The sequence below is a fragment of the Phyllobates terribilis genome, unplaced genomic scaffold, assembly GCF_046119375.1.
Source record: "Phyllobates terribilis strain yellow unplaced genomic scaffold, ASM4611937v1 Scaffold_1__5_contigs__length_1240528914, whole genome shotgun sequence".
Lineage (NCBI taxonomy): Eukaryota > Metazoa > Chordata > Amphibia > Anura > Dendrobatidae > Phyllobates > Phyllobates terribilis.
This window is the reverse complement of record NW_027362761.1, coordinates 733,833,841-733,901,156: the sequence shown is the minus strand read 5'-3', so window position 1 is coordinate 733,901,156 and position 67,316 is coordinate 733,833,841. Positions and strand designations below refer to the sequence as shown.

Here is a 67,316-nt window from a genome sequence, read left to right as displayed (position 1 = left end):
CAGCGGGGGTTTCTCCCCCTCCTCTGCGGTTTCGCAGAGCAATGCAGAGCCACAACCCTGTCCAGTGGTCAGGATAGCAGGGTCGTGCATTCACCGTGCCGAGTCCTCAGCTTCTCTCAATTTGCTCCGGTTCCGCTCCAACCACGAGGCGGCCTCTACCGGTGACGGGAAAAAATTGACCTTTCCAAAGGCTTCCACTCTTAATTTGGCAGGATAAATTGTAGAGTATTTCACATTCAAAGAGCGGAGCTGTTTCTTCACTTCACCATACCGTAGCCGCAGCTTTTGCACCTCAGCCGAGTAATCTGGGTATATTTCAATGCGTTTGCCCTCCAGGGTAAGATCTGTCAATTTTCTGGCCTTACGTAAGATAGTGTCCCGGTCTCTGCAGTTCAGGATTCTGGCTAACATCGTACGAGGGCCCTCTCCAGGCACTGGGGGTCTCATGGGCACTCGATGGGCACGCTCCACAGCAAACACCCTCGACAGGATATTAGACCCAAACTTTCCCAGCAGCCAGGTTTCAACAAAGGTCGTGGGGTCAGCACCCTCAGCTCTTTCAGGGATGCCCACAATACGCAAATTGTTCCTGCGTGACCGGTTTTCCAGGTCATCGTTTTTGTTAGCCACTACCGTGATCCTCTGAGTGTGCTGTTGCTGCGTCTTTTGCACTGAGGTTAAATGATCTTCTGTTACACCAACTCTGCCCTCCACCTCAGTCAATCTGGCTGTAACTTTCTGCATAGAAGCCTCAATGCCTCCCATGTCGGCTTTCAGACCATTCACCTGCTTTGTCAGAGCAGTTAAAGCAGTCTTGCAGTATAAGACAGCCTGGAATACATCTCGCAGAGTCGGCTCTGCCTCATCTGAACTTTCAGCTGCCAGCACAGTGTCACCATCCCCCTCCTCCTGCTGTTCAGTATGTAGCACAGGCACAGGCATCTCCTCACCATCTTCCTCCTCATCTCCATGCTTCTCACTGCCTTCAGTTCCTTCTTCATCTGCCTTCATGCCCCTCGCATACCTGTGCAGCCGTGCTGAAGCCTCCAGCCTCCGTGCATAGGCTGTGTTCCTCCTTCCCGCCTCTTCCTCTGTCTCGGTGCCATCTTGGGCTGAGGCACTGCTGCAGGCCCCGGCATCCTTCTGCCTTTTGCGGCCCATGTTGGACTCTCTGAGTCTGGCAGAAGCTCGCCTCTGACTCCCGGGACCCTCAGACAGTAGTTCCTGATAAGGGATTTGGCTGGTTCGGGCTCTGTGCAGGATAATTGAAGCTAATGGTGGTGGAGAGGCACTGCCACCCGACCTCTCACATCAAGAGCTAGGCCACACCCCGTGTGACTCTTTGAATGCAAAACTTGCTGGAACTGAGAGTGGACGCCATGTCGTGTTTGGAGAGCCCCTGATGTGCCTAAACAGTAGAAATCCCCCACAAGTGACCATTTTGGAAACTTGACCCCTTAAGGAACTTATTTAGATGTGTGGTGAGCACTTTGAACCCCCAAGTGTTTCACAGATAATTATGACGTTGACATGAAAGTAAAAAAAAATAATTATTTTTTCCACAATCGTTATTTTAGCAAAAAAAATTACTTTCAAAGGGTAATAGGAGAAAGTGGACCCCAAAATTTGTTGTGCAATTTCTCCTAAGCATGTAGATACCCCATATGTGGTCGAAAACTACTTTTGAGGCACAGTGCAAAGCTCAGAAGGGAAGAAGCGCCATATTGGAGTTCATATTTTGCTGGGCTGATTTGACTGTGCCATGTCACATTGGCAGAGCCCCTAAGGTGCCAGAACAGCAGAGATCCCATTTTACAAACTACACCTCTCAATGAATTCATCTAGGGGTGCAGTGAGCATGTTGACACCACATGTGCCTCACAGAATTTTACACCATTGGGCAGTGAAGAAAAAATAATTACATTTTGTTTTAGCCCCAGATTTTACATTTTTACACTGGGAAATGGGTGAAAATGGCACCAAAATTTGTCACACAATTTTTGCTGAATGTAGAAATACCTCATATGCGGCTGTATAGTACTACTGGGCCACACGGCGACACTTGTGAGGGACAGAACTCTATTTGCCTCCAGGAGCGAAGATTTTCCTAGAATAGTATGCAGACTCCACATACTGAGCTCCTAAGTGCTAGAAGAGCAGAATCCCCCCTCAAGTTACCCCATTTTGGAAAATATACCCCTTTGGGAATTTATCTACAGGTGTGGTGAGGATTTTGACTCCATACGTTTTCTTCCAGAAACAAGCAGCAGTGGATGTTGCTGAGTGAAAATTGCAAACTGCCGTTGTAGTGATCAGTACGTTATGCCCAGCTCATGCTTCTGGAGACGTACCAGGAAATTAGGCGGGCTCTCATAGCTACAGAAATGCCAAACTTGGACGCTAACTGCGGTTTAGGCATACTGTGGGGCTCAAAAGGGAGGGAGTATTTGTGAGCACAATTTGCTGAATTTCTTGTGGAGGGGGGGAAAGGGCCATTTTGCTTTTCCAGAGCCTTGTGCTACTAGTAACGTGGAAGCCCCCTATATTTCTGTTACCAGATGATGGAACCTGAGTGGGGACTTTCTTTTTTTTGTGTATCGAGTCGAAGCTTTTGTGATCCAAAATGTTATGTAAAATGTTCCCATTTATCCTGTGCTCTACGCTGAGCACTGACATAGGGGTTTCCATTTAAATCTCCGAGTGACGAAATTCAGATGAAACCCCTGAGGGATCCATTCACTATAATGAGGCAGCAGATTTAGGGCTCTTTCACACGTCAGTGTGTCCTTTACTTGTGATGACAGTGTCCACACGTACTGGAAACACACATGTAGACCCAATCCAGTGTGTTTCCACGGACCATGTGTTTGTGGGGAAAACACGTTGACGTCCCGTTTTTTTTCGCGCTGCACAGGCCGCAAAACGTGTGCCATCAGTGTGTCACGTACCGGCGCATGGGAATCAGCATACAGATCAGCGTGAGCAAGAGACAATGATGAGAGTAGTATTCTGCTCCCGCTGTGTCCTGGTGTAAAAGTAAGAATAAAATTTTAAAATCCTTATACTCACCTGTCTGAAGATGTCCCCCGCTGTAATCCACCTGACCGCTCACGCAGAGGAGGTGGGCAGTATTACCCCCCTGCTGTGTGCTGAGCTCAGTGAGTGACATGACACCGTTCACTGAGCGCAGCTTCGGGGCTGCTTGCTGAAGGGAGTCATTCTCCCCGACTCCTCTGCGTGAACGGTCAGGTGGATTACAGCGGGGGACATCTTCGGACAGGCGAGTAGAAGGTTTTTTAAATTTTATTCTTATTTTTAAACCAGGACACAGCGGGAGCAGAATACTACTCTCAACATAGTCCCTTGCTCACGCTGATCGCAGCACTGGCAGGGGACAATGATGAGGGCAGCATTCAGCACCCTGCGTTTGGGAACAGAGCTAACTGTACCGCTGATTACCAGGCGCCGGAACATGTGCTCCTGAAGCGGCACACTGTTGCCACACAGGTGCTCATTGACACGGAAATTTCCGGTACTGTTTTTTCCGGTAGCAGAAATATCAGGACGTGTGAAACCGGCCTTACTTTGGACTCCGTCTGGCCCCTGTTTAGCGGTGTCATTTTTTTCAGAGGTTCACAAAACTGTGGCCGACGGCACTTTTATGCACGCCTAATAAAAAGATACCGTGGGATCACAGGCCAGACGGCATCCACAATGTCTCCATCTGCCTCATTATAGGGAATCTTCCGGGGGTTCCGTCAGAATCACGTATTTCAGAGATTTACACGGAAACCCCGGTGTAAGTGCAGAGCACAGGATAAATGTGAGCTGAGCCTTACTGCGATCTTTGGGAGGCCCCCACACAAACCTTCACACTGTATAATTGCTTGCACACAGTATAATGGCCCCACATAACCCTCCAAATATTATAATGCACCCCCCACGGTCCTCCATGCAATATAATGCACAGCCCCATGGTCCTCCACGCAATATAATGCACCCCCATGGTCCTCCACGCAATATAATGCACCCCCCATGGTCCTCCACGCAATATAATGCACCCCCCATGGTCCTCCACGCAATATAATGCACCCCCCATGGTCCTCCATGCAATATAATGCACCCCCCATGGTTCTCCACGCAATATAATGCACCCCCCATGGTCCTCCATGCAATATAATGCACCCTCCATGGTCCTCCACGCAATATAATGCACCCCCCATGGTTCTCCACGCATTATAATGTACCCCCCCATGGTCCTCCACGCAATATAATGCACTCCCCATTGTCCTCCACGCAATATAATTCACCCCCCCATGGTCCCCCACGCATTATAATGCACCCCCCCATGGTCCTCCATGCAATATAATGCACCCCCCCATGGTCCTCCACGCAATATAATGCAACCTCCATGGTCCTCCACGCAATATAATTCACCCCCCCATGGTCCCCCACGCAATATAATGCACCCCCCATGGTTCTCCATGCAATATAATGCACCCCCCCATGGTCCTCCATGCAATATAATGCACCCCCCATGCTCCTCCACGCAATATAATGCACCCCCCATGGTTCTCCATGCAATATAATGCACCCCCCCATGGTCCTCCACACAATATAACGCAACTCCATCATTGCTTTCAACTGTATCGGCATCTGCCGATACAGCTGATTGTGGGTCAGGGCGGCAGTGCTGGCTGTGCAGGGAGGAGCCCGATGTGGGGGAAGCCCCATGCAGTTGGGGCCCGACGCGGGCGCTGACATAGGGCCCCCCGGCACACGGGCCCAATAGCAGTCGTGTGGTCTGCCGCCATTGGCGGTACGCCACTGAACAGGAGACTTACATTTAAAGCACCACTCCACTGGTGCAAAAAAACTTTGCCGACTTTGCAGACTTGACTGGCTCCAAACACTTGTCCCTATTGTGGACGGGTGCACGAGCAGCCCATTTACAATCACCAGTCTGGTGTGGAACAGACTAGCACAGGCTGCATTTTTTTTCTCTTTCACGTGGATCTGTGGAAAATTGCTCATATACATGAACTAGTAGGTTAACATTGGTCCATGTGTTGTGGACACAGACCAAATTTGCTGTCCGTGCTTGGACATAAACACTTAAACTGCAAATCCCAGTGACCTGGAAACCAAATGCCTTCAATGATCAGTATTTGGTCAGTATTTTCCATCAGTATTTGTAAGCTAAAACCAGGAGTGGGTGATAAATACAGAAGTGGTGACTTGTTTCTATTATACTTTTCCGCTGATTGTTCCTCTCTTGATTTTGGCTTATGAATACTGAGGTAAAATACTGACCAAATACTGATAGTGTGAACGTGACCTTACTCTCAAATACTGACGCTGTCAGGAAGGGGGAACATGTGGCTTGCAGAACTTCACTGATATTGTGGACAGCAAAATTGTAGGTAATATGTATAGTTCTACTGTCTACACATTACAAACACAACTCTGCTACGCACACATTATATGAGCGTGTTTTCAATGTGTAGACAGTGTGTGTGCTGTAAGGTAGCAGAGCTGTGAGTGTTGTACACTATAAGGCCACGGCCCCACTATCAGTATTCGGTCAGTATTTTTTTCTCAGGAGTTGGAGCCAAAACCAGGTGAGGAACAATCAGAGGAAAAGGTATAATAGAAACAAGTCACCAATTCTGCATTTATCACCCACTCCTGGTTTTGGCTCCCACTCCTGAGAAAAAATACTGACCGAATACTGATAGTGGGGCTGTGGCCTAAGCTGAATAACTATAAGAGTCTCCATATATGGAGAAAAATATTGCAACTTCTGGTGGTTATTATGGCTTACAGCCAGTGAAAACACAAAAGTCATTATCTCAGTAAATTAGAATACGTTATAACAACAACTTGAAAAATGATTTTAAAATCCGATATGTTGGCCTACTGAAACGTTTGTTCAGTAAATGCACTCGATACTTGGTCAGGGCTCTTTGGCATCAATTACTGCATCAATGCGCCGTGGCATGGAGGCGATCAGCCTGTGGCACTGCTGAGGTGTTATGGAAGCCCAGGTTGCTTTGAGAGCAGCCTTCAGCTCCTCTGCATTGTTGGGTCTGGTGTCTCTCATCTTCCTCTTGACAATACCCCATAGATTCTCTACAGGGTTAAGGTTAGGCGAGTTTGCTGGCCAATCAACCACAATGATACTGTTGTTTTTAAACCAGGTATTGGTACTTTTGGCAGTGTGGACAGGTGCCAAGTCCTGCTGGAGAATGAAATTTCCATCTCCAAAAAGCTTGTCAGCAGAGGGAAGCATGAAGTGCTCTAAAATTTCCTGGTAGACGGACGTGCTGACTTTGGTCTTGATAAAACACAGTGGACCTACAGTAGAGACCAAAAGTTTGGACACACCTCATTTAAAGATTTTTCTGTATTTTCATGACTATGAAAATTGTACATTCACACTGAAGGAATCAAAACTATGAATTAACACGTGGAATTATATACTTAACAAAAAAGTGTGAAACAACTGAAAATATGTCTTATATTCTAGGTTCTTCAAAGTGGCCACCTTTTGCTTTGATGACTGCTTTGCACACTCTTGGCATTCTCTTGATGAGCTTCAAGAGGTAGTCACCGGAAATGGTCTTCCAACAATCTTGAAGGAGTTCCCAGAGATGCTTAGCACTTGTTGGCCCTTTTGCCTTCACTCTGCGGTCCAGCTCACCCCAAACCATCTCGATTGGGTTCAGGTCTGGTGGCTGTGGAGGCCAGGTCATCTGGCGTAGCACCCCATCACTCTCCTTCTTGGTCAAATAGCCCTTACACAGCCTGGAGGTGTGTTTGGGGTCATTGTCCTGTTGAAAAATAAATGATGGTCCAACTAAACGCAAACCGGATGGAATAGCATGCCGCTGCAAGATGCTGTGGTAGCCATGCTGGTTCAGTATGCCTTTAATTTTGAATAAATCCCCAACAGTGTCACCAGAAAAGCACCCCCACACCATCACACCTCCTCCTCCATGCTTCACGGTGGGAACCAGGCATGTAGAGTCCATCCTTTCACCTTTTCTGCATCGCACAAAGACACGGTGGTTGGAACCAAAGATCTCAAATTTGGACTCATCAGACCAAAGCACAGATTTCCACTGGTCTAATGTCCATTCCTTGTGTTCTTTAGCCCAAAAAAGTCTCTTCTGCTTGTTGCCTGTCCTTAGCAGTGGTTTCCTAGCAGCTATTTTACCATGAAGGCCTGCTGAACAAAGTCTCCTCTTAACAGTTGTTGTAGAGATGTGTCTGCTGCTAGAACTCTGTGTGGCATTGACCTGGTCTCTAATCTGAGCTGCTGTTAACCTGTGATTTCTGAGGCTGGTGACTCGGATAAACTTATCCTCAGAAGCAGAGGTGACTCTTGGTCTTCCTTTCATGGGGCGGTCCTCATGTGAGCCAGTTTCTTTGTAGCACTTGATGATTTTTGCAACTGCACTTGGGGACACTTTCAAAGTTTTCCCAATTTTTCGGACTGACTGACCTTCATTTCTTAAAGTAATGATGGCCACTCGTTTTTCTTTACTTAGCTGCTTTTTTCTTGCCATAATACAAATTCTAACAGTCTATTCAGTAGGACTATTAGCTGTGTATCCACCAGACTTCTGCACAACACAACTGATGGTCCCTACCCCATTTATAAGGCAAGAAATCCCACTTATTAAACCCGACAGGGCACACCTGTGAAGTGAAAACCATTTCCGGTGACTACCTCTTGAAGCTCATCAAGAGAATGCCAAGAGTGTGCAAAGCAGTCATCAAAGCAAAAGGTGGCTACTTTGAAGAACCTAGAATATAAGACATATTTTCAGTTGTTTCACACTTTTTTGTTAAGTATATAATTCCACATGTGTTAATTCATAGTTTTGATGCCTTCAGTGTGAATGTACAATTTTCATAGTCATGAAAATACAGAAAAATCTTTAAATGAGAAGGTGTGTCCAAACTTTTGGTCTGTACTGTATATATATGTATAATGTATTTATTTATTTGTAGGTTACATGTGACAATCACGACCCTAATGCACGCTCATAACCGCGTCTGGGTGTCCGCCTCCATTAGATGTATACGCCCAAAAACGATGCACAGCAGAGCACACGCAGAATCTGTCAGCACCATTATAGTCAATGGCCCCGTCGGCGCATACGGCCAGATCCTGTTATGTGGGGAGTTTGGATACAAGCAGCGACTGGGCCACTGAGCGTGGGCAAGAGCGCAGTGTGAAAGCACCCTTAGCTGTGACTGACCCCTAGCTGGGATCTGTTAGCCTCCCCCCCGTAGGCCATTAAAAGGGGGGTCTCATGATAATGCAGACCCCACTATTCATTGTGGTATTTCAACCCCCCTTTTTTCTTCAGGTTAATTAAGGGTTAACTGTTTTGAATTTGTCAGCTGTGGGAGCCACCAGCAGGTTATTCTGATTTGAACTTTTTTTTTTGGCGGTCAATTTTCCCTCTTATCTGATTGGCTGTCAAGAAAAATGTGGAAAGGAATTTTGGATATAAAAGCCAGCAGTGCGGCATTCCAGCTGTCGGAAGATACGAAGATCCCGCCCTCCCTGCCTCTTTTTTTATGCTATAGTTTTTAATTTTGTCGTGATTGTTGATTTGTGGGAAAATCACCCAGTGAGTGCTGGGGTACGCCCCAGGCCATCACCCCCGGTTCAGTGAGGGCTCCGGCGCTGAGCCCGCACTGAACCGGGCACATGTCAGCCGATTTATACAGCTGACATGTACCCGCAACAGCCGCCGCTGTTAACTAGTTAAATGCCGTTGTCAATCTCTGACAGTGGCATTAGCCCCGCCCATCGGTGACCCCGTCACATGATTGCAGGTCACCGATGCGTGGGCATGACAACCCTGGGTCTGCAGCAGACCCCTGTCGTTGTCATGTAAAGAATGCTATGAGCGCCACCTAGTGGTCGGTGCTCATAGTACAGGAGCATTTCTACTGCATAGAGGCGATCTGCTCATCGCCTCTGTGTAACAGAGCCGATCAGATAACTGCAGCTTCTAGTCTCCCATGGAGACTATTGAAGCATGCAGAAAGTGGAAAAAAATAAAATATGTTTTTAAAAATATTAAAAAAATATAAAAGTTTAAATCACCCCCCTTTCACCCCTTTCAAAATAAAATAATAATAAAACCCCACATACACATATTTGGTATTGCCCCGTTGAGAATCATCTGATCTATCAACATAAAAAAAGAATTAATCCGAACCGCAAACGGCGTAACCAGAAAAAAATTACATTTTTTGGTCACCTCAACATTGCAATAAAATGCAATAACGGGTGATCAAAACATCGGATCTACCCCAAAATGGTATCAATAAAAACATCAGCGCGGCGCGCAAAAAATAAGCCCTCACCGGCCCAGATCCTGAAAAATGGACACGCAACGGGTCTCGGAAAATGGCGCCATTTTTATTTTTTTTTTAGCAAACTTTGGATTTTTTTTTCACAACTTAAATAAGAAAGAACCTATACATGTTTGGTGTCTACGAACTCGTAATGACCTGGAGAATAATAATGGTAGGTCAGTTTTAGCATTCAGTGAACGTGGTAAAAAAAACAAACCAAAAAACAACCGTGGAATAGCATTTTTTTGCAATTTCACCACACTTTGAATTTTTTCCCCGTTTTCCAGTACACGATATGGTAAAACCAGTAATGTCGTTCAAAAGTACAACTTGTCCTGCAAAAAATAAGCCCTCACACGGCCATATTGACCGAGAAATAAAAACGCTATGGCTCTGGGAACAAGGGGAGCAAAAACGGAAAATCCCAGGGTTGCGAAGGGGTTAATATTATATTTATTTAATAAAGTTACCCAAAATAAACATCATGGGCATTATTTATTTATCCACACATGTGTTATTGTGATTTTATTATAAGAAAATGGGTTTTGTATTATCATGTATGACTATGAGTAGCCATGGAGAGAAATATGTCTGTTTCCACTTCTTTGACTTGCCATAAGTCCTCCAGGTAATAGAGGGCGCTCCTGAGTCACAGACGAGTGTGCAGCGTTTTCTTCTTGATTCTTGGAGGAAGAGCTGTCTTTGATGGTGTACATGACACAGGAGGTCGTGCCCGTGAGCCTGGGTGGTACAATGGTGAGCTATGAGGAGGCACTGCCAGCCTGTCCACACTACTGCCCAGTAGCTTTAGTGGCAGCAATCTATCTGCATAGTGCTTACATGTGGAGGGCAGTAGTGAAGCCGAGTGTTATGCCTGGGAGGACTGAAGCACCACCTACAAGCTATTGTTCCCTGCTATCAGCCACTTTAGATTGGGGAGATCTTCCTGTATAGCAGCAGTGCTGTGATGCTGCCCCACATGGATCAGTCCTGCTGGGGTAGTGCCCCCCAGTGGCCAGTAATGTGTAGTGTCATGTCCTAGCTGTGTAAGACACTGCCAGCACCGCCTGCTGTGTACAGAGCCTGCACATCACTGAGCTCAGGTACACACAGACATAGTGTACACACACACACACACTGGATTGTTTAACCCCTTCCTGCCATAGCCTTTTTTTATTCTGATATAATAATAATAATGATATAGCGACATAACCGTATGAGGCTCTTTTTTGTGGGACCTGTAGCTGTGAATGGCACCGATTATTTTACTATTGTAAATGGTATTTTACTAATATTTTTTATAAGATATATATATATATATATATATAATCATTGTAGGGTAACAGAAAACCATGCAATGTGTTGCTGAGGTTATATTTTTCCGCCATGCACTGTATGATAAGGATGACGTGCAGCTTTCTTCGGCCGGTCAGTGTGACTGCAGCGATGCCACGTTTTATAGTTTGTATTGCTACTTTAAAAAAAAAAATTAAAACCATAACACAAAATTGATTTGTGTTCCCTTTTCTGAGACCCATTATTTTTTTTCTTTTTACGGTGATGGAGCCACGGTGGGGCTCGTTTTTCTTACTTTTTGGCGGCGTAAGCTGGTAGTTCTTCTTTTTTTTTTTTTTTTTAATTTGGCAGAATCTACAGAAAAACAATTCCGCCATGTGTATGTGTTCCAGCTTTCCTCATGCAGGATGATTAATATATATGGCGGCATATATTGGAGACCAGCTCCATTACTGCAGCCACGTACGCTTCACTATGAAGGATGGTGGCCGCTGACAATGTGGCTAGGACATGTACTACAGGCAGGTGTATGTGTATAGGGAGAGGAGACCTGTCACTCAAGGGCAGCGGGGCTGGAACAAGCAGCTTCAACACTTGTTTTCTCTGAAACGCTGCGGCGTGTCACAGTAAAATATAATGGAGACGCTCTGATTCTTGCTGCCCATAGTTTGGCTGCAGTGTGAATCAGCGTACAGGTTTCCGTTGGACACAAAATGCCCAATTTATTACAATGAGGTCCCATAGATGGCAAAAATACCTGCAATTTATATGGTTGAATCTTGATATTTGGATGTCAGAGGAGTTCCAATACTTGTACAATCCCACAACCTACACCCCCTCTTCTTTTATGTACAAGTACACTACTGTGCCAGAAAACGCATGCCCACATCACATGGACTTCATCTTATTGCCTATTGATAGAGACCCTTGGCCCTCGGCTTCTGTGTCAGACAGCCCTTTTAATGGGACTGTGAAATTGTGATTTCAGAAATGTCCAACTTTGTGTTTTTTCTGCAATAATCTCAATCCTCCCTAAGGCTACGTTCCCACAATGAGCTATTGTTGATGTTGCAGAATTTCTGCACCTATTATTTGAGGTTACTTGTGGTTTTTCTTTGCGTTTTTGACACTTCGCTGTCTTTTTTTGGTGTGCCATGCTTTAAATAAAACTGCTTGTTTTTGATACATTCTATTTTTTTTCTTTGGCAAAACATTATTGCTATACTTAGATTCGGATTACCTGTGTTTTTAATGCGTCTGCACCGTGGAAATGCACAAAAAAAAATCATGTGTGCTTTTTCCTGTGGATTTTCCACATCTAAGGAAAATCTGCACAAAAAGCTCAGCGCACCCGCAGAAGAAATTGGCACGCTACGGATTTGAAAAACGCACCGCAGGTCAGTTTATGCTGAGTAAAAGAAGCTCGGTGGGCAGGAGATTTCTATAAATCCCATCCACTTTGCTAGAACTGTAAGACTCTGTTATTGACGCAGGAAGAACATGCAACGTCAAAAATCTCATGTGGGAACGTAGCCTGAGGTTCATTCACATGTCAGTGTTTGTAGTATATATGCTGTCATGTTTTTAACAGACATATTATACACTATGGCCCCAATTCATTACAGCAATTCCACCAGAATTCTGACGTAGATAATTTTGAAAAGTCGTCCTTTTTTTTTGCGCATTTCAGAGATGCGCAAATATTTTGCAATTTTTTTGCGTTCTCAAGCCAGTTTCTCCCTGCGATACCAAAATGGGTGGAGATGTGGTAGGATGAGGGCGCAGTGGGGGATTACACCACAGCTTGTCTAATTCATGACGAGCTGGGGCTTTCCTAATGCCAGAAATTTTACTCTAGTCACTGACTGGAGCAAGAATTGTGACGAGGTGAATGCCACTTGTCAGACACTCCTGATTCATCCCCCACCATCAGACCCAGTGTGAACATTGTCGGTCTTGATGAATAGGGGCCAATATATTTTTGTGAAGCTCAAAATTCACTAACCTCTAAGTTCATCCTTACAACTATCTAAAGGTTATTTAAAGAATAACCTTCCCCTATCTATATGTTATAAGATGCCTATAGACAGGGGATAACTTTTTTTTTTGAATATTAGTTTAAACTTAATATGCCCAGTGTGATTAAGAAAAAAAAAACAGAACCTATGCTTCCCTCCTGGACTAGCAGTGCGCCTCTTCTCTCGGACTCTTGGCATCTGCATGGTGTCATGTGGCTGCGGAAGTCTTCATTCACACTTTTACCTCTCTCTTCCGCCCTCCACTGCCCCCCTCCGACCTCCGTCATCTCTGCTGAGGAGTTTGCCACACACTTCAAAAACAAGATTGACCAAACACGGCAAGTCTTTACTGTCCGACCACCACAACCCCTTTGTTTCCCACACCATTTCCCTACCCCAATAACCTCCCTTCCCAACATCACGGAATGAGACCTTACTCGTCTCCTCTCCAAATCACACCTCACCACATGTGCACTCGACGCCATCCCATCCCACCTCCTCCCCAACCTCACCCCCACACTCATCCCATCCCTAACCCATCTCTTCAGCCTATCACATTCTTCTGGTACTTTCCCCGCTGCCTTCAAACATGCAACAATCACGCCCATCCTCAAAAAGCCATCCCTCGACCCAATCGCCTTGTCCAGCTATCGCCCCATATCGCTGCTCCCATTTGCCTCCAAACTCCTTGAGCAACATGTTCATGCTGAAGTTTCCTCCAACTTTTGTTCTAACTCTCTCTTCGACAACCGACAATCCGGCTTCCGCCCCCACCATTCCACCGAAACTGCCCTTACCAAAATCACCAATGACTTACAGCCAAAGCTAACAGACAATTCTCTGTACTCCTTCTTCTTGACCTGTCCTCTGCTTTCGATACAGTCGACCACTGCCTCCTACTACAGATCCTCTCTTCCTTTTGGCGTCAAAGACCTTTCCTTATCTTGGATCTCCTCATACCTTTCTAACCGCACATTTAGTGTCTCCCACTCCCACACTACCTCCTCACCCCGCCCCCTCTCTGTTGGAGTATCTCATGGCTCTGTCATAGGACCCCTACTCTTCTCAATTTATACCCTTGGCCTGAGACAGCTCATAAAATCCTATGGCTTCCAGTACCATCTGTACGTTGACGACACCCAGATCTACCTCTCTGGCCCAGATGTCACCTCTCTGCTGTCCAGAATCCCAGCATGTCTAGCAGCCATATCCTCCTTCTTCTCCTCTCGCTACCTCAAGCTCAATGTGGACAAAACTGAACTCATCATCTTTCCCCCATCTTGCATATCTTTCCCACCTGATCTTTCTATCACAATAAATGACATCACTCTTTCCGCTGTACCGACAATCCGCTGCCTCGGAGTAACCCTTGACTCTGCCCTGTCGTTCAAACCCCACATCCAAGCTCTCGCCACCTCCTGTCGCCTCCAGCTCAAAAATATTTCCAGAATCCTTCCTTTCCTCAACCCTCAATCTACTAAACTGCTTGTGCATGCCCTCATCATCTCCCGCCTCGACTATTGCAACATCCTCCTCTACCTGCTAACACTCTCGCACCCCTCCAGTCCATCCTTAACTCTGCTACACGACTTGTTCATCTCTCGCCTCGCTACTCCTCTGCTACCCCCCTTTGCAAATCCCTTCATTGGCTCCCATTTCCCCAGCGTATCCAGTTCAAACTACTAACACTGACCTACAAAGCCATCTATAATCTCTCTCCTCCGTACATCTCTGAACTAATCTCCCGATATATTCCCTTACGTAATCTCTGGTCCTCCCAAGACCTCCTTCTCTCCTCCACACTTATTCGTTCCTTACGCAATCGCCTCCAAGATTTCTCCCGAATATCCCCCATCCTATGGAATTGTGTGCCTCACCACGTCCGATTATCCACCACATTCGGATCCTTCAGACAGAACCTGAAAACCCATCTCTTCAAACAAGCTTACAGCCTGCCATGACCTTGCTTGCTGCCACCTCAAACACCGGAGCTACTGCAACCCCTCAACCTACTGTCTCCTTCGCCATTCCTGTAGAATGTAGGCCAGCAAGGGCAGAGTCCTCTTCCCTCCGTACCAGTCTATATTGTTAGTTTGTTTACTGTAAGTGATATCTGTATTTGGTATGTAACCCCTTATGTACAGCGCCATGGAATCAATGGCGCTATATAAATTATTATTATTAATAATAATAATAATAATTAATAATTCAAACAGGAAGAAACATCTCTCTTCTTGTTCAAACAAACATTGAAGGCTGCAGTCAGCGGCCACGTGACGCTCCCCGCCGGATCTTGAAGCCTGGAGAACCAAGTGTGGAGGATCGCTGACAGTCCAGATAGTGACTGTGGGATTGTTTTTGTTTAGTTCGAGTAAAGGGAACCTGCCAAGTCGGGTAACGCGATCATCCTTCACATATAGAGTTAATCTGCAGGTTAATAGTGTTAGGAAGGTGCCCATTTGCTCTACAGATGATTCGGCACCTGGGAGAAGATGAAGTTTATTTCTCCCGGGAGTTGCTGGCTTTCAGTCATGCATGCATGCCCCAAGCAGTCACCCCTTACAGCACTGAGAACAGCAGCTGTAACCACACCACGGCACTGACTGATAGCCGGCTCTGTACTGATGTCCTGCACCACAAGCGGTCAGTCAGTGGCGGGGCATGCTTACTGCCACCACTCACTGCTGTGACCGGTGACTGCAGAACAGGGCAGTCTTATCCCTGTTACAATGTGTTGCCAGTGAGCTTATTCCTCATTCAGCTTTGTCCTGATGCCCAAAAGAGAATAAATGGACCAACGATCAGGCATCCATGTAATGCGCCTCTTGGAATTTAAATATGCAAATAGCTTCATCAGATAGGAAGAGAATAGGAATGCTGGTGCCACTTCCCTCTGAAGAGGTTATTTGCAGATTTTAATTCCTAGGGAAGCATTACTTGGCCAATAAGTCTCCTTACACTGACTTTGCACTCTCCACAAGAAAGAGAAACTTCAACCCTTAGACCACCTATAAATGCTAAATGGGCTGGTACTGCTTTGAGCCGGCTATCTGCATCCCTTTTCGGCCCCTCGCTCTGGCATACTCCAGGCTGCTTTTACTGGAAATCGGGGTGGCACAGTTAGTAGTTCAGCTCATTGTGTCCCCCATGCGCTGCTGCAGAATGCAGAGGAGTGGGAAGAGACCAACACCAGTCGTCATGGGAGTGCAGTGAGGTGATTTTCAGTTTTGGTTTTTTTTATATTGCCAGAGCACAGAGGGATGTACTATTAATATATGGAGTTTCAATAAGAGCACTATTACTGTATGGAAGCACTATTAGTATACGGAGGCGCTATTTAATGTGTAGGCACAATAGGGACACTCTTACGATATGTAGGCAGTGGGGGCACTTCTACTATGTGGATGCACAATAGAGGCTTTTATGCCATATACAAGCGTCAAGTGGTTACTATTACTATTTAGAGGGGGAGAGAGAGCTTTATTACTGTCTACAGTACAAGGAAAGCAGTATGAAGTTTGTGTATACATAGGGAGAAGTGATGACATAAAAGAAATCTGCATTCATTTGTGCGAAGATGAATTGTGGGTGAAAGAAGTATTAACTGACTAAATAGAATAAGAAAGTGATTTCACACAGCTCCTCTGTACAACTGCCTACTACTATATGCTGCTTATATTGGTTTTAGTAAAGTCCTTTTTGTTTTGATCAGTATATTATCACTACTGTAGTTGCTTGTAATATGAGGTCTGGCAGAAGCAAAGCGTACAAAATTATATAAAATGTGCATTTCTGCACTTGTATCTACCCATATTATAAAAAAAAACAACTATATGATTATTTATCTCGGATGATGAATACTATAAGAAAAAGAAATATATTAAAAACACCAGAAAAATGCTACAATTGCTGATTTTTGCTCATGCAGCATCACAAAAAATGAAATAACAAGTACTCAAAAAGTCGTATGCACCCAAAAACTACAGTCTGTCCAACTAAAAATAAGCGCTCATGCAACACTCTGTATGGAAAAACAAGAGTGATATGAGTCTTGGAATATGGCAAACCCCCCGCATCTCCACCTTTTAAGTCATTTACAGTGGTGGCCAAAAGTATTGGCACCCCTGCAGTTCTGTCAGATAATACTCAGTTTCTTCCTGAAAATGATTGCAATCACAAATTATTTGGTCTTATTATCTTCATTTAATTTGCTTGCAAGGAAAAAACAAAAGAGAATGAAGCGAAAATCAAATCATTGATCATTTCACACAAAACTCCAAAAATGGGCCAGATAAAAGTATTGGCACCCTCAGCCTAATACTTGGTTGCACAACCTTTAGCCAAAATAACTGCGAACAACCGCTTCCAGTAACCATCAATGAGTTTCTTACAATGCTCTGCTGGAATTGTAGACCCTTCTTCTTTGGCAAACTGCTCCAGGTCCCTGATATTTGAAGGGTGCCTTCTCCAAACTGCCATTTTGAGATCTCTCCACAGGTGTTCTATGGGATTCAGGCCTGGACTCATTGCTGGCCACCTTAGAAGTCTCCAGTGCTTTCTCTCAAACCATTTTATAGTGCTTTTGGAAGTGTGTTTTGGGTCATTGTCCTGCTGGAAGACCCATGACCTCTGAGGGAGACCCAGCTTTCTCACACTGGGCCCTACATTATGCTGCAAAATTTGTTGGTAGTCTTCAGACTTCATAATGCCATGCACACGGTCAAGCAGTCCAGTGCCAGAGGCAGCAAAGCAACCCCAAAACATCAGGGAACCTCCGCCATGTTTGACTGTAGGGACCGTGTTCTTTTCTTTGAATGCCTCTTTTTTTTTTTCCTGTACACTCTATGTTGATGCTTTTTCCCAAAAAGCTCTACTTTTGTCTCATCTGACCAGAGAACATTCTTCCAAAACGTTTTAGGCTTTCTCAGGTAAGTTTTGGCAAACTCCAGCCTGGCTTTTTTATGTCTCGGGGTAAGAAGTGGGCTCTTCCTGGGTATCCTACCATACAGTCCCTTTTCATTCAGACGCCGATGGATAGTACGGGTTGACACTGTTGTACCCTCGGACTGCAGGGCAGCTTGAACTTGTTTGGATGTTAGTCGAGGTTCTTAATCCACCATCCGCACAATCATGCGTTGAAATCTCTCGTCAATTTTTCTTTTCTGTCCACATCTAGGGAGGTTAGCCACAGTGCCATGGGCTTTAAACTTCTTGATGACACTGCGCACGGAAGACACAGGAACATTCAGGTCTTTGGAGATGGACTTGTAGCCTTGAGATTGCTCATGCTTCCTCACAATTTGGTTTCTCAAGTCCTCAGACCGTTCTTTGGTCTTCTTTCTTTTCTCCATGCTCAATGTGGTACACACAAGGACACAGGACAGAGGTTGAGTCAACTTTAATCCATGTTAACTGGCTGCAAGTGTGATTTAGTTATTGCCAACACCTGTTAGGTGCCACAGGTAAGTTACAGGTGCTGTTAATTACACGAATTAGAGAAGCATCACATGATTTTTCAAACAGTGCCAATACTTTTGTCCACCCCCTTTTTTAGGTTTGGTGTGGAATTATATCCAATTTGGCTTTAGGACAATTCTTTTTGTGTTTTTTCATTGAAGACAAATTAAATGAAGAGAATAATACCAAAGAATTTGTGATTGCAATCATTTTCAGGAAGAAACTGAGTATTATCTGACAGAATTACAGGGGTGCCAATACTTTTGGCCACCACTGTATATGATTTTTTTTTTATGATTTTTTTTGTGTAAGACTAGTAAAACACAAAAAACCCCTGCATAAATTGGGTATTTTTATTATCGTATTGATCAAAAAACAAATATATAATGGGCAGGGCCACAATTATTTTCTAAACCGAAAAATAGGATAGACCCCTAAAGTATAACCTTTAATAGTGAAGTTTAAACAGACAAGCTTTCAAATAATGTTAAAATATTAAAGGGCGTGTACCCATATCTGCATATTATATCGAAGGAACAGACAATCTTAGCCACAAAGCTATATGGCAGGAAATAAAGTGCAAACTATCAAATCCCTAGTACTCCCTACAGGAGTCCCTGCCTACTAGCGGAGGTTGGCACCCTACTTTGAAGCGGTATGGTGCCCCCACTCAACGGCAGCTGTCCCTTATGACCCAAAGAGTGACACCCCTAATACAAAGTGCACAGATAGTAAGCAATATTTTCTTTTTATCTACTAAGATTTTCTATCTTGTATTGAGGAAATATGCATAGTTTTAGACAAAATCCTTAATCCCCATATGTAGGAAATAATTACTATTTCATCTGTACACTCCACCTCTAGAAAGGGTAATAAAAGTTGATCAAAAAGTCATACAGTATGTTCCAGAAAATATGACCACTAGAATTCTGTATTGTCATGCAAAAAATAAGCCCTCCTACTGCTCCTTTGACGGAAAATTGTAAAAAAAAAAAATATATATGTTTATTTATATTTATTTTACAAAATTCATAAAATATAAATAAAACTACATAAATTTGGTATCACCATAGTCAGGGCAACCCACAGAATAAAATGAGCACTTTATATGTGCAGCTCATGAATAGTGTAACATTTATAACATCCAAAAAGCAACAGCAGGATTGTTTTTTTTTTTTTTTATTTAATTTCTCCCCATATGGAGTTAATAAAAGTTGCCAATATGTTGTTATATGTGCCCCAAAATGCTGCCTGTCAAACACAACTCATCCCGCAAAAAGAAACAAATGCTTTGTCTTAAAGGCTCAAAAAGGGCAAGTCCTTAAGAGGTTAATAATAGAAATAGGTAAGTATATAATAGAAGAAAGATGGTAAATTGACGCTGAATGTAGCGTAAGTCAAGAGATTCAGTAAAAAATACTATTTTACTCATACATTGCCCTAAACGGACGTTTCAGGTATCTGCTCCCCTTCATCGGACCAAAATCAAGGCTTCCCTAATAGAAATAGGAGAATTTAATACTGGCTGAATCGTTCTGATGGTTGCACCATATAGATCTCTAAGACACCAGCAGATGGTGATGCAGCTTTATCTATCTAGTACTGAGAAGAACCGTGCCATGATTCATCTTCTCCAGGCTATGTGATGATGCTAAGCCAAATGCTGGTCTCCCTATGAATAGCCTCCTCGAGTGAAAATAGGAGCTCCAACAATAAACACGACACCGACATGGATGATTCCGTCCAACATATAACTATTCTAGAAAAACACTCTCATTCACAGGGCAAGGACTGGGTGAGGAGCCAGCAGAACTTTGCAAAATAAGGAAAACCCTTTTGGGGAGTTTTGAACATTTGTACTTGGCTGTTCTGAGCCCTTTTCTTTTCAGGTCCTTAGCTTCGTAGTCCATATGTGTAAGTTTTTCCTGTGGTATGAGTACAGGTGCTGACATGTTATTTCCTTTTTTTTTTTTTTTTTTTTTTTTTTTTTTTTTTTTTTGAGACCTAGAAATCTTAAGTTCTTGTACCATTGGAAGGGCAATGGACTCTCTGTAAATATCCATTATGTTTAGGGACTTATTGATACTGATTTCATATAGAGTCCATTTTGAGGTTGGGGCTACACTTTTTGTTGGCTACATACTGAAGGTAGCACCCTGTGAAGCCTTCTGCTCTCAGATGACCCCACCTTTAGAGAACTTACATGCAGGACCTATGTGATAAATCTGCAGGATAAAGTCCATAGCAAGAAAAAAAAACGCAGATTTCAGATTTGAAAGATCATTAAACTATGCAGACTTTTCATCAAGAAATCCATAATGTGTGAATATACACTGAAATCTACACAACTGTTATGCTAGACAACCTAATAAAATATGGGCCACCCTGTGTTGTTGAAGCCTTTAAGGGATATGCTGCTAGTCCACTACACTACAATGTTCTGCCCTCCTCCAGTATTTTACCTGTATGGTCACTGACTCACTATACTATTTTTTTTTCTCTCTGTTAGACAGACAATGATTTCCAGCAACTTCTACAGAGATTTTACCAGCTACAAGCAGAACGTGTGGAGACATACCGTCTCTTCGATGAGTGAGTATCTGAATTTCTTCAGTATAACAAACATGCAGAAGTGCTGTGTACTATACTACATACACTGCTCAAAAAATAAAGGGAACACTCAAATAACACATCCTAGATCTGAATGAATGAAATATTCTCATTGAATACTTTGTTCTGTACAAAGTTGAATGTGCTGACAACAAAATCACACAAAAATCATCAATGGAAATCAAATTTATCAACCAATGGAGGCCTGGATTTGGAGTCACCCCCAAAACTAAAGTGGAAAAACACACTACAGGCTGATCCAACTTTGATGTAATGTCCTAAAACAAGTAAAAATGAGGCTCAGTATTGCATGTGGCCTCCACGTGCCTGTATGACCTCCCTACAATGTCTGGGCATGCTCCTGATGAGGTTACGGATGGTCTCCTGTGGGATCTCCTCCCAGACCTGGACTAAAGCATCCGCCAACTCCTGGACAGTCTGTGGTGCAACGTGACGTTGGTGGATGGAGCGAGACATGATGTCCCAGATGTGCTCAATTGGATTCAGGTCTGGGGAACGGGCGGGCCAGTCCATAGCTTCAATGCCTTCATCTTGCAGGAACTGCTGACACAGTCCAGCCACATGAGGTCTGGCATTGTCCTGCATTAGGAGGAACCCAGGGCCAACTGCACCAGCATATGGTCTCACAAGGGGTTTGAGGATCTTGTCTCGGTACCTAATGGCAGTCAGGCTACCTCTGGCGAGCACATGGAGGGCTGTGCGGCCCTCCAAAGAAATGCCACCCCACACCATTACTGACCCACTGCCAAACCGGTCATGCTGAAGGATGTTACAGGCAGCTGATAGCTCTCCACGGCGTCTCCAGACTCTGTCACATCTGTCACATTATGCTCAGTGTAAACCTGCTTTCATCTGTGAAGAGCACAGGGCGCCAGTGGCGACTTTGGCAATCCTGATGTTCTGTGGCAAATGCCAAGCCTCCTGCACGGTGTTGGTCTGTGAGCACAACCCCCATCTGTGGACGTCGGACCCTCAAACCACCCTCAGGAGTCGGTTTCTAACCGTTTGTGTAGACACATGCACATTTGTGGCCTGCTGGAGGTCATTTTGCAGGGCTCTGGCAGTGCTCCTCCTGTTCCTCCTTGCACAAAGGCGGAGGTAGCGGTACTGCTGCTGGGTTGTTGCCCTCCTACAGCTCCCTCCACATTTCCTGCTGTACTGGCCTGTCTCCTGGTAGCGCCTCCAGCCTCTGGACACTACGCTGACAGACACAGCAAACCTTCTTTCCACAGCTCGCATTGATGTGCCATCCTAGATGAGCTGCACTACCTGAGCAACTTCTGTGGGTTGTAGAGTCCATCTCATGCTACCACGAGTGTGAAAGCTCAACCAACATTCAAAAGTGACCAAAACATCAGCTAGAAAGCATTGGTACTGAGATGTGGTCTGTGGTCCCCACCTGCAGAACCACTCCTTTATTGAGGGTGTCTTGATAATTGCCAATAATTTCCATCTATTGTCTATTCCATTTGCGCAACAGCATGTGAAATTGATTGTCAATCAGTGTTGCTTCCTAAGTGGACAGTTTGATTTCACAGAAGTTTGATTTACTTGGAGTTATATTCTGTTGTTTAAGTGCTCCCTTTATTTTTTTGAGCAGTGTACATATTGGCTGAGATTTTTTAATGACATCTGGGGAAAAAAAACAGCTATTCCACCATTTGCTTTTTCATACCTCCCAACTTTTGAAGAACAGAAAAAGGGACACATCGGCAAATTTTGGTCACGCCCCTGGCCACACCCCAATCAATGCCCATTTATTTCTTTCTCCTCCACCAGGAGGAGTTGTCAGAGGGGCGCTGGTAATGAGGAGCATTCAGCAGACACCCGAGACTGCAGGGTGTAGGCCCAAATCCAGGACTGTCCGCTGTATCTGGGACTAGAGATGAGCGGATGGATTCCCGGGTGTCCAGTCCAGCGTCCAGGTCAGTGCTACCTGGCGGCTGGAAAGGAGGTCGTGAATCTCTAACTATCCAGCGTCCCCGGCGGCTTTTGATCACCCAGGGCTGGAGCGATATCATCTGTATGTCCTGCTCATCTCTAGTTGGGACCTGAGGATTATTTCTTGTTCCTCATTCACATTCAGAGCCGCCAGAACTTTCTCATCTTTATGTAGCTTCACTATGTGACATCTGGCTTTTTGTGTCTGTAAGGCCGTGTTCACAAGTTGAAGAAATACTGTGTTTTTTGTTTTCTGCAGGATCCGCACCAAGCTCCACAATAAGAATGAAAGCTTTTCTGTACTGTTAGCATTCAAAACTCTGCTTCATATCTGCCCCAAAATCGCATCAAACAAAAAGGAAAACGCATAAAAGAAACGCAGCAAAGACGCCATAATCAGAGAAAATTGTTACTGTGTAGTGTGGTGTGGACACCTGCAGAAAAAAGCAGCAGAAAGAACGCAGCATTTATGCTACGTGTGAACACGGCCTCAATATTACTGTTTTATTACATTTTTATGGGTTTAATAGAGAAAAATATAAATTACGCCATTTTTTTTCTGCGTCATTTTACCGATTCCCGTAAATAATCTGATCGCTGTGTTCTGCGGGTCGTTACGATTACAGGAACACCAAATATGTCCCATGTTATTTGCTGATTTGTGATGTTCATTATTTAAAAATAAACGCATTAAAAATAAAAAAAAATTTTCATTATCAAGTGTTTTTCATTATTTTTTTTTTAGTAATTTTATAAGATGAAAAAATGTCTTAGGGTGTGTGCTCACGATCCGGAGCCGCTGCGGGTTATGCAGCGTCAAACCCGCAGCATCCAGATATTACAGTATAGTGGATGGGATTTGTAGAAATCCCATGTCCACTATGCGTATCTGTGCACCTGCGGATCGCCCGCGGAAACTGAGATGCGGTGCGTCTTTTTTTTTTTTTTTAACTTCTCTTGCGTGTCCGCATGCGGGCTTTCTCCATAGACCTAACCTCTATGAGGAAAGTCCGCAGGTGAAAAAAAAAAAAAAAGGCGTCACTCATTTGCATATTGAGCGGAAGCCGCCTGCGGCTATTTCGGAGAGCCGCGCCCGCAGGTTGGTACGCATCGTGCGCACATGCCCTGATTCTCCCTGTAGAATAAAAATATATACATGGTACACAGCAGTGTATTCCTATCAACCTAGACAGATTCTGCAGTACCGATCAAGTACATGGAATTCTGCTCATTACTAGTGATGAGCGAGCATACTAGGTACTCAACCGAGCATCTCGGTACTCGAGATGCTCGGAGCTCGCCGATTACTTGCGAGATGCTCGGGTCCCCTCCCTGCATGTTTGGCGCTCTTTAGAGCGCCAATCAACATGCAGAGATTGCCTGCCACTCATTGTAATGCCGCAGCCATGTTGGTTGTGGCATTACAGTGATTGGATGGCCGCACAGAGTCATCAGGTCTATATCAGACCTGGCTCCGCCGTGCTCGTCACAGTCACTCCGGAATCAGGCAGAGTAGGGGAGGTGCTGCTGAGCTAGGGAGAGATTTGCTTGTGTATTAGGTAGTGTAGGGAGAAAAACCGTACATTACACACATCCATCTTAACAAACAGTCCTTCTGAGGACTAATCCATCTGCAGAGATATCAGGCAGGCAGTGTATATAGCAGACTGCAGTGCATATAGCATAAGAGGCTCCATTCCAATTCTGCCTTCTGCTGCTGTTTGATATTTCTAGACAAAGGCCCAGGTCTCAGGGGCCAGGAATAATTTTTTTTGGATCTTAATCCTCATTTGCTTAAAAAGTAATCCAGAGAACACCTTTTTTCTGCTCCATTTGCTTGTTGGCACTGCAGAATACAGCCAGGTCCTTTCCATATTACATCACTAAAAATCCAGCTATTTAAAACTGTGTTGACACCAGTTTGCTGTTCAAAATAGTTGCCTACAGGCCAGGTATCTAAAACTGTGTTTTCTCCGTCACACGGATCACATATACGTTTTCAGAAAATACTGCCATTTCTGGTCTCCATTAAAAATTTGTTTCAGTGAAGCAAATCACAGCAGTTTGATGTTCAAAATAGTTACCTACAAGCCAGGTATTTAAAACTGTGGTTTCTCCGTCGCACGGATCACATATACAGTACAGACCAAAAGTTTGGACACACCTTCTCGTTTAAAGATTTTTCTGTATTTTCATGACTATGAAAATTGTACATTCACACTGAAGGCATCCAAACTATGCCAAGAGTGTGTAAAGCAGTCATCAAAGCAAAAGGTGGCTACTTTTGAAGAACCTAGAGTATAAGACATATTTTCAGTTGTTTCACACTTTTTTGTTAAGTATATAATTCCACATGTGTTAATTCATAGTTTTGATGCCTTCGGTGTGAATGTACAATTTTCATAGTCATGAAAATACAGAAAAATCTTTAAATGAGAAGGTGTGTCCAAACTTTTGGTCTGTACTGTAAGTTCGCTCCAAATTCAGTCATTTCTAGTAAGCGTGGAAGATGCTGTCCTCCCATTTAAAATGGGCAAGGGACGGAGAACTGGACGCGATGGTGATGGTGCATGCAGAGGCCGAGGACAAGGCCGTGGGCAAGCTGAAATTGTGCCACAACAAACACCCACATTTTCTCGGCCGACCTTCCTGTCCCAATTCCTAGGGGACCGCAGCACACCACTATTGAACCCAGAGCAGTGTCAAAAGGTTGTTGGTTGGATAGTGGATAATGCTTCCAGTCACTTAGTCACCACCACCACCCTGTCTTCCACATGGTCAAGTCTCAGTAGCCGTGAGTCTGGACTGCATATTCCTCACCCTGATCCTCCTTCCTCCCACCGTGCCGAGTGCCTGGAGACAACTGATCCCACACTTGGACACTCTGAAGAGCTGTTCACTTTTCCATTTATCGATTCAGGCTTCTCGCCCGGTCCACTTGAAGCGGGGCAAGAGGAGATCGTATGTAGTAATGCCCAAATATTTGAACAGCCACGGTCACACGAAGGCGACGGTGGGAAAGTGTCACAAGAGGTGGATAATGATGAGACAAAACATTAGCCATGCCCTCAACAACGCAGTTACCGGGAAAGTCCACCTAACCACGGACACGTGGACAAGTGCTTGTGGGCAGGGACGGTACATCTCGCTGACGGCACACTGGGTTAACATAGTGGAAGCTGGGACCCAGTCGGACCTTGGGATGGAACACATCCTCCCGACACCCAGGATTGCGGGCCCTAGGTCAATCAGGGTTGCCCCCACGGTCTACAGCTCCTGCACCTCATCCTCCTCAGCCTCCTCCGAAATTACCACATCAGTCATAAGCTGGAAGTACTGCCTCGGCCAAGCGGCAACAGGCTGTGCTGAAGCTAGTATGCTTAGGTGCCAAACCGCACAATGCTGAAGAGTTGTGGACAGCTCTGAAAGAGCAAGCAGATCTGTGGCTCACACCGCTGAACCTACAGCCAGGCATGGTCGTGTGTGACAATGGCTGGAACCTGGTGGCGTCTCTGAGGCAAGGCGAGCTCACACACGTACCATGCCTGGCCCATGTACTTAACCTTATGGTTCAACGGTTTCTCAAATCCTACCTGGAGCTGCCAGATCTGCTTGTTAAAGTACGCCGCCTGTGTGCCCATTTTAGAAAGTCACCTACAACTTCTGCCGCCCTTGCCGTGTTTCAGCAGCGTTTGCAGCCTCAGGCTCACAGACTGGTGTGTGACGTCCCCACGCGTTGGAACTCTACACTGCAGATGTTGGGAAGGATTTGTGAGCAGAAGAGGGCAGTTGTTGAGTACCAGCATCAACAAGGCCGTTGGTATTCAGTTCAGACTCCACACATAAGACCTCTGGAGTGGACATGGATGGCAGACATATGTACCATCCTCCAAAACTTTGAGGACTCCACCATGATGGTGAGCGGCGATGACGCCATAATTAGCATCACCATCCTGCTTCTCTGTCTTCTGAAACGCTCTCTGCTCACAATCAAAGAGGATGCATTGCAGGCAGAGCATGATGAGATGGAGCAAGGAACCTTTCAGGGTGATTACACACAGCCCAGCCTCATCTCATCCCAATGTGGATTGGGTGACAATGAGGAAGAGGAGGAGGAAGAACAGGAGCTAGTTTCATGCGCTATAGACGGTACTACCTGCACAGCTGTCATACAGTTTGTTCAGCGTGGATGGCCTGAGGACAGGGAGGATGAGAGCATGGTCAGTCTTCCTCTTGGTGAGGACACGGAAGTCTTGCTTGTTAGTAGTCTGGCACGCATGGCTGAGTTTATGTTACTCTGCCTTTCCCATGATCCTCGCGTTCTCAAAATTTTGGGTGACAGTCATTACTGGTTGGTGACACTTCTAGATCCACGCTACAAGGAGAACTTTATATCTCTTATTCCTGAGGCAGACAGGTCTACAAAAATGGGGCTGTACCAGAAGGCCCTTGTTGCGGAACTGTTAAAAAAAATTCCCATCTGAAAACACTGGCAGCAGATGGCACACTTCGTTGGACAACCAAGGAGTACAGGTGAGAGAGACACAACTTCAATCCAGCAGAGGCAGGGGAACACTTTCAAAATTCTGGGAGAGTTTTCTCAGCCCCTCCCATCGCACAAGCTCTGAGGCGCGGGATACTCTCACAAGGAGTGCAAAGTTTGGGAAGATGATGAGGGAGTACCTTGCCGACCGTACCAACGTCCTCCGTGATTCCTCTGTGCCTTATAATTATTGGGTATCCAAGCTGGGTGCGTGGAATGAACTGGCTCTCTATGCCTTGGAGGTCCTGGCCTGCCCTGCCACCAGCGTTTTATCAGAGCGGGTTTTTAGTGCCGCTGGTGGAATTATAGCTGATAAGCGCATCCGTCTGTCAACTGAAAATGCTGACAGGCTGGCTCTTATAAAAATGAACAAGGGCTGGATTGAGCCACACTTCTCAACACCACTGAATTATAGCAGCGTAACATAAACTCAAATCCAGTGTCTTTTCTTGGGAGGTGTATTCCCATGCACCTTTTCACACCCACACATGGGTATACGCTTCCTGATTTTGGCTGTTTGCTCTTGTCCTCCTCCTTTTCCTCATCCTCCACCACCATATCACCAGGATGACCTTGGTCCGTGATGCAACACCCACATAATTTTTTTAAAGGGTGGTTATGATGCACGTAAAATTTTTTTTTTATATACAGTATGTTCATGTATACCCCCCCAGGTGTAAATGTTTGTCAGCCCATACACTTAGTGCATGGGCATTACAAGTATAGGAGGCACGCTCCTTTCTAATGGGAACATTTTTTATGAGGCCCTCCTCCACGTCTCTTCCAAGGGGCATTGCAGTGCCTCCCAATTTTTGGCTGCCCTTGCGTTCACTGCATAGGCAAATACAATGGGAGACCCACTTTCTAATAATGGGAACATTGTTTGCAGGAGGCCCTCGGACCTCCACGTGTCTTCCAAGGGACATTGCAGTGCCTCCCAATTTTTGGCAACCCTTGCATTCACTGCATAGGCCAGCACTATGGGAGACCCACTTCCTAATAATGGGAACATTTTTTGTCTCTTCAAAGGGGTATTGGGTTGCGTCCAAATTTTGGGCAGCCCTGCCACTCACTGCATACGCATTAACAGTATAGGAGACCCACTCTTTAGTAATGGAAACAATAAAACATAGCCGGCTGATGGCTCTCTAAGAATAGTGAGGGTCAACTGCTGGCCCTTTAAGAATAGTAAAGGCGGCCTGATGGCCCTGTAAAAATAGGCTTTGTGACTTTCAGAGTCCCTCCTTCATAAATGAAACATGATGTGTCTGATGATATCTCACACACCACATGGCCAGATAAGGTTGTAAAATTTTAAAATGACATTTCCTGGTAAATGCGTTCGTCACGGTTGAAAGCAATGCAAAAGTTAAAAAACGCATCAAAAACGCTACTTGTGAACATAGCCCAAGGTGTGGAGGAGCATTTTTGTTTTTGGTTATTTAGTTTGCTTTATAAACAAGTCATTACCCTGGAAATGATGTTCCTTAACATATTTCCCAGGAAAATCCATTTTGGTTTCGTTTTGGTATGTTTTATTGTGAGTCCGTAAAAGTGGCGTAATACCTCTGACAACGTTGTTGACAGAAGTGACCTGGGAGTCAGAAATGCTTCCAGGAGTCTTCCCCATGCTGTTCCCATGTCATTTGAGCACTGTTCCCATCGATTTGGGCAATTTTTAGGCCCTCTGCAGACCGCCGCCGCGGGGAGCCGCCTGAAAAATGCTCGAGTTTCCCATAGACTTACATTGGGCTCATTGCTCGGGTCGAGCACCCCCCCGTATTCCAATGTGCTCGACCCGAGCATTTTAGTGCTCCTTCATCACTACTCATTACCCCACAAGAGCTTGTGGCTCAGCACACTAAAGCTCCCATCTATCTGTAATGTGTGAAGATTTGTGAGTTCAAGACCTGAGTAAACACTAAATTTTTTTTTACTTTTTTTTTAAAATTTTTTATTATTTTTAATACTTTTAAGCTACAATTCCACGATCAGGAGAAGCAGTGGCTTTGGATGCAGCGTATTCTCGCTGCGTCCAAAACGCTGCGCTATAATCATGCAGGTTAATACGCATATATTCACTGAACCATGTGGAGTTACCGCATCTAATGACATTTTATTGTGGAAATTTCATAGTGGAGACCAGCATGACTGCAACAGAAATTGACATGCTGCGGCTTGTAAATCCGCGCCGCTGGCGAGTTTACGCAGCGCTGGTGAGCTGTGTCCAAAACGCTGCCATTACAGAGTGTGGGCCTATAGGGACAAGATAAATATTTTTCCCCCCGAGGAGGAGGAGCTACGGATCGATGAGAACGTCTAAGTATAGAAGCCAGGAGAACAGCTGAGCCGTGACGGGATGCGGAACTGAAAGCAGGACAGTCCCACCGAAAACGGGACAGTTGGACTTTTTATTTTTACAGCTTTTGCCCTGTATAAATAACATGATCATTTTAATTTTGATGCGATTTTTGCCTTTAACAATCTGATATATAGGTTTTTTTTTGTTCTGCTTCTGCTAGAAGATGGCCATAATGGCCATCGTAAGGGGAACATATTGAGGGTTGTTAAGAGGTTAAAAAGATCTCCTGCAAAGTGAATGTCTGCAGTAAAACAGGTATATACAGATAGGGGAGCAGCTGGGGTTCACATCCCTTGCATTATTATTATCTCTCCAGAATATTTAGATGTGTGCTGGGGAATTGCTATTTGTGCAACATTTGGAACAATGAGGTAAAGTGGAGCAGTTTGTGATCTAGCAGTGGTGTTACCCTATAATTTAACCCCTTCACCCCCTGTCGATTTTTCGTTTTTTGCTCCCCTTCTTCCCAGAGCCATAACTTTTTTTTATTTTTCTGTCAATATGGCCATGTGAGGGCTTGTTTTTTTGTGGTTTGAGTTGTACTTTTAAATGACACCATTGGTTTTACCATATCTTGTACTGGAAAACGGGAAAAAAAAATTCCAAGTGCGGTGAAATTGCAAAAAACAAGTGCAATTCCACTATTTTTTTTTTTTACGATGTTCACTAAATCCTAACACTGACCTGCCATTATGATTCTCCAGGTCATTAGGAGTTCACAGATACCAAACTTCTATAGGTTCTTTTTTATCTAAGTGGTGAAAAAAAAATCCAAAGTTTGTAAGGGAAAAAAAATAAAATCATAATTTTCCGAGACCTGTAGCGTCTCCATTTTTCGTGATCTGGGGCTGGGTGAGGACTTATTTTTTGTGCCCTGAGCTGACGTTTTTATTTATATTATTTTGGGGTAGATACAATGTTTTGATCATCCATTATTGCATTTATTGCAATGTTGCGACGGCCAAAAAAACGTAATTCTGGCATTTTGATTTTTTCTCTCGTTATGCCGTTTACCAATCGGATAAATTTACTTTATATTTTGATACGTCGGACATTTCTAAACGCAGCGATCTCAAATATGTTTATTTATTTTTTTAATTGTTTTATTTTGAATGGGGCAAAAGGGGGGTGATTTGAACTTTTTTTTTTTTTTTTTACTTGCCTCAATAGTCTCCTTAGGAGACTTGAAGCTGTGATTGTCTGATCACTTGTGCTATAAACAGCAGTGCTTCAGCCCTGCTATGTGTAGCATAAATCCTGATCTCTTATGAATGACAGATCACAATTACAGACACGGGTCTTTGCAGACCTTCAGCTGTCATGATAACCCATCGGCGCCCTGTGATCACGTGACATGGGCACCGATGGTCGTGTCTTGTTACGCGCTTCATGTTAGCGTAAGTTAGATGCTGCTGTCATAGTTTGACAGCGACATTTAACATGTTAATAGCCATTGTAGGATCGCGATTCCACTCTGGCTGTAAGATGCACATGACAGCTGATCCAACTGTCATGTGCAGGGAAAGATGCGGGCTCAGTGTCAGAGCCCGCATCAAAGGCCGGAACACGACCAATGGCGTATCTATACATCATTAGTCATGAAGAGGTTAATGAAAGAGAGCACGTTGTGAGCAGTCTTAGGATGAGGTTAGATGTGAAACACTTGTTTTCTGAAGTGTTTTATTCACAGAGGTTTAACCCACGTTGTCACCATTATATAGCACCTGCAGTAGTTTCCTTCCAGGTGCCAGGCTGGTGTTGATGTTCGTGCCACCATGTTATACCCAATAGCAGAGCGACTTACAGACCTTTGGTATCACACATCCCCTGATTTAAATGAGTTAGGATCAGTGTACACATTCTGATTATAACTTGGATACATTTGCATGTGGCCGTCTTTGAAATAAAATACATGATGTTTCATTTTTCTCCATTCAGCTCATCTGGTCTTCATCAGCAATCCAACATAATGCTTTACTGCTTGTTCCGCCTATTTAAACTGCTTTTTTTCCACTTTGGTAAAGAATAACAGAGCTGAGGACCGCCTGATTTTAATTTTGTTTGCTTACTGCAGCCTTGTTCTTTCTAGAGTATCCATAGCACTTGATAATATTTGGTATTGGTTAGCCATTTATAGTACTTCTCTGATTTCTTGTCAGCTACAGGCAAAAATACACAAGTTCACTAAACACTTGCAGATTGCCTGCCAGTTCAGTTAATTACATCTTTGCAGGCATGCTCAAAGTTAGAATTATATAAGAGTTCCCTTACGTTGGTAAATGAAGAGTTTTGGTACAACGGTAGTCTGAACAATGCCTGTGCTTGTGGTAGAGACATTAGTTAGTTTCATCAGAGATAATGAGGATGGAAATCTACAGAAATTAGACTTTGGGGTAAAAACGGACCACACACAATATGTATTATATCTGTCTGTCTAGATGCACTCCTCAACATCGAAATTACAACACCAAAAAGGAAAAGTTATAGTATTATGAAAATCACAGGCTGGATAGACATGTTAATGATATGCCAATGATGAAAAATGGTTACAATATTTTCAAAACATCTAGATTTATTCAGTATCAACAATAAGCTCTACCTCACAGGCTCTTGCATGCCTTGGTGCCATCAATGAGGTTATTAATAGTTGTCTGAGGAATGTTCTTCCATACAGTATGCACTTGGGTAGAAAAATCATCAAGATCCGCTGCTGGCAGCTCCTTTTGCAATTGCCGACCAATGAAGTCCCAGATGTCCTTGATGGGAGACAAGTCCAGAGATGCTGCAAGTCATGGTACCATGTTTAGGCCATACAGGCTGCTCACAGTTGAACAATCAATGTGTGGCCTAGTGTTGTTGTGTTGGAAAATGGCTCTTGGGACACTTTGGAGAAATTGCCGTACCACTGGTTCTACCTCCAAATCAATGTAACGTTGAGCTGTTCGTATACCTGAAATGAAGATTAGAGGTGTCAGGCTACTAAACATTGTCAACCCACACATTGAATTGCCGCCATGGTCTCTATACCAATCTCAGGCTATCAATGCATTCAAGACAAAAGTGAGACTCTCCAACTGAAAATGACCATTTATAGACTAGTCTCCCATCAAGCACATATGGGACGTCACTGGTCAGCAATTGGTAAGGGAGCTGTCAGTAGCAGATCTTGAGATTTGCGTGCACAAGTGCTTTCAGCGTAGCAAAACCTTCCTCAGACGACCATTAAGCTCATTGATGGCATGCCAAGGTGCGTGTATTTCTATGCCAATATATATAGGTGTATAAGTGAAAGCATTGTCTGAGAATGGCGCTAATATATCAACAAATCTATATACAGTTGTGCTCAAACGTTTACATAACCCGGCAGAATTTTTCCTTTCTTGGCCTTGTTTCAGAGAATATGAATGATAAAAAAAAAAACTTTTTCTCCACTCATGGTTATTAGTTGGGTGAAGCCATTTGTTTTCTCTTTTTAAATCTTAATGACAACCAAAAACATCCAAATGACCCTGATCAAAACTTCACATACCCCAGTTCTTAATACCGTGTATTGCCTCCTCTAACATCAATGACAGCTTGAAGTCTTTTGTGGTAGTTGTGGATGAGGTTCTTTAATTTCTCAGATGGTGAAGCTGCCCATTCTTCTTGGCAAAAAGCCTCCAGTTCCTGTAAATTTCTGGGCTGTCTAGCATGAACAGCGCGCTTGAGATCTCCCCAGAGTGGCTCAATGACATTGAGGTCAGGAGACTGAGATGGCCACCCCAGAACTTTCACTTTGTTCTGCTGTAGCCAATGAGAGGTCGACTTGGCCTTGTGTTTTGGATCATTGTCATGTTGGAATGTCGAAGTACGTCCCATGGTGTTCCTTTCATCATAGGCCTTGTTGACCTCTCTCCAAATGTAACGTTTATGGTTGTGGCCAAAAAGTTCAATTTTGGTCTCATCACTCCAAATTACCTTGTGCCAGAAGTTTTGAGGCTTGTCTCTGTGCTGTTTGGCGTATTGTAGGCGAGATACTTTGTAGTATATGCGCAATAATGGCTTTCTTCTGGCAACTCGACCATGCAGCCCATTTTTCGTCAAGTGCCTCCTTATTGTGCATCTTGAAACAGCCACACCGCTAGTTTTCAGAGAGTCCTGAATTTCAGCTGATGTTATTTGTGGGTTTTTCTTTGCATCCCGAACAGTTGTGGCCAAAATTTTTGTTGGTCTACCTGACCGTGGTTTGGTTTTTACAGAGCCCCTGACTTTCTGTTTGTTAATCACAGTTTGAACGCTGCTGACTGGCATTATCAATTCCTTAGATATTTTTTTGTATCCCTTTCCTGTGTTATATAGTTCAACTACCTTTTCTCTTAGATCCTTTGACAATTCTTTTGCTTTCCCCATGACAATCCAGAAACGTCAGTGGCTGGATGAAAATGCAAGAGTCTGTCTGGATTCCAAAAACTCACTCAACTTTTATGCACATACAGTGATTACAAGCAAACAGGTCACAGGTGAGGATGTTACCTTTAGCAGCCATTAAAACCCATTTATGTCAAATTCTGTGCCTGTTATCCGGGCAAAATCACCAGGGTATGTGAACTTTTGATCAGGGTCATTTGGATGTTTTTGGTTGTCATTAAGATTTAAAATGATAAAACACCGTAGTTTGACAATAAATGGCTTCACCCAACCAATAACCATGAGTGGAGAAAAAGTTTTTTTGGTGTCATTCATATTCTCTGAAACAAGGCCAAGAAAGGAAAAATTCTGCCGGGGTATGTAAACTTTTGAGCACAACTGTATAAAGGCAGTGTGAGACGGTGATTTTTTTGCATACATTCTCCTAAACAGATTTTGGCAGAATTCTGTCACAAAACTGTGTAAAATGGGCAGCACGGTGGCTCAGTGGCTAGCACTGTATGGTGACTCAGTGGTTAGCACTGCAGCCTTGCAGCGCTGGGGTCCTGGGTTCAAATCCCACCAAGGGCAACATCTGCAAGGAGTTTGTATGTTCTCCCCGTGTTTGTGTGGGTTTTCTCCCACCCTCCAAAGACATAATGATAGGGAATGGGGATAGAGCCGATAATGTCTGTAAAGCGCTCTGGAATTAAAGGCACTATATAAGTGAGTAAAATAAATAAATGCCACAGCAGTTTAGCAACAAAGATGTTGCAGTTTGTGGTGTTTTTAAAGCAGTCATGTCCAACTTCTCCTACTCTTTGAAAACTGGCTAGAGCTATACCACGAGGGGTCATGGCCAAGCACAGACGCAAAATTCATTGTAATGTATATCACAAAAGTGGCGGTAATTAGGTTAAAACTCAAGCTCTTTCTGGGATTTTCGGTTCATTGGACGGTCCTATTAGTAACTGGACTGCTTTGTTTATATAAGCGTGCCTACAGAGATAACTGTCACTCACTGATAGGACTGAAAATGTCAGAAAGAGCAGAGGTTTAAATATGTAAAAAAACAGGTTTGCATGGTGGACCGATTTCTAGACGAAATTTCCTGAAATTGTCAGTGTCACATGAATTCGAACATTTTGACATTTGATTCACAGTATCAGAGAAATGGGGAAATAGGCTTCCCCATAATGCCCTGCGGCTATCAGTGTCATGGAGTCTGACTTTGTCTCCATTTTGGTGGAGACGGTATAAAATGGACCGACTCCAACTCCTAAAATATATAATAAATTGGATACAGTAGTTCAATGCAGTATGTGCTGTAAATGTTTTCATTAGAATTGGGAAAGTTATAAAATGTCCTATAAATGTCTGTTCTATTCTTGATCTAAAGATTTAAGCTTTTAGTGGAGATGAATCTGTGCTGCTCTTTATGTACATGCTCAGTAGTGAAGCTCCTCCTCTAAATATCAGAGGAAAAAGGCACTGGGAAGGAATGCCTGCACTCATCTCAGAACTGCTAGAGTGAACAGGAAATAGCTTGATTATTGTATCATAATGGTAATAAAAAGCCTGATCTTACCATATTACTACAGTAAATGTATCACTTAAACATGAGCCATGTATGAGGGAGTCGAAGATTTGGCTTACCAACTCCACAGCCCTGGCAGCTATGAAATCTTACGGATTATCATACCTTGTACAGTGTTGGTCAGTACCTGGGCCATTGCAGTGATTCCCAGTGGAGAACTGTTTGTATGGAGAGTCATTTTCCATCTCCAGAGTCACTGGGTACACCTTTCTCTTCTGTAGTGTGTATGCACTTATGGTCAGCAGGGTCCTTTCTCTCTCTCTCCTGTAGAGTGTATCCTCAAATGGTTAGCAGGGTTCTCTCTCCTGTAGAGCGTAAGCTCTTATGGTCAGCAGGGTCCTCCTCTCTCTCTCCTGTAGAGTGTAAGCACTTATGGTCAGCAGGGTCCTCTCTCTCTCTTTGCTGCAAATTAAATTTTTGGGGAAAGTTCGGTTAATTCGAATTTCAAAAGATCTTCTCATCCCTAGTTATACTGAATTGTTTTCTCGCAAAAGTTTATATCAATTCACTCAGCTCCCCTTGCTCTATAACATGGTGTCTGCAGATTGCACTGCATTTTTATAGTGACATTCTCTCTAAGGCTCTTTTATTCACGCCAATAATCATCAGAATAAATGGTAATACTTAAGCCCCTTCCCATACATTGACAATAATGAGTTGTCACCAGCCAGGATTTGGCTCTGAAGCTGATATCCATCATGTCAGTGTGAAGTTCAGAAGTCAACTTCGCCCTGGGACAACTATTTAAATATTGAGTTTTTACATAAACTTTATATACAGTACAGACCAAAAGTTTGGACACACCTTCTCATTTAAAGATTTTTCTGTATTTTCATGACTATGAAAATTGTACATTCACACTGAAGGCATCAAAACTATGAATTAACACATGTGGAATTATATACTTAACAAAAAAGTGTGAAACAACTGAAAATATGTCTTATATTCTAGGTTCTTCAAAGTAGCCACCTTTTGCTTTGATGACTGCTTTGCACACTCTTGGCATTCTCTTGATGAGCTTCAAGAGGTAGTCACTGGAAATGGTTTTCACTTCACAGGTGTGCCCTGTCAGGTTTAATAAGTGGGATTTCTTGCCTTATAAATGCGGTTGGGACCATCAGTTGTGTTGTGCAGAAGTCTGGTGGATACACAGCTAATAGTCCTACTGAATAGAGTGTTAGAATTTGTATTATGGCAAGTAAAAAGCAGCTAAGTAAAGAAAAACGAGTGGCCATCATTACTTTAAGAAATGAAGGTCAGTCAGTCCGAAAAATTGGGAAACTTTGAAAGTGCCCCCAAGTGCAGTTGCAAAAACCATCAAGCGCTACAAAGAAACTGGCTCACATGAGGACCGCCCCAGGAAAGGAAGACCAAGAGTCACCTCTGCTTCTGAGGATAAGTTTATCCGAATCACCAGCCTCAGAAATCGCAGGTTAACAGCAGCTCAGATTAGAGACCAGGTCAATGCCACACAGAGTTCTAGCCGCAGACACATCTCTACAACAACTGTTAAGAGGAGACTTTGTGCAGCATGCCTTCATGGTAAAATAGCTGCTAGGAAACCACTACTAAGGACAGGCAACAAGCAGAAGAGACTTGTTTGGGCTAAAGAACACAAGGAATGGATATTAGACCAGTGGAAATCTGTGCTTTGGTCTGATGAGTCCAAATTTGAGATCTTGGTTCCAACCACCGTGTCTTTGTGAGACGCAGAAAAGGTGAACGGAAGGACTCTACATGCCTGGTTCCCACCATGAAGCATGGAGGAGGAGGTGTGATGGTGTGGGGGTGCTTTGCTGGTCACTCTGTTGGGGATTTATTCAAAATTGAAGGCATACTGAACCAGCATGGCTACCACAGCATCTTGCAGCGGCATGCTATTCCATCCGGTTTGCGTTTAGTTGGACCATCATTTATTTTTCAACAGGACAATGACCTCAAACACACCTCCAGGCTGTGTAAGGGCTATTTGACCAAGAGGGAGAGTGATGGGGTGCTACACCAGATGACCTGGCCTCCACAGTCACCAGACCTGAACCATATCGAGATGGTTTGGGGTGAGCTGGACCGCAGAGTGAAGGCAAAAGAGCCAACAAGCATCTCTGGGAACTCCTTCAAGATTGTTGGAAGACCATTTCCGGTGACTACCTCTTGAAGGTCATCAAGAGAATGCCAAGAGTGTACAAAGCAGTCATCAAAGCAAAAGGTGGCTACTTTTGAAGAACCTAGAATATAAGACATATTTTCAGTTATTTCACACTTTTTTGTTAAGTATATAATTCCACATGTGTTAATTCATAGTTTTGATGCCTTCAGTGTGAATGTACAATTTTCATAGTCATGAAAATACAGAAAAATCTTTAAATGAGAAGGTGTGTCCAAACTTTTGGTCTGTACTATATGTAGAATTGCAGTTAATAAAGTTCCTAATTTTATACATTTTGCTGGTTGCAGTAGATGTAAATTCGTCCATATTAATTACATGTTTACAGCAGGTGCAAATTTTATGGCCACACTTAAAAAAGCCAGTTGTACGTAGCCAGGTATTCAATTGTGTGTGTCTCTCGTTCAAATATAGCCTCGGTCTGTACTGTATGTGTAACTAAAAACATGTGAAATTATTATAATTGTACTTCAATAAGCATAGAAACGTATGACTAAAAGATCTAAAAGCACTGAAGCAGAAAACTTTGTAAAAACCCAAGTTTGTGTCAGCCTCAAAACCTTTGGCCACTACTGTATACCGTAGAAAGGAACATTCCTTTAAAGGGACTTTGTCAGCACAGGATGACTGTTCAAACCAAGTAAAGGCGCTTGGTGCATCACGGAAGGGCCGATCATTTATATACACCTTCCAATTTGCTTGTTTTCTCTCAATCTCCACCCCCCCTTTTCTTTGATTGACAGCTCTGACTTCAAAGAGCCAGGGAAGGGTGGAGATAGATGGAAACCAAACAGGTGGGAAGCTGTATATAAATGATTGGCCCCGCCCTGAAGCACCAAGCGACTATACTTGGTTTGAACAGTCATTCTGTGCTGACAGCGTCCCTTTAAAGCATGCATGTCAAATCTGGCCCTCAGGGTGATTATATTTAGGCCGTGACACCAGAACCACCACCCCTATGTGTGGTTCATTATACTGTTTAGAGGACTTTGTGGGGCCATTATTCTGTATGGAGGACAATATGGGCCCATAATACTGTATGGAGGACTATGTGGGGCTATTATAATGTATTGAAAGGCAATGCTGAGCCCATTTTACTGTATGGAGGACTACGTTGGACGATTATACTGTATTGAAGGCAATGCAGGGCCCATTATACTGTATAGAGGACTATGTGGGCCCATTATACTGTATGGAATGCTATGTGGGGCCATTATACTGTATGGAGGACTATGTGGGGCCCATTATTCGGTATGGAGGACTATGTGGGGCCCATTATTCAGTATGGAGGACTATGTGGGGCCCATTATTCTGTATGGAGGACTATGTGGGGCCCATTATACTGTATACTGATTGGCCCAAGACTTTGTCCAAATTTTTTTATTTTGGCTCTCTGTGTGTTTGAGTTTGACATCCTTGCTTTAAAGGGACTCTGTCAGCACAGAATGACTGCTCATGCCAAGTAAAGGCGCTTGGTGCAATATGGGGTGGCAAATCAATTATGCACACTTTCCCGTCTGCTTGTTTCCCTGCTATCTCCAACCCCTTCTTCTTTGATTGATAGCCCGGGCTTCATAGAGCCAGAGATAGCTGGAAACTTAAGTAGGTGAGAAGGTGTATTTAAATGACTGGTCCCACCGTGAAGCACCGAGCGCCTGTACTTGGCTTGGACAGTCTTTCTGTGCTGACAGAGGCCCTTTAGCTGTTAACAATTAGGGCTATGGGAACATAATGATCATCGTATGCACTGGAAAAATCCTTTGGCATTCTAGCCCAGATATATGCAAATGGCACTTAAAGCGATATTGCATCGGAAAATTGGCCAATATAGTTGGACTGCCGCATACAGGCCAAGTGTTTGCCAGCGTGAGGCTCTGCTTACATGCCGGACCTAATGAGGCTTGTGTGAATGTGATGCATTAATTTTTCATGTTATATTAATGAAGTCTATTCACATGTGAAAGATGGAAAAACTGCCAGATACACACTGTAGCTATTGTATGTCTGCAGCATTAGTATCTCGGCTGTATCTACTGCAATGTGCAAACCAGATTTTCCATCTTTCAGCTGTAAAACTGCAATATTATTTTTTCACACATCTATGGAGAATGCATCTGCAACTTTGTTCAGTCTTTTATGCACTCCTTTATGCATACGCACTCGATTCTGAAGGTTAATCTTTCAGGGTCAAGCTGCAAGTCAATTTCTCAAAGCCAGAAAATGTGGAGAGTTCCAATTTTAACACTTCTGCCCCAAATCATTGGCTTATTTATTTTATATCTCTGGAATATTTATTTGAAAAAAATAATAATAGTAAAATAAAAGTATACAATAATAATAAAAAGTTAAACGTTCCCACATGACAGGATATTGGAGGATTGCTTGACTTCAGGACATCTGCTGGCTCTGTGTCTTACAACCTTTATCCGTATGAAATATAGAGGTATTTCTGCAATGTGTTAATCATATTTGTGTTACTGAGGATTAAACAACAAACACGCTCATAAATTCAGCCCTGGAATTGCAAGGTTTATTGTCTGCAAGATTTTGTTGTTAATAACTTCTGGGATTTACTCAGATGTAATAAGAAATCTAGAGCAGAATGACTGGCAACGTCAGCTGCGTGCACAAAGGAAAAGACGAATGAGCATGTCCTTGCTGCAGGGTTATCATTTTCTCATTCATATCGCTCAGCTTTGCTGTTCTGGTCTATAATAATAATAATATTTTTATTTATATAGCGCCAACATATTCCGCAGCGCTTTACAATTCAGACAATTTACAACATTACTGTCCCCATTGGAGCTCACAATCTACATTCCCTATTTATGTCTTTGGAGTGTGGAAGGAAACACAAACAGGGAGAAGATACAAACTCCTTGCAGATGTCGTCCTTGGCGGGATTTGAACCCAGGACCCCAGTGCTGCAAGGCTGCAGTTTATAATCACTGAGCCACCATGATGCCCTGGTCTATGTGAAGATTAATGTTTTCTCTTAAAGGAGTTTCTTGTCTAATTAGGTGATGGCATAATGTTAGAATATGTTGTCACTTTATGATCAGGGGAGTCCGATATTTTTGAGAAATAGGGCCGCATTGCTCAATTACCTTGTTAATTTTTCCCGAGTCTCCTTTATTATCAGGATTTCTGTGAGTTCCAGAAGTCTGATCATAAGTTGAGCAATCACTTTATTGGATAAGAAAACTCCTTAAAGGGGTTGTCCAGGGCTATTTTTTTTTCTGTCAGTCTAAAAAATAGCAGAGGCAACTATCTCTCTGTTTTACCCAGCGCTGGCTCATAGCGATCACAGACCACAAATCAACTCTTCTTCCAAGCTGCTCTGTTGATGGGGTGTGACTGCCGACGTCATGCTGATTGACAGCCGTCTGTCAATTGGCATGATGCCGGCAGTCACGCCCCATCAACAGAGTAGAGCGGAACAGAAGCCGCTGCTCTGATGACATGACATCAGCGGAAGCTGCTGAATCGCCGGCAGGAGTGGTCTGGGATCGCTCTGTGCCGACAGACATTGGGACCGGTACAACAGGCAGGTAGTCAGCAACTACTTACCTGTTATATTTTATGTCCTTAGCAAAAAATTAAATAGTCCTGTATGCGTTTTAAACCATACCACAGCTCTCCTAGCTGCATGGCTTACTGACATTCAGGTCGTGCAATCAAGACTAATCAGGATGGAAGCTACCTTGAGATTAAAACAGCTATTAGACAATACTCTCGTCTACATAAATAATGTAGGGGTATTCTGGTCTACATAAATAATCACTTATATACTGGATGGATGAGAATTATTACACCAATTACTGTGGCCAGAAGGAGCTGAATGGAGTGGCTGGTCAACATGCAGCCTGTTTCTCCATTCAAGGTCTATGCCTCTAAATTCTTGTTATTTTGAGTGACTATTGCATCTTAACATAAAAGACGAGTATAATCCATGCCCAGACCAGACAATGGCAAAGGGCTATCTATGTGATATATCATATACCATTTTGCTCCATGATGATGTAATCTAATACCGGCTATGTTCTTGTAGTAGTCATATTTGACCACACATCTAGCGCTGTTGGAGAGCTGTGAAATGGCCATGGCAGGTTCTTGGTCATATTTGTTGTGTTAATTCGTAAGCTGTTCTGTTTTTCTTTTACTTGAAATACTGTATTTGCTGCCAAAAATTCCAAAGAGAATCGCATCGCATTGTTAATAATTTCCCTGCCTCCTTCTACATGTCATAACTGTGAATATATCAATTAGTCAAGTGAACGTTCTCAAAAACAAAGTTCAGCAAATTTTGAAATGAAGGTTATTAGCAGTCAAAACATTTATTTATTTTAATTTCAGGGGACATCTGGCTTATCTGAAATCTGGCCCACATTATGACTTTATCCGGTACCGGCAGTTGGTTCATGAGATTACACAGGCTTTCAATGGCATCAGCAAAGAGCTTATCCAGATGAAGGATCGCTTCCGGGAACTGCACGATCGGCCTGATCTTTCTGAACACCTGGAAAAGATCCAGGAGCTGGAGAAGGAGAAATTAGAACTGGTACTTGTTCTTGCTAAGTGATATTAGTTATTTCCTGCAGGCTGGTCCATAATACTTTCTGTCTTGCCAGACTGCAAGATTACAGCTAGCAAAGCAGAATGCGCAGGACCACCCAAATGATGAGGCCCATCAAGAGGAGGTTCATCTTGTGAAACACAAGTAGGTGTATTTTTATTTTAATAAGTAAATATTTAGAAATTGCCAAAAAAATTGTCTAGTGTAAAACAAGAATGTGAAGGACATGAATCTAACCACAGTGTCTCAACTATTGTTATACTGAAATGGCATGAGCGAAAACAGCGGAATGATATATAAAATTAAGGCTACCCTACTGTCCCTATATACGTTCCACACCTATCACCGAGCAGGAACCTAAACCCTGTATATCAGTAGCGCTTGGCCCTAGATAGGATGGGGGAGGGTGAGCACTACAGGCCCCACTACAAACTAAAGACAACAAGGTAGACAAAAAAAGGGGAAAAACTTAGCTTGATCAGACACCAGAGGAGTAATGCCAACTGTCCTCCAAGTGCACCAGAGAAGAAGCCAGCCAACAGCTAGTGCTCCAAGCCTGCTCAGAGGTACATAGAAGTATCACCGGCGATTGCCCGGAGCAAACAGGGATTTTTAACTCCCATGCAAGGGTGTCAATCAGTAGCAGGAGGGAGGTCGCTGCTGGGTCTTAAAGGAAGAAGGATTAAGAAGGTGTCTGCAATGCCAAGCGCAGGGACCTTCTACAGCCAGATCCAGAGCGGCTGTCTATTACGACTGACACACCCGTGACAGTTTTTTTGAGAAGTTTTTAACTTCCTGAAGGAGTTTTGGATTTTCTCTTTCTCCAGAAGTGTTCTTTGCAGCCTTTTGATTGGAGAGTACCTAGTTTGGAGAGATTTCCTTCAAATTCGTGTCAGAGAATTGACGTGTAAGTTTTTCAAAAATTGTTCAGGTAAAAAAAAATGTTTTAAAAAAATCCTTTTATGAACAGTAAAGTAGATTTTCAATGGAAATTGATGAAGTCTTTTCCAACAGTTTTTTCAAGTATTTTTTGACTAGGATTTTGGAGATCATCCGTTCAAAAAAAATGCCTCAAAAAACGTACATACCTTATAATGGAATGTGCACAGTGTCTTTTTCAGAAGAGCATACTGACCAAGTGTTTCAAGAGGAAGGCGTTACAGACAAAGCCAATATTTTCTTTTCCTGCAGCATCTTTTTTAGCATCTTTTTTTTGGTAATCTACTTAGTGATTATTCAATGATTTTCCTTCCAGTGCTTTTTTCCCCTCTTTTCCTGCTTTTTTATGACGTTTTCTTTTTACTGGTATTTTCCAGACTTTTTTTTAACTCTATACAACAGTGAAGACACCTCTAGCGGTTTATCAAGCAAAAAGCATGCAAAACACTCAAAATGATGTCGTGTATCTTCCATGCATCTTTTCAGCATTCCCATTGACTTGAATTGTAAAGCATAGAGCATCTTCAGAGTGGAAACCGCATGAAGAATGGTCAAGTAATTTCTTTTAACTGGTTGGCATCTTTGAAAGCTTGAAGTTCTTTTTACATAGAAATGAATATGTTCATTCTTTGGATCATATTCTGTACACTTTTTCAGGTGGATTTCGAAGAGGACCCGCATGTTAAAGATGTCTGATATATCACTGAAAGAGAATGCCCATTTAGCTCCAATTTTGAAAGCCATGCAGAAAAATTAGAAGTTAGAGCCACATGTGAGACAACTAAGACTGCAAAGAAAAATCTTTAAAAGCTTTGGATGCCTTACAATCTGTTTTTAAAATTCATTTGAGAGTGTAAAACAGAATCTTACAATTATTATTTACTTTGTGCCTCCTTTTTCCTTCAAGTATTAGTGGTCAGAATTTAGACAATTAAAATAATTTATTCCTGCACTGAGAGGGTTTTTCCAATTTACATAGCAACTTCTTGAGTTCTCCTCACTAGTGATGAGTGCAAGTGCTTGTTACTCGAATTTGCCGAGGGTGCTCGGGTATGCACTAAGTAGCACGGGTTTGCCTGACAAACCAATTCCCACATGTTTTGTGGCTGTCTAATAGCCATGGGACATTCGGCCGCGGGGAAGGCGAACATCTCACTCGAGCACCTGCACTACTCAGTGCATACCCGAGCACCTTCGGCAAATTTGAGTAACGAGCAGTTGTGCTCATCACTACTCCTCACAACTTATTCATCTTATTCAGATATTAACTTCAGGTTCCTAAAGGGATTGTTAAAGTAAAGTGCTTTACGTTATGGTACTTTCCTAGGACCTACATCATGCTCGTGACTGCATTATCTATTGTTTCCTCAATTCTCCTTCCAAAATAAAAAGTTGTGGGACAATCTCGTACTGTTGGGTATATTATTGATTACAGGGAGTACCTGACTTAACATTCATCTTATGTACAACCCGTAGTTATCAACGTCGCCTATTCAATGAAAAAGAAAAAAACTGATATACTGACCTCACCTCTCTGGCTACTGTTTGGTCCTCTTCTTCTTTCTGCTGTCAGGCGCTGAATGTCCAGGCTCTTCACTATAGACCAAGACTCATATTCGTATCCATGCCGGCGGTCACTGTGCGTCATAAGATTGCATCGTCATCACAACTTTATGACGCGCAGTAAAGTCCGGCCTGGACGCCTCTGGAAGTCCTAACCTATAGTGAAGAGCCAGCCAGAAGATACAATGTACCTGCTGACCGAAAGAAGAGGACCGGACAGCGGCCAGAGAGGTCAGCAGTGAGGTGAGTATATTAGATATTTTTTTGAACATCTCACATTTGTAAAATAGTAAATCATTTATATTTTGCTAATTTTATAGCATGTCCAACTTTATATTTCCATACCAAGGAGAATCTACAGTGTTGGCATGTTTGACCTATCTGTTCCTGTATGGGACTGTTGCCATTGCACATTACTTGATTATACCTATGATAACACTTTCCCAAATGGCCACTGGCATAATTGTGATTTAAACTGACATAAAAAATATTTATTTCCACTGTTAGTGTGACAGATATACTGTGTATCACTAGGACGACACCTTGAAAGCACCTCAGTTCTAAACAAGGAGCGCAGCCCCTTTTCTGGGTGTTTCATAAACACTACCTAAACTTCTATACTGTGAGTAATGTAAGCCAGATGTATATTATTTATAGTTCCCATTCGTTCCTCTAGGATAATTAAAACCGTGGAAGCAATCAGTGAAGTACTGCAGGATTTCAAGTATGATTGTGAAGAAATAAAATGACGTCTGCCCCTTTGGAAGCTTCAGAGTGGAAAGCGCAGCCTTTAATATTTGGATATGCAATGTAGCAGGGCCTGCTCTGTCTCATCTGCTGCCCTCTTGGGTGACATTCTGGCTCTTTATCAGTAGATGTTAAAAGAAATGGCAGGGATACGTTTACTTGCACTGCAATCTTGATTGAACTTGAGATCCAATGTATGTTTCTTTCCAATGGATTTTTATTGGGTATGTGAAATATGCCTTATGATGTGTTTTCAGTTGTACTCTTTTTTTTTTTTTTTTTTTTCTTTTGCTATTGCTTCACATCATTAAATGTTATTATGAAAATTATTTTCTCCTCGTAAACAAAAGCATTGTTAAATTTTTTTGTCATTTATTGTGTCTCATTAAAGAACTTTTTTTAATACCATTGAGTATTTCAAGTAATTAAGAGCAAAAGAGACAGACACTTTCCAGCTCCTGCTTACCGAAACCATTTTGCACATATTGGTTTGTTTCCTGCTGCCAGAATTTAACTCCTCTTTTGTGATTTTCAGCAGCAGGGAACAAATCAATGTGGGTAAAATGGCTCCGGTAAGCAGGAGCCGGAAAGACGTGTGCTGGTGCATGCTCAGTTATGTACTAGGCTGTACCCACAGTAGGACAGAGCAAAGTGAGCCGGCGATGTGCCTGTGCAGGCGCAAGATTTCAATCATCTATGTGGATGACGAAGGACGTGTCATCCACATCAATCACAGCGGAAGGAGGGACAGGAGCTTCTGCAGTGACACTCATCGGACCGGACCGTCCGAATTTGCATACCTCACTGGAGCACTTCAAAAGTGCCCTGGGGGATATACAGGCGAGTCAGGACATAATATGCAACCTTTTGAAATGCAGCACAGGCAATGAGGAAGGTGGTGGTATTGGTTCGTACATTAAAAAGGTTGCCAGTTATTAGTTTGTTTTAACTGCAGGAAAAGGAACATATATCTCCAGCGATGCAGGTAAGTTAAAAACAAATCCTCTTTATTATACCATATTAAAAAACTCCTCAAAAAAAGCCAGCAACCACCCAGTGTGCACTATCCATATCGACGCATTTCGACTGCACCAGTCTTAGTCATGATCTCAGAAGATATAGAAGACGGTGAGCTGAAGTACGCGGACACGCATGTGTCCAGACAAGTACAACAACGGTAGGCGATCTGGCCATGGTCTGACCCCGGACAACAGTATAAGGGACTTTTTATACATGGTTAGACAAAGGAAACTAGATCCTGCTGAGAAAAAGTAATGTACATGATAACCTCATACTGCAGAGAAAAACATGTATTTTAGAACAAAGCAAGTGACAATATTTATGAGTATTGTCTATAAATCTCCATGTACCTTTTAGCTAATGTCATTACTTTCATAATTCTTCAAACACTGACATCCCTATTGTCCTGGTTTCTATCTGAATTCAACATATACACTACTCTCTACCATATAATGCCACTTATTACCAATCACTGTCCTCTGCAGCTGCTCCAATTAATATCCCTGGACTCCATCCATACTTACTAATGGCACTGATGTCATTTCATACCTATATTTTGGGTAAAGCTCCTAAACCTGCATCTCATTAGCTGCAAAGTTAGTTGGCTAGAGTTTGTCCAACATGGCTGTTCAGTATATTACGGCTGACCATTCTCTTACAATAATTTTGAATTTTATTTCAGAAGTGTGAAAATGGTTGAGAATCCACATCCAGTGAAATGATTATTTCGCTAGCTTCTAACCCAATGCCAACAGGGCATGTAATAACTTGGTTGCAACTATTTATCAGTATGAATACACGCTACTCCACAGTCCCGATCCTCAATGTTCAAACTTTATTTCATGATCATGTCTTGGAAGAATCGCTGCGTTGCAGTGTGATGGGTTTTAGTTGAGTGCTGTTGCCATTAATCCCCCCGTGCTTCTACATTGAAAATTGTATTGTTTGCTCATACATGGAATTTTTAACATGTACTCTTAGAACATTGATTTGAAGTTAATGTATCGTATGCCTTTGCTCAGGTTTTATGTGCTTGTTAGTCAGTTCACAGCCTCTTTCAATAACACATGAAAGTAATACCCCATCTGTACTTTTAAGTGTCATATGGTTAGTTTATGTTTTGACTGAAATGAACAGACCTGTGTGTTTCCTTTATCTAATTAAACTGAAATAACTACTGTAAAAGGAATATTTGTGATAGTAATAGATAACATCATCCTGCCCATAGTGGATAACAGCAATAGTAGAAATTAAGGAACAACTGCACACGTTTTTTTTTTTAATCAAATGTTTATTTTCAAAGCTTTTTTAAGCAATAACATTAGATGAACGCAGTCCTCTACCCCCCAACATTAACATACATTTCTCATGAAATAGTTATATTTCTAGGTCCTGCAAAATAAGGATATTCTTTTCCATAGGTAGATAACAATATGCTGGGTCATATTAACAGTCATCCTGGACTTTTACAATTTGTAATAATAATAATATTCTTAGGGAAGTACAGTTTGGGGTGTCATGTATAACATATTATCAGAACAAACCTAAGCGAAATCTCTGCAGCTCCCTAGATGATAAACAAGAGCTGCCAGTCCATAAATCCCATAGTTTATCAAATTTGGATATAGCGCCTCTTTTTAGATATATGCCTTTTTGCCAAGTTTACTAGCCAATTAACTTTGTCTATAAATTCTGACGTCGTGGGCTCCTGGTCCACTATCCATTTGTCGGCTATTCATTTCCTTGCCATATATAACATACGCGCCACCGCGCCGTGTTCATCAGTATTCAGATCTTCATATCCTAGTATACATACTAGTGGTGAGAGTTCTACATTAATTGAGAAAACCCTATTAATCATTGCTACTACTCCTTCCCAAAAGGACACTAGGTTAGGACAATTCCACATCATATGTAATGTGTCCCCTAAGTGGATTTTGCATCTAGGACAATTAGGGCTTGAACGAAATCCAATGTTATATAAGAATTGAGGTGTCCCATATAGCTGATGTATCACATGTATCTGAGACAGTCTCTGGGATTCGCTTAGGGATAATTGTGGGATTCTTTCCAATATATCTAGCCAATAGTTTTCTTCGATAGGGCCCAACACACTCTCCCATTTTTCCTTAGAACGCATAAGGTGTTTTATCAGTACAATATCCAATACAATAATGTAAAGCAATGAAATCCGCCCACGGGAACTATGTGAGTTAGCTATTCTATCTCCCCATCTGGGCCCTCGCGATCATGGCCAATAAGTGCCACGCTTTATCCCCTTCCTCAAAGAAGTGTGTCTGGGGAAACATGCGCTTGTTTTTAGCCTTTTCTTTGATATGTGTGGTGTATGCTCCCCGTGCCTCCCCCAGACCATCAAATCCTCCTTTGTCCCAGTTAAGACAAATTTCTCTTCTGTAGATCTATCTCTGTCCTGTAAAAATTCCCCAAACTGTTTTGTCTTTAGCTCTATTAATAGCCTGTATTAAGGCTCCTCTCAAACATTCCTTCATAGCGTCCTACAATGAATTTTGCGACACCTGTTTGTCATTTTCTTTAAAATAATATTCTAGAGTGGATGTAATCGGTTGATTATCTATAATTTGGAGCCAGAAGGGATTCATAGCCCACATAGTCACAGATGTCTGCGGTCTGGGCAGAGGGCAGTCAGCAAGGGCGAGTGGTCTGCTAGTACTCTAGGCAAATACTCCACCATTTTTACCAAGGGAGAAATATGTTCTGTGCCCAAAACTAGATCAATGCGCGACTGTATTATGCGTATAGCAAGAGAACTGTCTAATGTTAGGGTATTTGAAACGCTACATGTCTGCTAATCATAGTTCTGACAGTATTTCACCAAACTTAGTTATGGGGGCAGTTTTTGTAGCAGTGCCTGATTTGTATCTGTCCCAATATGGATGAACAATATTGTTAAAATCTCCCATGCATAGGACTGGAACTCCCGGTACTTTATTAATAAGCAATGCAATATTTTTCATAATAGCATTGTGATGAGGAGGAATGTAAACTGCGATAAGTAGAATTTATTTTGTAAATATTTTGCAATGAATGACCAAAAATCTACCCTTATCATCTATTTTGGAATAAATCAGTTCAAAAGGAATAGTCCTATGTGCTAGGATGCTAATTCCTCTAGAGTAGGTTGAAAAAGTGGAATGGAAGCTGTGACTAATTCATGAAAATGTCATACATGCAACACTGTTTTTCCCAAAATGTGTTTCCTGTAGACATACCACTGCTGGCAAGTGACCCCGGATATATTCCATGACAGCCGCTCTCTTTAAGGAACCCACCAGACATTCCAAGAAAGGAATTTTACCTTATCAGTAGTGTTGAGCATTCCGATACTGAAATATCGGGTATCGGCCGATAGTCGCGGTATCGGAATTCCGATACTTAATTCCGATACTTTTAGAATATCGAATACCGGAATCGGAAGTTCCCATAATGCTTGCGCTCTGCTGTGTCTCTGAAGGATGACAAGCTGGATGGCAGCGCTCTGCTGCGATCCAGCCTGTCATTAGAATGCCATCCCAGCGTGAGAGCATTCTCCTGATTGTTTAAAGCCGGCGGGCGGTAAAAAGCCTCCGGCTTTTAAACAATCACACAGCCCCATACTGCTTCCCCGCAGCCTCCGACCCCGATCCTCCGCTCCCCTCGCCACCTCCCATCCCGATCGTAAGTTAGGACCGGGCGGGGAGCGCAGCACCAAGGAGCGGGGAGCGAAGGACCCGGGCGGGGAAGCTGGCAGTGAAAAGACTTCACCGCCGGCTTTCCCGTTCTGTGCTGTGCTTTCCCGCCGGTTATTTCAAATGAACAGCTGAGGTATCAGGTGATGCTGATCAGCTGTTCATTTGAAGTAGCCGCGGTGCCCTCAAAGGGTTCATGTGAGTTCATGCTTGACTGCATTGCATGAACTCACATGAACTTTCCCACGGCCGCACAGGTCAGCCTCACCTCCCAGACCATCAGACCCGTCATGATTAGTGTGTGCGAGGTGTCTGTGCGATGTCTGCGGGTGTGTGCGGTGTCTGCGGGTGTGCGCGGTGTCTGTGCGATGTCTGCGGGTGTCTGTGCGATGTCTGCGAGTGTGTGCGGGTGTGCGCGGTGTCTGTGCGATGTCTGGGGGGTGCGTGCAGGCAGACATAGGCCGATGTGACACTACTACTCCCATCGGCCTATGTCTGTCCCCCGTCCACTCGTGCCAGCAGGATCAGCTCGATGGGAGCAGTAGTTCCCATCAGCCTGATCCTGCTATTTAAATTGCCCTACTGTGTCTCCAATAAATTTTAAATACATTTCATTGGTGGCCAGTGGTTACCTACAATAAATTAGTTCATACATTACCTGTCCCCGCCGATCGCCACCTAAAATAAAGTAAAACATAAAAAAATACACCTATACTCACCTAGACACCTAATTCCCCGAAGCCATCGATCTCCTGTAATAAAATATAAAATAATAAACCACAACCTTATCCTTACCCCTCCGTAGTAGTCCACGAGTGTCCCACGATGATCTCCAGTTTAGAGCAGCCACATAGAATGTGACCGCTCTGAACCGCTGCCACCGCTAGAATGACAGGGGCTCTGAGGAGCGCAAGCATGCCTGCGCTTCTCAGTGTCTGCGGGATGACAGGCTGGATGGCAGCGTTCTGCTGCGGTCCAGCCTGTCATCTCGATGTAGCAGAGCTGAAGCTGTCCTGGGAACCATGGAAAGGTAAGGATGAGGTTGCTTTATTATTTTATTTTTATTGCAGGAGATCGTTGGCTTCAGCTGGAATGGGTGTGATGGTAAGTATAGTTTAATTTAGAACAATAAAGAATTGTGTGTTTATTTCAATTAAAGGATTTTATTCTGGGTGTTTGTGTTTTTTTTTAACTTTGACTATGGGGTTAGTAATGGGGGTGTCTTATAGACGCCTCTCCATTACTAACCTGGGCTTGATGTCAGCTGGCATTATAAGCTGACATCAACCCCAACCCCATTACCCCACTGCCACCGCTACAGGGCAGTGGGAAGAGCGAGGCTAAGTGCCAGAATTGGCGTATCCTATGGATGCGCTATTTCTGGGGCGGCTAACGGCTGGTGTTTCTAGCCTGGGAGGGGGCCAATATTCATGGCACCCTTCCTGGGCTATTAATATCAGCCCCCAGCTGTCTGCCTAGCCTTTGCTAGCTATTAAAATAGGGGGGACCCCACGTCATTTTTTTGAGGGGGTCCCCCATTTTAATAGCTAGTAAAGGCTAGGTATTCAGCTGGGGGCTGATATTAGTAGCCTGGGAAGCTCCGTGGGTATTACCCCCTTCCCAGGCTTCAAACATCTGCCCCAGCCGTCTGCTTAACCTCCGCTAGAGACTAAAATTAGGGGGAATCCCACGCCAATTTTTTTTTTAATAAATCCTTTATTTTAACACTAAATGACAAGTACAGTAATCAACACTGTCACTGTACTTCATATATATGTGACTGACATGTTTCTATCTATCTAATCTATGTGTGATGCTCTATTATTTCTGTTGTAAATTGTCGGGTACCGCTGCTGAATTGCCGGCCGGCTTTTTTAAAGAGACGGTGCATGAAAACACTAATATTTTTTTAAATAAATCCTTTACACTAAATGACAAGTACAGTAAGCAACACTGTCGCTGTACTTCATATATATGTGACTGACATGTTTCTATCTATCTAATCTATGTGTGATTCTCTATTCTTTCTATTCTAAATTGTCGGGTACCGCTGCTGAATTGCCGGCTGGCTTTTTTAAAGAGACGGTGCATGAAAACACTAATATTTTTTTTAATAAATCCTTTACACTAAATGACAAGTACAGTAAGCAGCACTGTCACTGTACTTCATATATATGTGACTGACATGTTTCTATCTATCTAATCTATGTGTGAAGCTCTATTCTTTCTGTTATAAATTGTCAGGTACCGGTGTATGCCGCTGCTGAATTGCCGGCTTTTCATGTTTCACTGTGAGCACTGTTCCCATCGATTTGGGCAACCACCTCCCCCAATACATTCTACATTATTGTTAGTTGTTTTCCTTCATGTAGAATTAACCTACAAGGAAAGAAAGGGTTTATTTTCATTCCGATATTTGTGTCCCATTGACTTGCATTGGTTTCCGGTATCGGAATCGGCGATATCCGATACTTTTTGGGTATCGGCCCGATCCAATCTGATACGATATTTCCTGATATCGGAAGGTATCGCTCAACACTACTTATCAGCCATTATGTCTATAGGGGATATCAATAATTTGTAAAGTATCATTCCCTCAACTTACCTTTTCAAATCAGCTTTGCAATGTATCCACCTAATCATTGTGACGATTATTAGTTATAGAACTAAGTAGATTATTATAAGAACAGGAACCCCAAACACACGCAAACAAATAAACAAAGACCCATCCATTTAAGCTGGATGAAGGAAGGCACCCGTTCATCCTGTAGCCATGTACGAGGCAAGCGAACAACCTAAAATAAGAAAGGTAAACATTTCTTGGGGGCCTGCAATAGTAGGATATAATACAGCATAAGTATGTCCACTGGGCCGTGGGTTAAATAGTAAAGGATATGCCCCCAACAGTCAATTGGTTGGTTACCGATGGCATAAATCTTAAGTTATACAAGTTCAATGTTGCTGACTTTGACGGATCCTCTGCTCATATATCCAGTGGAGTTCGTCTTTCGGATGTTCAAAGAAAAAGGTCTCTCCCAGAGTCACCACCCTAAGTTTCGCAGGGTAAAACATGGAATATGGTGTTTGCAAACTACGCAGTCGGCGTTTTACATCTAGAAACTGCGCCCTATGTTTTGAAACTTCAATGGAGTAATCCGGATAAAAGGAAATTCTTTGGCCATTGATGGAAATGTCCCCTTTATCAAGGGCAACCTTAAGAATGGCATCTCTGTCTTTATAATGCAATAGCTTCATTAAGACTGGATGGGGAAGAGCCCCTGGTTGTAGTGGCCGGGATGGCACCCTGTGCGCCCTCTCCACAGCAAAGAGTGGAGACAGACACTCAGTCCCAAACAGAGAGCGCAGCCATTTCTCAAAATACTCAGTAGGATTGTTACTCTGTTTTTTCAGGGACACTGACCACTCTTATGTTATTCCACCTGAGTCTGTTTTCCAAATCATACAACCCCTGGCAAAAATTATGGAATCACTGGGCTCGGAGGATGTTCATTCAGTTGTTTAATGTTGTTGAAAAAAAGCAGATGATAGACATGGCACAAAGCTAAAGTCATTTCAAATGGCAACTTTAGGGCTTTAAGAAACACTAAAAGAAATCAAGATTAAAAATGTGGTACTCAGTAAGGGTAATTTTTTTCAGACCAAGCAGAGGGAAAAAATTATGGAATCACCCTGTAAATTTTTATTTCCAAAACTAACACCTGCATCGAATTAGATCTGCTCGTTAGTCTCCATCTAAAAAGGAGTGATCACACCTTGGAGAGCTGTTGCACCAAGTGGACTGACATGAATCATGGCTCCAGCACGAGATATGTCAATTGAAACAAAGGAGAGGATTATCAAACTCTTAAAAGAAGGTAAATCATCACGCAATGTTGCAAAAGATTTTGATTGTTCACAGTCAGATGTGTCTAAAATCTGGACCAAATACAAACAACATGGGAAGGTTGTTAAAGGCAAACATACTGGTAGACCAAGGAAGACAACAAAGCATCAAGACCGGAAACTTAAAGCAATATGTCTCCAAAACAGGAAATGCACAACAAAACAAATGAGGAACGAATGGAAGGAAACTGGAGTCAATGTCTGTGACTGAACTGTAAGAAACCGCCTAAAGGAAATGGGATTTACATACAGAAAAGCTAAACATAAGCCATCATTAACACCTAAACAGAAAATAACAAGGTTACAATGTGCTAAGGAAAAGCAATCGTGGACTTTGGATGACTGGATGAAAGTCATATTCAGTGATGAATCACGAATCCGCATTGGGCATGGTGATGATGCTGGAACTTTTGTTTGGTGCCGTTCCAATGAGATTTATAGAGATGACTGCATGAAGAGAACATGCAAATTTCCACAGTCATTGATGATATGGGGCTGCATGTCAGGTAAAGGCACTGGGGAGATGGCTGTCATTACATCTTCAATAAATGCCCAAGTTTACATTGATATTTTGGACAGTTTTCTTATCCCATCAATTGAAAGGATGTTTTGGGATGATGACATCATTTTCAAGATGATAATGCATCCTGCCATAGATCAAAATCTGTGAAAACATTCATTGAAAGAAGACACATAAGGTCAATGTCATGGCCTGCAAATAGTCCGGATCTCAATCCAATTGAAAATCTTTGGTGGAAGTTGAAGAAAATGGTCCATGACAAGGCTCCAACCTGCAAAGCTCATCTGGCAACAGCAATCAGAGAAAGTTGGAGCCAGATTGATGAAGAGTACTGTTTGTCACTCATTAAGTCCATGCCTCAGAGACTGCAAGCTGTTATTAAAACCAAAGGTGGTGCAACAAAATACTAGTGATGTATTGGAGTGTTCTTTTGCGTGTTTGTTTTTCATGATTCCATAATTTTTTCCTCAGAATTGAGTGATTCCATAATTTTTTCCCTCTGCTTGGTCTGAAAAAAATTACCCTTACTGAGTACCACATTTTGTATCTTGATTTCTTTTAGTGTTTCTTAAAGCCCTAATTTGCCATTTGAAATTACTTTAGTTTTGTGCCATGTCTGTGATATGCTTTTTTTCAACAACATTAAACAACTGAATGAACATCCTCCGAGCTCGGTGATTTCATAATTTTTGCCAGGGGTTGTATATGTTAGCAAGGCCAAAATCTGTTGTTCATGTCTGTGGCTGTCCTGGATGATTTGATCCTCCAAATAACCAATTCTACCCTCTGCTGCTGTAGTGTGGTCCTTAACTTTTTATAACCCTTGCCTCTTATAGGAAAGTTCCCCTTTAATCTCCCCCATCTGGCTGCTAAGTGAAGATAAAGCAGATCCATACTATGTTACAGCCATAAATACATCCTTTATTGTAGGCTCATTTGTGTGCTGATCTGTATGATGATGGGGGGAAAGTGAGTTCTGACTAAGGCTGCAGGGCACAGTTCCTCTGAGAAGCGATTAGATATTTCAATAATTTGTATGTGTGCCTCATTGCCAGTGCATGCTCTCGTGCCTAGAGCGCTAGCAAACCAAGCTAGTCTTAATGCTGCTGACTTTCCCACTCTTGTACCTGGCAAAGAGGCACCAACGCCATCTTGGATGACTCCATCTGCTCCCTGGCGCCTTCCCGCCGCTCCTCCGGTCATGATCACTCCTCCGCTACACGGTAAGTGCTAGGATGTGTAGGGATATTATAGCTTCGGGCCTTACGGTGTTAGGAGCCCAGTGGATCCTCCGGCAAGCTATTTATCCCTGGAGCTCTTCTGCCACACGTCTGTTCACATGTCCGGTCAGGCCACGCCCCCTAACTGCACACATTTTTAAATATTTTTAAATATTGTTCCTAATGATGCAGCAATTTCTTGTGAGTATAGCGCCATACTTGACGTGACATCAGTGGCGGGTCGCGTGATGCCTGTGAGCAGGACACAGCAAGGTATTTACAAAAACCCTTCTGGGCCCCAGGAGAATACATTGTGGGGATAATAAAAAGCAGTGGCCATCTTCTTTAAGCTCTTTATAGAAACAGGAAGTTTCCAGCATGACTCATCAGTCACTGCAAAAGTCCATGATGGGGGAGGAGGGAGCAGCAGCTGGTCAGGCATTGAAGAGGGGAATGATAAATGCTGGGACAAGAGACTTCCTGTTTCTACACAGAGCCGAGAAAACTGAAGAATTATCTGGGTAGAAAGGCAACATGATTTATTGTAAGTACACAGTGCTAGTATAATATGATGATTGCAATATATTAAGAGGATTAAAACTTTGATGGAAGTTCTTCTTTAATGCCAGGATTCTTTCTCATGACCACATAGCAGCCTATGTGTTGTGTTTTACGGATCTATACAACACGGACCTGTAATATGGCAGTGCCTATATAAAACATTCCTTTTGATGCTGATCGCTGTGATGTACTCATTTTATGCATTTAATTTCCCTGCGTTAAAATCTAGAGGTCGTTTTTGGAAGCAGCACAAAGCAGTGTCAGTCCTGATGTTTATTTCTTTTGCCGTTTTTCTGTTAAGTTCCTATCTTAACTGTGACATGTAATTCATCTTTCAATAAGGAAATGTGGTAGAAAACCCATTAATCCCTCTCGGACAGGCCTTTACCCTTATTGGTAATGACTACCTTCAACTTTAATATTGTCTCTTCGAAAAAAAAAGGTGTTAGATTTCCCCCACTAAACCTAGAGTGAGTGTTTTATATAAGCTTGTCCAGAGTGGAAGAGGTTAACACCCTGAAGATATATGGTTTGTGTTTTCACTTACACCAGATTCTGACATTTTAATAATAGAAGGAAAAAAAACGAGAAGCTGAGGTTTTTCCAATGGCAGACCTTATAAATAACGACACGCACTCCAGGCGTTTGTGGCCTGCTCTTTCCACTTGAGTAATTGTGAGTGATCAAACTTTCCAGACAAGGATTTCCAGAGTTGGCTCAATCCAGTGCTTTATTGGAGAATAACAGAAAAAGTAAACAGACGTGCACAATCGGAGAAAGAACATATCCTGCTAGAGGGAGCAATTTCCTAAATATTCCTTGTTATAACTTACTAATGAAGAGACATTAAGTGTTTGCAAGAACTTTCAAATATGTCTACTGCACTTACCCTGATAGTAGAGATCGGTGGATTGATTCACAAGACTCCTGCCCAGCGACCAGGACAGTAGTCTCTGGCCGCTGGCTCGGTGGCTCGTAGATCTCTTACTTACTGGGATCCCCATGTGTGTTAGCCAGGATAATCAAAAGAAGAGCCAGTAATGCTGAAAGGGAAGGAGATTTGCAGGCCTCCCATCCAGTGGTCACAGATCACTGACCTGGCCAGTGGACTGAAGTTCTGCAAATCCATCCTCCCATCTCTACAGTATACCTGTATCTGACTGCCTGTATGAGTGTTACTAACTGTACAACTGTCCCTATATGTTCATATGATTGTTGGTCTAGATGGGAAAATACTCACTGCATATAATGATGATTTGCCTGAAAATTATACAACCTCTGGCAAAAATTATGGAATCACCGGGTTCGGAGGATGTTCATTCAGTTGTTTAATGTTGTTGAAAAATAGCAGATCACAGACATGGCACAAAACTAAAGTCATTTCAAATGGCAACTTTATGGCTTTAAGAAACACTAAAAGAAATCAAGAAAAAAAAAGTGGTACTCAGTAAGGGTAATTTTTTTCAGACCAAGCAGAGGGAATAAATTATGGAATCACTCAATTCTGAGGAAAAAATTATGGAATCATGAAAAACAAACACACAAAAGAACACTCCAATACATCACTAGTATTTTGTTGCACCACCTCTGGCTTTAATAACAGCTTGCAGTGTCTGAGGCATGGACTTAATGAGTGACAAACAGTACTCTTCATCAATCTGGCTCCAACTTTCTCTGCTGTTGCCAGATCAGCTTTGCAGGTTGGAGCCTTGTCATGGACCATTTTCTTCAACTTCTACCAAAGATTTTCAATTGGATTGAGATCCGGACTATTTGCAGGCCATGACATTGACCTTATGTGTCTTCTTTCAAGGAATGTTTTCACAGTTTTTGCTCAATGGCAGGATGCATTATCATCTTGAAAAATGATGTCATCATCCCCAAACATCCTTTCAATTGATGGGATAAGAAAACTGTCCAAAATATCAATGTAAACTTGGGCATTTATTGAAGACGTAATGACAGCCATCTCCCCAGTGCCTTTACCTGACATGCCGCCCCATATCATCAATGACTGTGGAAATTTGCATGTTCTCTTCATGCAGTCATCTTTATAAATCTCATTGGAACGGCACCAAACAAAAGTTCCAGCATCATCACCATGCCCAATGCAGATTAGCCATTCATCACTGAATATGACTTTCATCCAGTCATCCACAGTCCACGATTGCTTTTCCTTAGCCCATTGTAACCTTGTTTTTTTCTGTTTAGGTGTTAATGATGGCTTTTGTTTAGCTTTTCTGTATGTAAATCCCATTTCCTTTAGGCGGTTGCTTACAGTTCGGTCACAGACATTGACTCTAGTTTCCACCCATTCGTTCCTCATTTGTTTTGTTATGCATTTCCTGTTTTGGAGACATATTGCTTTAAGTTTCCGGTCTTGACGCTTTGATGTCATCCTTGGTCTACCAGTATGTTTGCCTTTAACAACCTTCCCACGTTGTTTGTATTTGGTCCATATTTTAGACACAGCTGACTGCGAACAACCAACATCTTTTGCAACATTGCGTGATGATTTACGTTATTTTAAGAGTTTGATAATCCTCTCCTTTGTTTCAATTGACATCTCTCGTGTTGGAGCCATGATTCATGTCAGGCCACTTGGTGCAACAGCTCTCCAAGGTGTGATCACTCCTTTTTAGATGCAGACTAACGAGCAGATCTAATTTGATGTAGGTGTTAGTTTTGGAAATAAAAATTTACAGGGTGATTGCATAATTTTTTCCTCAGAATTGAGTGATTCCATAATTTTTTCCCTCTGCTTGGTCTGAAAAAAATTACCCTTACTGAATACCACATTTTTTTTCTAGATTTATTTTAGTGTTTCTTAAAGCCATAAAGTTGCCATTTGAAATGACTTGAATGATTTGAATGAACATCCTCCGAGCCTGGTGATTCCATAATTTTTGCCAGGGGTTGTATGTTGCATTGGGGGAAAATTAACTGTGTTACTTGGGACCTACAACTATTGTATACTTTTTTCTATCCTGTACAATCACGTCCCTCTGTATTGGATAACTTTCAGGATATAGTTGAGGAAGAACTTCACTCTCTGAAAGACCGGACTAAGGGACAACAACATTTTTCCAATATTACACGAAAAGAGAAAATTGCCTTAAATAACTTCTTGGTTAATAAGGACCTATTGATACGCAGTGCAGAGAAAGGAGGGGCGGTTGTCTTATTGAATGCTGGCTTATACAAAAAAATTTATCTTTCCATGTTGGCAGATTCAGAGGTCTACCAAGAACTAAGTTTCGATTCCACCCACAAATTTTCTGTAGAATTGAAACATGTCCTTAAGGAATTAATATTGGAGCAATATCAGAGCATTTATCCCAAGATTTATTTGTCACACATCCTATTACACCTATCTGTCATTCCCTTCCAAAAATTCACAAACAACAGTTCCCCCTCCTATGTGTCCCATAGTTGAGGGAATTGGCAATCTATGTGAGAGACTTAGTTGTTGGTTAGACTTGCAGCCACTAGTTAAAAAAGCACCTAGTTATCTAAGAGACACAAAACATGTCATGTCATCCCTTGATCAGACCAAATGGCATCGACAATGTCTATGGCTTACATGTGATGTGATAGGGTTATACCTCAGTATCCCACATAATCTGGCGCTTAAAACATTATTGTATTTTCTGCAACACTTTAGCAATTACACCGCAGCCATCAAAGAATTCATTATCAAGGTGACTAATTTTTTATTGTCTCATAATTTCTTTTCCTTTAATGGAGCTTTCTATTTGCAAAGACGGGGAGCGTATATGGGGGCGGGATTTTACCCCTCTATAGCAAATATTTATATGGCGGTTTGGGAAGAAATGTTAATTTTCTCTGCTCCCTCGGACTTCCAATGCCATATCAGGTAGTATGGCCGCTTCGTTGACGACCTCCTCCTGATATGGGAGGGGGGCGAAGAGACGGCGGAGAACTTTTTAAAACACCTTAATAATAACGACATGAATCTTCAATTCATGTTTAATATACAGAGATGCAAAATTGATTTTTTAGACATTTCTCTTACATTTACTCCGGAAGGTGTTCACATGACTCCCTACAGCAAAAGTACAGCTACGAATTCAACTTTACTTGCCACATCATGGCATCAAAAATCTACCATCAAGATTATTCATCTTGGTGAATTCATATGCACTAAAAGAAACACATCCCATATTTCATACAAAGGAGAAGTAGTGAAATTACAAGAAATGTACTTAATCGGAAGTATCCTAAATGGATGATTAATAGGGCTATGAATATAGCTGAACATACTAGCAGACAGGATATCCTGAAAGATAAATCTAGTATTATTCATCATACCAACAATCCAATTACTTTTGTATCGCAATTTAGTCCTCAATTTGTAGATATTAAACGTATAATTAATAAACATCTTCCTATGTTACAACATGATAAAAAGCTGAAAACCTTACAGATCCGATACATTTTTCAGCTACGAGAGCGCCCACTTTGGGGGGTATTCTTTCTCCGAGTCTATATTTGAACGAGAGACACACAATTGAATACCTGGCTACGTACAACTGGCTTTTTTAAGTGTGGCCATAAAATTTGCACCTGCTGTAAACATGTAATTAATATGGACGAATTTACATCTACTGCAACCAGCAAAATGTATAAAATTAGGAACTTTATTAACTGCAATTCTACATATGTCATATATTTACTTACCTTTTTGACATGTAATGTCCAGTATGTTGGTAATGGCCCTCTAAAGATTAGAATTAGGAGACACCTGTCTGATGCCGCTAATAAATTAATTTTTAAGTGCTCCGCAGCATGAAAACATTTCTCAATATATCATAATGGTGATATGACCCAGTGTAGGGTTACAGGAATTTAGAAGGTGCATAAGCCCCATAGAGGTGGAGACCATCATAGAAAACTGCTTAATCGTGAATCCTGGTGGATTTATCTGCTCCAGACACGGACACCCTCTGGAATGAATGTGAAACACGATCTCATATATCATTATTACCTGTAGTTTATCCATAGTTTTGTACATGCTATTTAATCATGTGTGTTCCCTTCCCTCTTCTAACATAATCATTTCTTTTTCAGGTTTTTAATCTTATATTTCATGTAGTTTTATGTGTTTTTTCTATGTGTTATTTGATTGGCATAAATTTGTCAGATGACTTCAACAGGAAGCACTATATAATATTGACCTGTGAGCATTTTAGATAGCAATGATTAAAGACCTGAGGGTCTGAAACTCGTCTGCCCAGTTTCCCCCCTCTTACTGGGGGTGTGACATTTATGCTTGATGTGATCTTTTAAATCATTTTTTCAATAAAGTGTGCTATTTTATGGACTTCTGAAGCTGGATCTTCCTTTTCCTGATTTATTCTATACTTCATCACAAGATCATGACTTCAATGGTTGCTGAAGAAGAAGCGGACGCCAACAAACCAAAGCGGTCACACAGTACAATATTAAAGGGGTGCTCTGGGGAGATACATTTTTTGTACTGTCCCTGCCCTCATAAACTATAAAGATGAGATGTCCAGTGCGCTTCTATTTTCTTTATAACACTTGTAATTCAGTATGACAGGAGCTGCTCCTCACTGCTCCTCCTCCCATCTGGGACAATACATCACACAGCAGTGTGAAGCAGCATGGAGCTGCACACTGATGTAACATCCCAAATGGGAGGGGTGAGCTGTGAGAAGCAGCTCCTGTCATGCCAGCCCCCTGAAAATGTCTCCTTGTCTGCAGTCTGAGGTGAGGGGGCATGGTGCTCCCTGCTAGTAGCAGCCAGCCCCTGATAATGTCTCATTCACTGCAGTTATAGATAAGGGGGAGTGACCTGCTCCTGACTTTTAGAAGCAGCAGCCAGCCCCCTTATAATGTGTCTTTCACTGCTGCATGAGATGAGGGTGCGGGGTGGGGGCGTGGTCCACACCTGGCTTCTAGTAACAGCCAGCCTTCTGATAATGTCTCCTTCACTGCAGGGCTACCAGCAGGGATCAGGTCACAAACCCCCTCACCTCGGACTGGAGTAAAGGAGACATTATCAGGGAGGTGGCGTAACAGGAGATGCTCTTCACTGCTCACCCCTTCCGTCTGGGACCTTATGTCAGTGTGAAGCTCCCTGCTGTTATGGTATGTGACGTATGTAAAAGCAAGATGTGGTAATATTAAAATGTAACTTTTATTTAATATGCAATAAAATAGATCAAAGTGATCTCTTTGAGAGGTTTGTTCTGACTTATGATAGACAGAGTTTGTCTTATTGCACTATGTGTTTTCTGTGGTGATTTGTGTATTTAGATGTTTGTCCTGTATGTTTGTTATCTAAAGGATAGGTGTGCAGCACAGTAGCACCTTTTATTATACTTATGTCGGACTCTAAATTATCAGTGTTCCTAAGTGCAATTTGCGTACACCTGGTCACCATTTACCTAGTTTCTTAGGTAGGTGTATAACTCTATTATCTTTAAACTACCTTACTGCAATATCTTCTGGGTATGCATTGAATCTGTATGGGTATAGACTTTGGATAAAGTTATACTCATTTTAGTAAAATTTTCTGCTGTAGAATTTTATATCAGTACATGCACTTGTCTCTGGATTTGGGGTCATGAGGACCTTGTGTGTTTAATTTGTGATTTGAGTAGATACTCACTTTGATCTATTTTATTGCATATCAAATAATAGTTACATTTTAATATTACCACATCTTGCTTTTACATTTCTATTGATAGTGACTATAATATCCCCCATTGCTTACTTGTTGTTGGTGTGTGACGTAGCATCCCAGATGGGGACGGGAGGGGGACACTGAAGAGCAGCTCCTGTCACACTGAATTACAAATGTTATAAAGAGAATAGAACTGCATCTCATGTTTATGAGGCCAGGGACAGTACAATTTTTTTTTTATTTCCCCAGAGTACCCCTTTAAAGCAACTCTGTGAGCACAGAATGGCTGTTCAAACTAAGTACAGGCACTTGGTGCATATACAGCATGGTCAAACATTGAACTACACATTCCCAATGTTAGGCGTTGGGTGGTTGCTGGACCTGAAATTGGGTCAGAATCATCTGTGGTCTCCCATTCTGGTCCAGCCAGGGCAGATGCTGCTTAGCATCACCATCACTCCCAACGCCTAGCCAGTGCACGAGAAGTACAGGCTGTCTCTTTGGTCCTTGTTCCTAGTAGTGTTAAGCATAGGTTGCGGAGGGGAACAAGGGCTGCTACAGTCTAAGTCCAGGATGCACTGCCCTGAGCATGCCCGTGACATGGCGGACCGTGATTGGTGGTTTGGTGTCAACTGATCCGGTGACCTGGCACCGCCTGATTGGCCGCGGGTGATGTCATCAGTAGCGCGACCAATAATGCGACGGTGGGCCGGGCTTAGTCTTTAAATAGCCCGCCCACAAACATGGTGGTGCGCTCTGATCATTGAGCTATGGTTGTGTTCATGTGTGGACGCTTGTATGTTTGAGCTCCATGTGCTCTCTTGCTGCTTTAGCTACGGACAGGCAGGTTTAGCTGGGGATAGGCAGTCTCCGCTGGAGGGAGGCAGGTAGTTCCGTTTGCAGTTTGGCTCCGACTAGGGGGTCGCTATACACCCCGAGCAGACTGCGGACTCCGTATTCCTGGCACCGCCTGTTAGCCACGTGGAGACTTACTCCACAGTCCGGTCGCACGCCAGCTGGGAGCACGTATACGCCGGCGTGAGTCACACACACGTCCTAGCGCCTACTGCGTAGCCTCTGTGCAGTTAACATGGCTACGGCTACATTATTTATCGCACATCTCTCGTGCAGTTATTGGAGATAGTGCGAATCCCTTTTCCCGTCCCGGTGTGCAGTAACACTGGAGGGATTTATATATTAATTGGTTGTTTTACCTTCTTACCCGGAAGGTGTTCGGCCGCAGTCTTGCAGGCTGCATCGCGGACCCCGGGTTCGGTTGCTTTCCATTATTAATAAAGTTGTTTGCAACCGTCCCCTTAACACCCACCTATTTGTTTTCCACCCTTCTCTGGCTCTATAAAGCCAGAGCTGTCGATTTAGCTGAAGCTAGAGGAAAAACAAGCAGGTGGGAAAGTGCAGTTCAATGTTTGGCTTCGTCAAGGGTGCACCGAGCGCCTAGCACAACTCAGGGTTTCTGTCGGAATCCCTGAAAAATTGTATTCTAATGGGAACCCCCACAGAGCAGTTCACTTGAATGAAACCGATGAAGTCACTATAGACATTCTGGTCTCTTTCTAGGCAGTATTTGTCTTTTATTACCAAAAATAAAGAAGGATTGCAATCCCAAACCTCATCACTCCCTGAGGAAGAGTACTTGTGAAATGCGCGTTGGAGTGTTGGATATTCTTGCGCCCGGTGCTCGCAGCATGAATTCAGGTATACTATATACTATTTGATGCAGAGCCTTATGAATTAATAGTAATCCTTGCACTATGTCACTTTAGGTCTGTTCTTCTATGTGCACAGCACTTTACATGTATTAGTATACCTATTTGTGACAGCGTGTTCTCTTATGTAGGAAAGGGCTCCTGTTGAATTAACAATTCTCATTTGCACCATGCCACTTTAGATCTGGCCGTTCACCAGTCTTGATTGCTTTATATATACCAGTGGCAAGACATCCCTTTTTTATGGATTTGCTGTTTTTTTTAACTGGTTATTTGTATAGCACTAAGTCATTTTAGAGTTAGTTTTTTATGTGCACTGCATTTTATATTTATACTTACCTATGACAACATGCTTCCTTTATCGGGTTGGAGACATATAGTGCATTTTTGAATTAGTAAATTCTGTTTTATGTGATTTCAGACTTGCACGTCCACGGTTAGGTTTATGGTATTTGTCTTTTTCAGATATGCACAAAAACCTGATGTATGATGTTAGATTTTCATATGAGAACTGAATCATAGTGCATCAGCATTATATTTTGTCTTGCATATTGCTTAATACCATTAGTCATTTTAATGAATATCCCCACCTTCATTACTAGATCAGTTGCCATGACTAGGAAATGTAAAGAAGGACCCAGCACCCTCAGCTCCTGCTAGATTCCTTGTAGAAGAATGATTAAAAATACCAGGCAACGATGAGAAAATTCCTATACACTACTTACTTCAGTTGGTTGCAAACATACTGTACACTGTAGACCATTAGGGATGTGCCTATAAGCCTTTTAAAACCAAGAGTATGCCATGCAGCTGAAGTTTTCTGCTGAGTAACAAGCATTGGATTTTGACTTTTGCATTAATGAAATCAAAGTCCAGACCGCCTCCCTCCAGTCTTTGAATGCACCATCCATGGCAATAATGTTGCCATTTTATTAAGCACCAGCTGGGAACTCACCCTCTACAATGATGGTGCTGGCATGAGATTTCAAACACAGGAGGCAGGTCAATGAAAAAGCAGTGACCTGCCATTTAAAGACTGGAGGGAAGTGGAGGGGTCCAGGAATCACAGTCAGGGAGGAGAAGATCCAGTGTTCAGTGCTTGTTGAGTACCCGTTATGTAAATGATTGTACAAAAAAAGGATGCCTGTTCCCAAAGCTAAGACTTTTATGTCCCAGCTCAGGCATCTAGGGTTTGCCGGCAGTGAAGCTGGAAAGTTACAATTTTGCCAATTGCATAGGAGGTGAATATAGTATGAAGTGTTTGGATAATCATTCTGGTGTATTAATATTCTGAATGCTTGTATTTATCCTGGCATCTTTCCCACAGTTTCCCATTTTTAGGTTTGCTAATCTCTTCCAGGTAACGTGCTATCAGAAGCAAAGCTCTTTTGAATCTATCAGTTGGAATCTTGGGAAATGGTTTTCCGGTTAAGCACTTAAAAGTGAAATTTTATATGTTATCTTCCTATTTTTAGTGACCTGGGAAAAGCAAACAGATGAAGTTTTACATGTCTGAGTTATTGTCTTCTAATCTCAAGTGAGAAGAGATTACGAATGTATAATTTTTCATGACAGCACTCTAGGCTATGATTTGGCACTGAGGCTATTTAAAGATTAGATGGGAATACTAGATTCAGTCTTCAATTAAGAGAAAAGCAGACAAGTGGCTTGTTCATGAACAAAGTCTTCTTTTTCATACATTAGTTTTTTTCTAAACTTGCTCTTCAGAGTAAGACCTTTTTGAGACGTCTGACTGAGTATCTGCAAAAAAAAAAAAAAGATATGTTCATTTTTGATCAGAGTCGTGCATGAAAATCACTCATTGAAATCAATGGGTTTGTGATAAAGAACAGGAAACTGATGGCGTCAGTATGTCACACACTTCCTATCCATTTTTTACTGGATAGGAGAAGCCTGAAATTTTTTCGCTATTTTTCACATATATGAAAAACTGCTTAAACAAATAGACACACTACGAGGACATACTACAAGCTATTTTTTGTTTTTGCACTTTCCTGAAGATTGATAACTTTTTATCTACTATATAATCGGCTTATCCCATCTGTCTGTCCGTCCGTCCAGGAAATCCTGCGTCGCTGATTGGTCCGGCCGTGGCCGCCACCAATAAGCAACGAGCGCAGTCCGGCCGTGAATTGGCGCCGGATTTGAAACACGCTTCGCTGATTGGTCGCACCCGCCCGGCCGCGACCAATCAGCGATATTGGCGCGAAATTTAAAACATCGCTTCTCTGATTGGTCGCGGCCAGAACATTTCCTAGAAGCATTATGGTTTGTCAAGGTACTCTTTGGCACAGATCAGTCCTTCCTTTTTATATCTTTTCTTCAGCAATGGTTTCTTCCTTGGCCTTCGCCCATAAAGC

The 67,316-nt window shown here is 42.7% G+C and overlaps 1 protein-coding gene across 2 annotated transcripts; it reads left to right on the top strand.

Annotated features, from left to right (window-relative positions):
• The first annotated feature begins 10,014 nt into the window (after positions 1-10,014).
• Positions 10,015-46,009, top strand: REX1BD (required for excision 1-B domain containing). 2 transcript variants are annotated; one of them, XM_073655169.1, is made up of 5 exons: positions 10,015-10,140; positions 20,665-20,747; positions 42,136-42,340; positions 42,411-42,499; positions 45,534-46,009. In XM_073655169.1, the coding sequence occupies exons 1-5, from the start codon at positions 10,090-10,092 to the stop codon at positions 45,604-45,606; spliced, it is 501 nt and encodes a 166-aa protein (XP_073511270.1). In that variant the 5' UTR covers positions 10,015-10,089; the 3' UTR covers positions 45,607-46,009. The 2 variants fall into 2 exon arrangements, with proteins under 2 accessions (XP_073511270.1, XP_073511269.1); XM_073655168.1 differs by lacking the exon at positions 45,534-46,009 and adding an exon at positions 43,952-44,111.
• The last annotated feature ends 21,307 nt before the right edge of the window (positions 46,010-67,316 follow it).

What these genes read in the sequence shown, in the direction of transcription:
- REX1BD (XM_073655168.1), top strand. Translation starts at nt 10,090, where the DNA reads ATGGTGTACATGACACAGGAGGTCGTGCCCGTGAGCCTGGGTGGTACA. An exon ending in AGAAGGAGAAATTAGAACTG is followed by an intron (nt 42,341 to 42,410) that starts GTACTTGTTCTT and finishes CTGTCTTGCCAG; the next exon opens with ACTGCAAGATTACAGCTAGC. An exon ending in GTTCATCTTGTGAAACACAA is followed by an intron (nt 42,500 to 43,951) that starts GTAGGTGTATTT and finishes ACACTTTTTCAG; the next exon opens with GTGGATTTCGAAGAGGACCC.